The 70964-nt window shown below is 34.4% G+C and overlaps 1 protein-coding gene across 1 annotated transcript; it reads left to right on the forward strand.

The window, feature by feature from the left end:
• The first annotated feature begins 18368 nt into the window (after positions 1–18368).
• LOC138692877 (uncharacterized) lies at positions 18369–46630 on the forward strand. The gene is made up of 4 exons (XM_069816182.1): positions 18369–18574; positions 36803–36918; positions 39282–39544; positions 42079–46630. Exons 1-4 carry the CDS (start codon positions 18413–18415, stop codon positions 42171–42173), a joined length of 636 nt encoding a protein of 211 aa, XP_069672283.1. The 5' UTR covers positions 18369–18412; the 3' UTR covers positions 42174–46630.
• Positions 46631–70964: the final 24334 nt, after the last annotated feature.

Genomic DNA, 70964 nt, shown 5'->3' on the forward strand with positions numbered 1-70964 from the left:
AAATTACAATTAATATTAATACTTGCTCCATGCAATTTCATAAGTTCTATAACGGACTTTTGCAGTCGCTAGATGACTGCATAATGCAATTCATGTGGTTGCCTCGAAAGTTCATTAGTTTGATCGATCTTTTTCACTCACAAATAACTGCAGATAGGTATTTGTGAATGAAAAGAGGACTGTAACGTCATTGTATATTTATCAAGCCCTAAATTTTGTCAAAGATAGCTCACAAATGTTGACACATAGGAATTATGTTCACCTATACTTACAATACCATAAACCGTGACTTTTTTTATTATTTCATGTCTAAAAATTGCAAATAAACTTCCGACACATCTTTTAAGTCTGGAAAGGAAGTCTTTTAACAGGCTTTTCTTTGGTTGATTAATCAACAAACCCTTTTATGACAAGAGTTTTTTAATTTTTATGTTGAGTGTTTCCGATACAATTTTATAGTCTTTTTTTAAGTTTGTTTATTTTATTTGCATTATTTGACTTTGTCAATTGCATAAATTTTGTTCACCGACTGTACGATACTAAATATACGCTAAATAACCCAGTAGTTGATACAGCATCGTTAAAGTAAGAAAAAAATTTGTAATATAATTTTCTCAATTTAATTCTGAACTTCTCTATAAAGGGTGTTAAAAATGGCAATCAATATTTTGAGAGGTGGTATTAGTAATCAAAACATGGAAAATTTCTAATAAATATGGGTCCAATTATCTGCTATGTTGAATAAGTACTCATTGTCTCGGGAGATACATGTACCTGGTTGTTTCAATGCCCGTGTACCAAGGATCCTTAAAAATCACACTAAGTTAAAACTTTTTTCTCAAAACTACATTTTACTTTGTGTTGAACATAAAAGTAACCAGTCACTTCAAATTTGTTGTATCTTTTGTTCCAGGTTTTTCCGGCCGTTCCAGAACACGTAGAGCTTACTCCCAGGATGTGCTGGCACACACACCAGGTACAGCTTCTTCCACCGCGGTGCACCGGTACAAAACTTAGAATTATTAAGCCAACTATTGTTACTTTAGTTCACATTGATCAACAGACATAATCAAATGTAGCTCCTGTTAATTGTACCGGTTCATTAAAATCTGTATTCACAGCGTGATATATTCAGAGCACCAATAAACTTGATATTTCATAACTGAGTCTCTCTATTAACTAAAATTCACTGGAAATTTCGAGATTATGGGCTGTATTGATTAATATTGTATTAATATTCTAGCATGTTAAATAGTTCGAATAGTTCGATCACAACTACAACCCGCATTTCATATAATTAGTCTATTCGTGTGTGTGTGTGTGTGTGTGTGTGTGTGTGTGTGTGTGTGTGTGTGTGTGTGTGTGTGTCAAATGTCGGCGAATCACACTAAGTTCTGTATTTTGCATATTTTTTCATGGTTTTGATGTACAGTACTATAGATTGCATATTTTTGTGTATGCAACGTGGAATTCGTGTAACTACAGATCGAACGGACAATAGAATGCGCTAAACTATTTTCCTAAGCACCTTATTCTCAAACACCCTTAACCTATGTTCCTCTCTCAAAGTGAGAGTCAAAGTTTCACAACCATAAAGAACAACCGGTAATATAACTGTTTTATAAATTCTAACTTTCAGGGTTTTTGACAGCAGACTGGATGATAAAAGCTTTTCAACCGAATAATAACAGGCATTTCCCATATTTATTCTGTGTTTAATTTCCTCCCGAGCATTATTTGTATTTGTTACTGTTGCTCCCAGATATTTGAACTTCTCCACCTCTTCAAAAGATAAATTTCCAATTTTTATATTTTCATTTTGTACAATATTCTCGTCACGAGACATAATCATATACTTTGTCTTTTCGGGATTTACTTCCAAACCTATCTATTTACTTGCTTCCAATAAAATTCCCGTGTTTTCCGTAATCGTTTGTGGATTTTTTCCTAACATATTCACGTCATCCGCATAGACAAGCAGCTGATGTAACCCCTTCAATTCCGAACCCTCTCTGTTATCCTGGACTTTCCTAATGGCATACTCTAGAGCAAAGTTAAAAAGTAAAGGTGATAGTCCATCTCCTTGCTTTAGCCCGCAGTGAATTGGAAACGCATCTGACCGAAACTGATCTATACGAACTCTGTTGTACGTTTCACTGAGACACATTTTAATTAATCAAACTAGTTTCTTGGGAATACCAAATTCAATAAGAATATCACATAAAACTTCTCTCTTAACCGAGTCATATGCCTTTTTGAAATCTATGAATAACTGATGCACCCTTATACTCCGATTTTTTTCGCCAATATCTGTCGAATACAAAATATCTGATCAATAGTTGATCTATTACGCCTAAAACCACACTGATGATCCCCAATAATTTCATCTAGGGTAAACTCGTCTAATTCCGTGACTCATGTAATTCCGTTATACTGAATATAATGAATATTACTGAATTATGTGTACATGAAAAATTGTTGGTAGTTTGTTCAATGGATAGCAGCACTAATCAGCTACCATCTCGAGAAGTTTGGGCTACTGGGAACAAGTGCACTGCTAACAGGAAGTAATTTCTTAGTACGCCATTGCTAAGAAGCTTGGTTTGAGTTGTCCTGGTGTCGTATCCTAAAATAAGTTAAAAAAAAAACAGGTATGTGCATAATTATACGTGTGTATGAATATATATTTCTATAGAGATTGCTTTGAAGATTTAGAATGTGTACATCGTTGTCGGTTAACTTATATAATCTAGTCTACAAACCTTAAGTTGTCTGCACAATTTCTTAAGGATTTTTAACATTTGGCTGCCTTACTGTATCACGGAATTAAGTGAACAGAAAATGAAAACTCGTTAAATGAACGTCATATAGCCTATACGACTAGTTGGCATCCATACTAATTAATTATATATTTATTTATGATTAGATAATTTATATTAAGTAATCGAATATTACCGCCAATTAAAATGAACATTTTGCATATGATTAATAATAATAATCTTCGCATAGGGATCAGCACTCTGTTCTCTGATCCGCACGTGGTTTCGATTCTCGGAACTTTCAGACATTTTTTAGTCAGGAACTGATCTCAAGCTTCATCTCCCCAGATTCTTAAAGATAACTGAGTATCTGACTCTCAGCAAATGGGTGGATCAATTGTGATCTCTTTCTTGATTGGATGCGTCACTTTGTGAAGAACATCCCTCCAAGCAGACCTTTCCTTTTGTTGATTGACTCGCATGGAAGTTACGTAGGCCCTGATGTGTTGGCTTTGGCCAGAGAAAACAAGATCATCCTCTTCACCATGCCCTCTCATAACAGCCATATTCTGCAACCATTAGGTGCCAGTGTTTATCGTCCCTTGAAGCAAGCTTTAGAAATGAGTTGGAGAACTTTCATATGGCAAACTCCAATGTTGCACCAACACGATTTGACTTGCAAAAGTTGTTCAGTTTGTCATATGAGAAGGCAATGACATCAACAAATATCCGTTCAGAGTTTTCTAAAACGGGAGTTTATCCATTCAACCCATCTTCTTTGACAGATGAAGCCCTTATAGCTAGCAAATTAAGACATGCCAACTCTTGGAAGTCAACAAACGCAGGGTGACCTTCCAGAAGAAAGAGTTTGCTCAGCTGTCTGTTTCATCACAACAAAATGATTCTGTTCAGTTGCCTGTTTGAACACAAGAGAAACGACGTCAGACTGTAACAGATTTGTTGAAAACACCCACATATGAACCATCAAAGAAAAAGAGATCGGTTAATCGCCAAATTACCTTTCGTCTCGTTTCTCTTATCTATACTCTAACCACGACGTAAATACCAGATCACTTATCTGTGGCACGCTAAGTATACCTCTTCATAGAACATCATGTTATTCATAATCTTTTACAGTATCCATCTCGCGTCAATGGAATTCCTTGTCACAAAGTATTAGGGGCTGCAAGACAATAAACACCTTTAAGAACAGCTTAAAAGATAACCTTATTAGCATTTCACTCCAATCATACTGATTTAAAATATCACTGACTACATTGTTACTTTTTTCTTTAGACATCATCCTGATTGTGCTGTGTTTTAATTGTCTCATAATAATCTCTTTCTATAATCTAATATTATTTGAAATATATTAACATTCTATGTATTTCAGTTTAATTCTGCTACACAGTTTATTTCAGTGTTTAATTAATAGTTCATAGTATTTTGTTGTTTAATTCGTAAATAACTCTTGTATATATGTAACTCTAATCTAAATCAAATTGTTGAATTCTTTGTAAGTTCATGCATATGTATATACTCTTTTTGCTGGTTGAGTGGAAGAGAAGGCCTTACGGCCTTAACTCTGCCAGCTAAAATAAATTATTATTATTATTATTATTATTATTATTATTATTGTTATTGTTATTATTGTTATTATTATTGTTATTGTTATTAAAATAGATGTCAGAGCCAAGTGCCTTACGCTACCAACCAAACCTCCAGCTGATACTTCACCGCAGAAGTCTACAAAATCTTCTCAAGGAAAGCTATCCACATCACGAGCCAGTTCTAACGATGAAAATTGGGTTTGTGGAGTTTTTAACGGATCCTACAATGCTGACGTCTAAAAACGAAATAATAAAAATTGGATTGCTTTCTCATTCTGTGGGAAAACATATCATGAGAAGTGTCAAATTGCAGAATCTGATGTTGATGTTTTATGTGTGATAGTTGTGCCACTTCTGATGTTGATCGTGATGATTCAAGTTGATTATATGAATAATGAATAACTTTAATTAGGATAATTACGTTCATGTTAATGTTCAAGGTCACAGTGTAAGATTTTTCTGTCTTTATTTTATGTACACTATTGTGTCACGGAATTAAGGTTACAGTGTCACGCTATTAAGTAAATATCACGGAATTAAATGAAATGTGAGTGATACTTTTATTTTTTTTTTTGCTCTCTACGTAAACACAGCTATCGGTTATTACTTCACGGATTGTCATATTACGACGTTTGAACAAATTTTTACAGTAATAAACAATATTATTTTGTCTCTTCATATGGAAATAATAGTAATAAAATCTTATTATCACGGATTTAGATGAGTTTACCCTACATATGGAGTTAATCTTCTCAGAAGAATATTGGACCAAATTTTGTACGACGTCAACAAAAGTGATATTCCTCGAAAGTTACTACAGTTAGTCTTGTCCCCCTTCTTAAAGACAGGTACGATTATGGACTCCTTCCATTGTTCTGGTAAATAATAATAATAATAATAATAATAATAATAATAATAATAATATAAACGTGTTATAATTGTAACGCTATATATTTCATTGATCGTTAAGGCCTTGGCCTCCGGCATTATGAATGTAATGGGTAAGCATTTGACTGTAGAAATTATTATTAATTAAATAGGGAAATTAGACAAATAATTGAAGTTATAATATTTTATTCTGCACTGGGTAATTGTATTGAGTGATAGTGTATAAGCAATCTTTCTTTGCTTTATATTTCTTGACCGTCATGATCTTTATCGAGGTCCTTCTCGTGATCTTTGAGATCCTTGTCGTGGTTCTTGTAATCCTTACCTTGACTTCAGTGGTGCTTGTCGTAGTCCATATGATCCTTATCTTTATTCTTGTCATAGTCCTTGCCCTGATTATACATATATAGATTAGATTGACCATTCCCATGTTATGAAATGGCAACATATAAAAGAAAACAACCACTAGGATCTCCACTGTCGAAAATGAATTTTTTGGTAATGAGCGCTAGATGGAAGTACTGCTGCAAGCTATTGCTCTATGCAACTCCACAAGCTTATAACGTGACTTTTTTCAGCAGTCGATAGATGGCAGCTTAGTGAAACTGATTAAAGTTGTCTTGAAAGTGCATCTGTGATTAGGGGTTCTCGTAATGGTCCTTCTCGTGATACTTGAGATTCTTGTCGTGGTTCTTGTGATCCTTATCGTGAAAATCATCGTAATCCTTCTCTTGGTCCATGTCGTAAACCTTATCGTAGTCCTTGTCGCCATCCTTGTTGTGGTCCTTTGGTCCTTGTCATGGTCCTACATTCGTCATTTCAAAGTAATGTTTTTCCCGGTTGGAAAAAAACTTTCGTATCATACGATATTCTTGTAATGTAGCAGATCTAAATGGGTTGTCATTTTGTTTTACTTTTGCTGATGATGATGATGATGACACTGATTGATTGATTCAAATGGGTATATACCCGGTGGCAGTGGTAACTAATTACACTCAATAATGACAATTAATAATAAACACAGCTAATAAAAAATACAATTAATAATAAATTAATAATAATAATAATAAGCATCCTAAATTAAATGAAGCACGATCACTTAAAATAACATTTAAAGTAAATCTAATTTGTATCTTAACCATAAGTTCGAGCTAAACCCCACGAGTATGATATGTTCATACCTGCAGAATACCTTTCAGCACTACACTCATTTCGCTGTCAACTCACTCACTGGACTGATTCTACCCTGATTTCACTAACACTTCAAAAACATTTCACTGTTCAAATACTTTGCACTGCCACTATAAACTATAGAACTTCACCGACACAAACACATTTCACTTACACAACAGAATTCACCGACACAACACACTTCTTCACTGATACAACACTTCAAAAAACAAAATATCAATTACACCCTTTAAATAATGTGTATAATATACTACCGTCTATTAGTAAAGTCCTTAACCCTCTTTTTAAATACGTGATTATGATGATGATGATGATGATGATGATGATGATGATGAAACACTACGCGTCATTGATACGAAAATAAATTTGTCTCAAAGGCTTAAAACGTCTGCATAGTCGATCTAGGTCAGTATGTGGTACTGATGTCGGAATAAATATTTGTGCATGATTTACAAGACCATCGAGGCTAATGTTAAAGTTGGTATACCTGATGCAGTTGTGTGAAGAAGAATAATAAATCAACATTAACGAAGAGCTTAATATCTGTACCGAAGTCATAAGTTGGGTCGAGGAGAATGCTCGCACGTTTCACAAACGGCGAGCAAATGACTCTGCACTGCCCGGGGCTGTGGACGGTCGGATAGCAGACGGCCCCTGCAAACGATAACGTACACACGAACATTCGGTGTTGTTGCCTTCCTTCATACTAGTCCAGAGTTGTATACTGGATAGTCTACCTTTAGACATGGATGTTTAGTATAGAGACTTACAAATGTACTTTTTATAACCTCCTCTGAACGAATAATGAAAAATCAATTTTAGAAAGTTTTATACTGGCTACTTTTGCCTTTTTGCATAAATTTATTCTTGTTGTTAATTGTCTTTTCTTTTAACTTACTTTTCAATTATTAGATGTAGCTAAGGGAAATAGTGTTGTAATAATAATGATAATAATAATATTATTTATTTACCTATTTATTTATTTATTTACCTATTTATTTATTTACCTATTTATTTATTTATTTACCTATTTATTTATTTACCTATTTATTTATTTATTTATTTATTTACCTATTTATTTATTTATTTATTTATTTACCTATTTATTTATTTACCTATTTATTTATTTATTTACCTATTTATCTATTTATTTACCTATTTATTTATTTATTTACCTATTTATTTATTTATTTACCTATTTATTTATTTATTTATTTATTTACCTATTTATTTATTTACCTATTTATGTATTTATTTACCTATTTATGTATTTATTTACCTATTTATGTATTTATTTACCTATTTATTTATTTATTTATTTACCTATTTATTTATTTATTTATTTACCTATTTATTTATTTATTTATTTACCTATTTATTTATTTATTTACCTATTTATTTATTTATTTACCTATTTATTTATTTATTTATTTATTTATTTACCTATTTATTTATTTATTTACCTATTTATTTATTTATTTACCTATTTATTTATTTATTTATTTACCTATTTATTTATTTATTTATTTACCTATTTATTTATTTACCTATTTATTTATTTACCTATTTATTTATTTATTTACCTATTTATTTATTTATTTACCTATTTATATATTTATTTACCTATTTATTTATTTATTTATTTATTTATTTGTTTACCTATTTATTTATTTGTTTACTTATTTATTTATTTACCTATTTATTTATTTATTTACCTATTTATTTATTTATTTACCTATTTATTTATTTATTTACCTATTTATTTATTTATTTACCTATTTATTTATTTATTTATTTACCTATTTATTTATTTACCTATTTATTTATTTATTTACCTATTTATTTATTTATTTATTTATTTATTTACCTATTTATTTATTTATTTATTTATTTACCTACTTATTTATTTATTTATTTATTTATTTACCTATTTACTTATTTATTTATTTATTTATTTATTTACCTATTTACTTATTTATTTATTTACCTATTTATTTATTTATTTATTTACCTATTTATTTATTTATTTATTTACCTATTTACTTATTTATTTATTTACCTATTTATTTATTTATTTATTTATTTACCTATTTATTTACCTATTTATTTATTTATTTACCTATTTATTTACCTATTTATTTATTTATTTATTTATTTATTTATTTATTTATTTACCTAGTTACTTACCTAGTTACTTACATAATTACCTAGTTACTTATTTTAGCTGGCAGAGTTAAGCCCGTAGCAGAATTAAGCTAAAATACATAGAATGTTAATATATTTCAAATAATGTTAGATAATGGAAAGGGATTATTATGAGATAATTTTGAAAATACAGCACTATCAGGATGCATGTCTAAAGGAAGGAGTAACAATGTAGTCAGTGATAGTTTAAGTCAGTATGATTGGAGTGAAATGCTAATAAGGTTATCTTTTAAGCTGTTCTTAAAAGTGTTTATTGTCTTGCATCCCCTAATACTTTGTGACAGGGATTCCATTGTCGCGAGGTGGATACTGTAAAAGATGATGAATAACGAGATGTTCTATGAAGAGGTATACTTAACGTGTCACAGATAAGTGATTTGGTATTTATTCGTGGTTAGAGTATAGATAAGAGAAACGAGACGAAAGGTAATTTGGTGTTGAAGTGTGCAGAATTCGAAAGAGTAAAGACAAAAAAAAGAAAGTTCTACGTTCTTTAAGTCGGAGCCACGAAAGACTTGCGAAGGACGGTGATATGTGATCATATCGTCGGATGTTGCACACGTATCTGACGCTCATATTCTGAACTCGCTGTAACTTGACTGACAGTTCAGAACTTAGGTCACTTAACAAAACGTCACAATAATCGAAATGCGGCATTACTAGGGTTTGTACTAGGATAAGGTTTAGTTGCTGGGGCAAGAAATTTCTTAAGCGACTCAAACAGTGAATGGAGGAACAGATTTTTTTGTCGTTTCTTTAACTTGAAAATTCCAATTTAGATTATTATCAAAAAAGAAGCCAAGATTTTTTACGACAGATGAATAAGGGATTAGCGTGTTGTTATAAGCAGATAAATACTAAAATTCGTAACTTCGTACTTTTTTTCACTTGCATGTAATGAAAGCTAAGATTCTATCTTTCGCCAGTTTTAGTATTTAGTATTTATTTATTTAACCTGGTAGAGATAAGGCCGTCAGGCCTTCTCTGCCCCTCTACCAGGAGATTCCAACTATAATATGAAGAATAAAATTACAATTAGCATTAAATTTACAATTACAATTACAAATAAAATTACAATTAGTATTAAATTATCAAATACAATAAAAATCAAAGTACGAAAAGATTACCTGACTAATGAAAGCTAGATAATTTATCAACAGTAATCTCACTAGAGGTTTTGATTTATCTAGAGAAAATCAAAACTCGAGTGGGATTTAATTGACTATTACACGATTAGAAGAAAGTATATAAAGATTAGAAGTAACAAAGTACTCCAATACAATAAAATATTAATTGGCTTATGAAAATACAACTGTCTTCAAATGTATCAACTATCGAACCTGACGATGTCATATCCTGGCCTTGTACACTGGTTTCTGACATAAGTATTATTATTATTATTATTGTACCATCTCAACATTACGCTAGATGGCAGTAGTGTTTTATGATTATGTTTTCTTGTTACCGGTATCAGTTGTGCCAACTATGGAATCATCATTGAACTCTGTGGACTGTTACTAGTCAAGAAGACATTGTTGATTCAGTTTCATTTTTATTAAAATGCAACATTCCACTTCAATTATCCGAATCCCAGTAATCAACGTCACTTGACAGATGATTTTCAATAAATCTTAATATTAAACAATCTCTGATACGTGACTATCCATAATATCATATAGCAGAAGCTATAACATAACCTAACTAATATACACAAGTGTTAGAAAAGTTTTAATTAACGACGATGACATAAAAAATAAACGTGAATAATTTTAAAAGGAATAATTATTGAATGTACAATTTTCAAATTTGAATGTGGTTGGTGGTTCAGTTGATGTTATATTGGACGTGTGCGTAATAGAAGTGGAACTCGTTGATTTAGGCCTACATGGTGTATTCAACTTATTCAGGATTTCCGAATGGTGCTCTTCATTTATTTGTAAATCGGATTTCAGAAGATGCATAGGTATGATCAGTGATTTTTATTAATTCTTGTTCTTGAATGCCAGTGCGAGTCATATTTGAAACTGCTGTGCATCGACTGGAGTGATTTGTAATTTTATATATATTTTTTTGACGTCCAGACCAGCGCAGTTTCAAATGTTGGCAAACAAAGAAACAAATGCTAGGGACGCGATAAAATTAAACAAATGCTAGGGACGCGATAAAATTGTGCGATAAGCAGCCATGATTGGTTGAAATAATTCCTTTCGTACCGTTTTATTGGTCAAAAGTAGTATGACGTAGTAAGAGTGTAATAGTCATAGAAAAAACAAAGATATTTTATATTTACTGAATTACAAATTAAACCTAGAATAACAAAATTATATAGTGATGAAATTACTGGGTATTGAAATATTTTGTGATAGATTAAGGAAACTATTTACAAGAAATCAATTACTGACCCAAGTGCCTAGTAAGTTTGCGTTTGAATTCAATTTTATTTCGACAGTCCCTGATGCTAGCAGGTAGCGAATTCCAGAGTATTGGCAGGGCTATTGTGAAAGAGGATGAGTATGAGGAGGTGCGATGGTATGGTATGGTTTTGTGGAAGCCGTGTTTGTTTTGAACTACATTATGTACATAGGGTATTTCCGAGGTGGTTTTATAAACTTTCAGGGATGATGGCGAAGGGCACATGTATCAATTTGAGATAAGGAACCATGGTCCGGAAATGACTGAGTCGAAAGTTATAAGCAAAAATAGTTGTGTGGAAATGGAATTGTAATTTGGCACCACGTACCCTCCTTCCCTTAACTTTTGGAACAGTCGTGGAAAAATGGTATGGGCCGGATGTCTCCTACGTGGGTACTTGCACGATGCAATCTGTGAGCTTGCCTACTGTTCCCATTGGCTCATCCATATTCGAAAATCAGGTCTGCTTATTCCGCTCTCGTGTACTCCTCCATTTCACTACGACTGATCGACTGGACACTGCAACTTGTACTTAATTAATTATAAAAAAAAAAAGAGCCAAAGTTCGTATGACTTCAAATCCAAGTTGAATTCCTGGAGCAGGCGAAGAATTCTATCTCCCTCCTTCGGCAAGGCGTGTTTCCTTTCGTTTTGTGTCCTCGAGTGCATCAATCTCGCCTTGATATCTTCATTATCTGGAAATGTCGTAATAACTAATGACCTATCACAAATATATCAGCACAGATTTAATTTATCTCCACTTCATAACAAGAAAATTGTTGCTAGAGACACATCGATGAACGCCTAAAACAATGTTGATGCACCCATTTCTCAATAAAATGACGCAAAATGTTTTTCACTAATCAAGGTCGGAAATCTGTGTCACGAGAGGAATATTCCCTGATCATCTCCCGGTATACAAGAGATGATAACTGTTTCTAGTTAGTGAGATTACGATCACAATAAGAAAGATAATTCATTAATATAACATTATCATTTGTTCATATTCGTTTCATCATTTTTATAGAGAATTATAAACAGAATCCTTTACATAAAAATTTAGACACCTATTGCTTCAAGATAATACATAACAAGGAATTATTTATGTTTAACACGTTCTTGACAAATATTATCATGATTAGTGGTAATAGCAATATTAGTAGCAGAACTGTTTGAAGAGGTGGAAAAATTCTAATACCTGGGAGCAACAGTAACAAATATAAATGATACTCGGGAGGAAATTAAACACAGAATAAATATGGGAAATGCCTGTTATTATTCAGTTGAGAAGCTTTTATCATCCAGTCTGCTGTAAAAAAATCTGAAAGTTAGAATTTATAAAACAGTTATATTACCGGTTGTTCTGTATGGTTGTAAAACTTGGACTCTCACTTTGAGAGAGGAACAGAGATTAAGGGTGTTTGAGAATAAGGTGCTTAGGAAAATATTTGGGGCTAAAAGGGATGAAGTTACAGGAGAATGGAGAAAGTTACACAACACAACTGCACGCATTGTTTTCTTCGCCTGACATAATTAGGAACATTAAATCGAGACGTTTGAGATGGGCAGGGCATGTAGCACGTATGGGCGAATCCAGAAATGTATATAGAGTGTTAATTGGGAGGCCGGAGGGAAAAAGACTTTTGTGGATGCCGAGACGTAGACGGGAGGATAATATTAAAATGGATTTGAAGGAGGTGGGATATGATGAGAGACTGGATTAATCTTGCTCAGGATAGGGACCAGTGGCGGGCTTATGTGAGGGCGGCAATGAACCTCCGGGTTCCTTAAAAGCCAGTAAGTAAGTAGCAGAACTGTAGTAATTTTCCACATCTTCAGAAGATATCCTCTTGTTCTATACAAGATGGAAGGAAACCTATTACATTAATTCACAGAGGTAATAGATCAAGCCAATGCGAACAAATTTTGTAAAATAAGTTTTTTGATAGGTCCAATAATTTTGAGAATACGAAAAGTAACGTGTTGCAACACTGCAGCGCTGCTTGAGATCATTGCTCCGCTGTGAGGATGAGTGAAACTGAATTTATCCGCAAGACTTTCGAGAAGAGAATGTAAACAAAAACGTTTCATCAGATACGTTTCGATCAAATTACTTTAAATACGGTCCACAACTGTATATTCGTAACAATGTCATTATGAGTTTACATCAAATGTAAAGGAATCTTTAATGGAAATTGTTTTATAAGAATGTACATTCTTTGCTATTTTGTGCTTACGTAAAAAGCAAAGAAATCAACAGATACTGTGAATGTTAAATAAGTTTCATAGCATTAAATTTAGACTTAAAGAGGTTATAGCGTAAAAAATTATTAAAAACCAAACAATTTGCTTAATTAATTCATTTAATACTTCACGTTTTGATGTATAGTAATTTAATAGAAACGTATCTGATGAGACATTTTTGTTTACATTCTCCCACTGTGGGACTGACCTCAAGGAGAACAGCAGTGTTGCAACACGTTAAATTTCGTATTCTCAAAACTATTCGACTATCAAAAAACTTGTTTCACAAAACTTGTTCGCAGTGACTCTTTTTTTATTTTAGTAGATTATTTTACGACGCTTTATCAACAGCTTAGGTTATTTAGCGTCTGAATGAGATGGTGATAATGCCGGTGAAATGAGTCCGGGGTTCAGCACCGAAAGTTACCCAACATTTGCTCATATTGGGTTCAGGGAAAACCTCGGAAAAATCTCAACCAGGTAACTTGCACCGACCGGGAATCGAACCCGGGCCACCTGGTTTCGCGGCCAGACTCGCTAACCGTTACTCCACAGGTGTGGACCTCATTGACTTGATCTATAACCTCTGTGAATTAATTAAATAGGTTCTCTTTTACTCTGTATGTAATATTTTTATAATGTCAGTGATAATAGTTTAACTAAAATGAACCAGGGGAAGAAATGAACAATGATAGGTATAAAAAATAGGCTTAAAAAGAGCGATAAAGGGATTTGGGAGGAAGATCGAGAAGGACATGGGAAAACTGTGCAACTTAGAAGTAGTAAATTTATATACAGGGCTTTCATTTCAAAACTTCCGAGTCTAAATAACTAGTTATTATTTAAACAAAAAAAACACGTCAATTTAGATATTGAGGGTGAAGTCTGAAACCAGGCTTAATTGCATTTCAGATTTCACCCTCACCCCCAGCCACACCCTTTAGAAGTTTCAAATGGCACCCCTATATTTTCATACTTTAATATGAGACAGCATTCACTTGTTTATACAACTCATTCATTTATTTTACATCCTTTGTTTTATATCGTTGCCTGGCAACCTCGAGTATTGTTACTGTTCATTAGAGCTGAAGCTACAAATACCATTGAACATTTCTTGTAATAGTTGTGTTCGCATATAACAGATTACCTAACACAATAATAATAGAATAGAAATTTTGAAGTTTCTAATGAAGAGTTTTTATTGAATTAAAGCTTTTATACTGTTGATTAATTTTTCAGTATGTAATATGTTCTTCACCAGACATAATTAGGAACATTAAATCCAGACGTTTGAGATGGGCTGGGCATGTAGTACGTATGGGCGAATCCAGAAATGCATATAGAGTGTTAGTTGGGAGGCCAGAGGGGAAAAGACCTTTGGGAAGGCCGAGACGTAGGTGGGAAGATAATATTAAAATGGATTTGAGGGAGGTGGGATATGATGGTAGAGACTGGATTAATCTTGCTCAGGATAGGGACCAATGGCGGGATTATGTGAGGGCGGCAATGAACCTCCGGGTTCCTTAAAAGCCAGCAAGTAAGTAAGTAATATGTCATGGGCTTAGTTGTTATTTTTTTTTATTTTATTGGTTTATTTTACAACGCTGTATCTACATCTCAGGTTAGCGTCTGAATGAAATGAAGGTGATAATGCCTGTGAAATGAATCCGGGGTCCAGCAACGAAAGTTACCCAGCATTTGCTCGTATTGGGTTGAGGAAAACCCCGGAAAAAACCTCAACCAGGTAACTTGCCCCACCGGAATTCGAACCTGGGCCACCAGGTTTCGCGGCCAGACGCGCTGACCGTTACTCCCCACTAGTTGTTATGACAAGGCCTATTACATACATATTTAATGACAAATAATAATAATAATAATAATAATAACTTTATTATTATTATTATTATTATTATTATTATTATTATTATTATTATTATTATTATTATTTACTTACTTACTGGCTTTTAAGGAACCCGGAGGTTCATTGCCGCCCTCACATAAGCCCGCCACTGGTCCCTATTCTGAGCAAGATTAATCCATTCTCTATCATCATACTCCACCTCCCTCAAATCCATTTTTAATATTATCTTCCCATCTACGTCTCGGCCTCCCTAAAGGCCTTTTTCCCTCCGGCCTCCCAACTAACACTCTATATGCATTTCTGGATTCGCCCATACGTGCTACATGCCCTGCCCATCTCAAACGTCTGGATTTAATGTTCCTAATTATGTCAGGTGAAGAATACAATGCGTGCAGTTCTGTGTTGTGCAACTTTCTCCATTCTTCTGTAACTTCATCCCTCTTAGCCCCAAATATTTTCCTAAGCGTCTTATTCTCAAACACCCTTAATCTCTGTTCCTCTCTCAAAGTGAGAGTCCAAGTTTCACAACTATAAAGAACAACCGGTAATATAACTGTTTTATAAATTCTAACTTTCAGATTTTTCGACAGCAGACTGGATGATAAAAGCTTCTCAACCGAATAATAACAGGCATTTCCCATATTTATTCTGTGTTTAATTTCCTCCCGGGTATCATTTATATTTGTTACTGTTGCTCCAAGATATTTGAACTTCTCCACCTCTCCAAAAGATAAATTTGCAATTTTTATATTTCCATTTCGTACAATATTCTCGTCACGAGACATAATCACATACTTTGTCTTTCCGGGATTTACTTCCAAACCTATCTCTTTACTTGCTTCCAGTAAAATTTCCGTCTTTCCCTTAATCGTTTGTGGATTTTCTCCTAACATATTCACGTCATCCGCATAGACAAGCAGCTGATGTAACCCGTTCAATTCCAAACCCTCTCTGTTATCCAGGACTTTCCTAATGGCATACTCTAGAGCAAAGTTACAAAGTAAAGGTGATAGTGCATCTTTTAGGACACAGTGTATTATTCTCGCATCATGTTTATAATGTCTATACATTTTTATTCAGCATTATTGAAGCCTGGCTAACAGCTGTAATTTGGCTCTGAAGAGTTCATATAGCTCAGACGGTACAGGACTTCGCTACCACGCTTCTTGAATCGTTCAACGCATTTGTAAAACAGTAGTGAAGTAAATAAGCTGTTGTAGTAAAGACGTTATCTGCTGGAAATATAGGCCTACGTCTTGTCGAAATTGAGAATGACGTAGCCCTCTGCATAGGGAAAAACACTGGCAATAAAACACTATGGTAATCTATGAAAGCCGGGTTCCGGTTGACAGACGATTTTCTGGTAATCCATTGGATGAAGTCTACAGTGGGTGATCAAATTATTAGGGACACTTGGTAAAAGTAGGAATTTTATCTTCAAATTCACATAAAACACAAGTAATTTGGATTTTCTCAGCTGGGAAAGCTTTATTACTCTAAACAGTGTTTTATAAACAATATTGTTACATATTTAATTGTGTAATAATGAATATGAAATGAAATAAACAAGAAAACCAATATTTTGTGACACATCCCTTTTCAGCAATTATAGTTTTAACTCTCTTTGGCATACTAGAAATGCATTGAAGACAATTTTTTTTAATTTCTTGGCTGTGATGCCACACTTTGATCAGTTTTTCTATTAAATATTGTTTATTTGTAATAATTTCTTAATGAATTTGTCTCTTCATTAGCTCCCAAATATTTTCAATCGGATTAAGGTCCAGAGAGTTACCAGGGCAATCCAGAACCTTAATTTTGTTGTCAGACAGGAATTTTGTCACCTTATTTGCCTTATGACAGTCGCAGAGTCGTACATGAACACAAAATAACCATCTGGAAACCATTCACGGACTTGTGAAAGAAGCCGTTCCTTCAGAACCTTTATGTATTGATCCTGTCTCATCATTCCCTGAACAAAATACAGGCGACCAATTCCATGACCACTAATCACAGACCACACCATGATGCTTAGAGGATGTTTAACTGTTTTCTACATAGAAAGGCGCCAATGAGAGATGCTGGAATCAACATATCTTCTATGACAACCCGTAGGAGGATCAAAGAGTTAGGGTTTTCATGTCGCACGCCAACCAAGAAACCATTCCTGAAACCATACATGGTGAAAAAGCGTCTCTCTTGGGCAATGCAGCATCAATCTTGGACTGTGGATGATTGGAAAAAAGTGAGTTGTTTGTCATTCACATGATTTCTTTGTTAGTCACAATTTTACTTTGTGTAAATGTGTTTTATGTACTGTTACTTTCTTTTTTCAGGTGTGTTTTTCAGATCAATCTACCATACAGATACTTGCTGACAAATCTGTGTTCGTTAGAAGACGTAAAGCTGAAAAGTACAATGTTGACTGCATTGTGAAGACTGTTAAACATCCTCTAAGTATCATGGTGTGGTCTGTGATTAGTGGTCATGGAACTGGTGGCCTGTATTTTGTTCAGGGAATAATGAGTCAATATCAATACATAAAGGTTCTCAAGGAACGGCTTCTTTCAAAGTCCGTGAATGGTTTCCAGATGGTTATTTTGGGTTCATGCACGACTCTGCGCCCTGTCACAAGGCAAATAAGGTGACAAAACTCCTGTCTGGCAACAAAATTAGGGTTCTGGAATGGCCTGGTAACTCTCCGGACCTTAATCCGATTGAAAATATTTGGGAGCTAATGAAGAGGTAAGTTCATTCTGAAATTATTATAAATAAACCATCTTTAATAGAAAAATGATTAATGTGTGGCATCACAGCGAAGAAATTAAAAACAATTATATCCAATGCATTTCTAGTGTGTCAAATAGAGTTAAAGCTGTAATTGCTGCAAAGGGATGTGTCACAAAATATTAGTTTTCTTTTTTATTTCCTTCCATATTCATTATTAATCAATTAAACATGTAATAATATTGTTTATAAAACACTATTTAGAGTAATAAAGCTTTTCCAGTTGCGAAAATCCGAATTACTTGTGTTTTATGTGGATATGAAGATGAAATTCCTACTTTTACCAAGTGTCCATAATAATTTGACCACCCACTGTAGAAGATGTAATCAGTGGATCAAGTGTAAACGCAGGCTTATCAAGTTCGCCTGATAAATTTGCTGATTCTGTGAGTATATAAGGGACCCGCTCCGAGACATTGATATGCAGAGAGTGTTTCCAGTATACTATTATCAAGATGACAATGTTGAGCGTCGCAGTTGTGGTGTTGCTCATGGTTGTGGGCTCCCATGAGCATGGCATGCTGATGGACCCCGTCAACCGCGCGTCTATGTGGCGTGTTGGGTATAACACCCCTGAAAATTACGAAGACAATCAGAATTACTGTGGCGGTTTCCAGGTAAGCTTTCAGACTCCGTGTTTCTCAGTAAACCGTGCCGTGTGTAATTCCTCATACAGCTTACGCAGTGACTAATAGATTATTATTTCACGTAACTTTGTGTGAAATTAATTAATAGTTCCCATATCCGATCTGATACAGTATTTTTCTTCTAAAATTCACTAGCCTTCCATCATTTTAATGTATGTAGTTATGCCAATGATCGTTTCATTTTAAGGGACAATAGGACTGAGTTTTTACAAAAAAATGACAAAAAAAATCAATTTGTGCGAGATCGTGCGTATTTGCTTGGCTTCCGCACAAAACCAATCCGCGGAAAGTCTAAAATTCCACATTCAGTATTCCCAACCGAACACACATAACAATTTCCCTCTTCTTACCGCTTAAGTGACATTGATTTTACTGCTTTAGGCTTTTAACATATTATTTTTAGAGACGTTCAATAGAGTAATAATTATAAATTGGAAAGTTACCACTGCAATTTCATCTAAATTGCACGGTTAATTATTGTTTTTAAATATTTGCAAAAATTAAGTGAACTCTACAACTCCACTAAAGTTACTGCATTCGTAATGCATGTAACATTAAGGAAGCCGTTTGTTTTAAGTTCGCATGTATAGACTGGGGGGAAAAAGACAGACGTATATCACGGCCTGCTGGAGTACAGTACTCACGGAAAACATTTTAAAGGAACAATGTTGAAGATAGATATTTTTGTTTTGCAAATTTGCCGTCACTGAACAGAAACCAGTCCACACCCGTGGAGTAACGGTCAGCGCGTCTGGCTGCGAAACCAGGTGGCCCGGGTTCGAACCCCGGTCGGGGCAAGTTACCTGGTTGAGGTTTTTTCCGGGGTTTTCCCTCAACCCAATACGAGCAAACGCTGGGTAACTTTCGGTGCTGGACCCCGGACTCATTTCACCGGCATTATCACCTTCATTTCATTCAGACGCTAAATAACCTAGATGTTGATACAGCGTCGTAAAATAACCCAATAAAATAAAAAAAAACAGAAACCAAAATGGAGATTTCATTGCAACTAATTAGAAATTCCTCAACCACGTTTCGCCTTTTAAAACTTTTCCTCGAATATGAAAACTTCAACATACCGCTCTTGTAACGCATATTACTATTTCGGTTTCTTATACGAAAATATTTCTTGAGCACTTAGTAAGTTGACAGTAAGAGGTTGCTTGCCTTTATGTTTTCTTTGAGATCCAGGAGATATAGGATATATAGACCTGTTCCATATGTCACTATTCTTTCCACAAATTTATGTTTTTCTCGAAACTACATTTATGATCTAAGTAAAGATTAATTTTTGGTCCTACAGAATGTATCTGTTATGGTAACAATGATTATTAGAGAAGAAAAATTCGCTCCGGCGCCAGGATAGAATTCGAGTCCTTGATTCTATGTACCAAGTGCTCTAACCATTGAGCTACGCCGAAGTTCAGTCCACCGCCGGAGCGAATTTTTCTCCTCTAATAATCATTGTTATCATAACATACATATTCTGAAGGACCAAAAATTAATCTTTACTTAGATTCTTCGCCCAACAGTGCATATTACTGTGGAATCCCGGCCACCAAGTCATTCAATTGAGTGCGCTCCTTGTATAATGGCAGTTTACATATGTCCACATATATATGTATATATATTTAGTAGATTATTTTACGACGCTTTATCAACAGCTTAGGATATTTAGCGTCTGAATGAAATGAAGGTGATCATGCCGGTGAAATGATTCCGGAGTCAAACACCGAAAGTTACCCAGCATTTGCTCATATTGGGTTCAAGGAAAACCCCGGAAAAAACCTCAACCAGGTAACTTGCCCCGACCGGGAATCGAACCCGGGCCACCTGGTTTCGCGGCTAGACGCGCTAACCGTTACTCCACAGGTGTGGATTCAACATATATGTCGAACTTGGAATCAGGCCACAAAAGGGAAAAACACTAGAGGAGAGGGATTTGATAGTGTACTTATTAATTATATTGATATATGAAGACCACAGGAAGAAAAGGGGGAATGTCACTTTTTTGTGAAAATTGAGATAATGGTAAAAATTGGAAGTTTATGGTTAGACGACAATAAAACATATTGAACATATTGATTACTAGATTAACCACCTTTCAAAATGCATGGTGGTATTTATCATTTGTAACACACTTCTTGAATAAATTAGTTTTGAACTTTAAATTAGCTCTCCTGAAAATCTTGACATCCCCCCCTTTTCTTCCTGTACTGTTCAAATATTATAACGATAGAACTATGGCTTCAACCTTTATTTTTGTATCAGTACTAATCATTAATATTTCAATCAACAAAATGGTAACTATGGAAATGCAAAAAGTAACAAATGAAAAATCCCAGCTCAACACAATTATTCTCTTCTTTTTAACCACAACAAATATTATAATATTTCTTAACTCCTTAGAGTTTGAAGTGACTTTGAATGAGCCTGGTACTTAAAGTAAATAGTAAAAGAGATGCTGAAGGAGCAAAATAAGTCATAAGATAACACGATTTGCACATAAAATAGCAGTAACTGTTGAGACCACTGGGTTCATTTTTGAACGCAAATGCAGTAATTGAAGACTAACATTCTAAATGTGCTAAGTACAAATTTTTCAAATTTAATTTTATTCCATCTAAGGGACGAACATCCATATTAGAATGTCATACTAAATTGACTTTGTCGTAGCTCAACTGTAAGTAACACATTCGTACGCCAAAAGACGGTGTTGTAGGCTGTTTCGGTCCATCTTTTGGGTCACTTTTCAGTTTTGATACTAGTCCATTTAGGTAAATAAGACATTTCGGTCCCACGAAATTTTTGGTACAGCATTTTCGGTAATAGGCCTTTTCCGTACCACGAATTTTTTTTTGGTACAGCACTTTGTTCACTTTATCATTTTTGTCAATACTTTGTTTCAGTCATGTTGCTTGGTCATTGCTTATGAAATAAATTTAATTTAAATTACGTTTCCTAGCAACGATAAAAACAATTTGCAGAATGCAATACAATTTCTGAGTGGAAGTAAAATCACTTCCTAGAAACGGAAAAAAAAAAGAAACGAAAGGCCTCTCCTGAACAAAACTTACATCAAGAACCAGGAGCAAATCGTGTTCATTGTGAGAAGATACCAGACTACAAGACCGGAGCACAGTTGGATGTTTATTTAAGGACACTGGCCTATAAACTGAAGACCAACTCCAGCGAGCTTGCGGCTGATAGTGATAGTGAAGAGGAAGAAATGGAATAGTGCCTACTCAGACAGAAAATTCCTGAGCAATTGCTTACAATAAAAATAATTCTTTGGCACGAAAAGGCACGTAAATCAAAAAGAATAATTTTTCAGGAGAGACTTTCTTTTCAATTTACCCTTAATTGAATATAAGTACTGGGTGTTCATTTCAAAGTGTCATGACGTCACTGTTGTTGGGTCACCGATTTGAAGCGAGTTTCAGCTTATATGTTAGAGAAGTTGCCTATTATTTAAGGCGTTCTTCAATCTGAACTTGAGAATGTGTACGGTATAACTTGAACGTCGTAGCAACAGATGGCGGTCTGTACGGTCTGTGTGCTACCATAACCTCTTTCGAACTGTGTTTTGCGCCGGCAAGTCGTACGCAGGGTATTTGTTATCATCGGTTGCGTATGGTAACATTCCACAACACAAATCAAATGCTCCGTGTCCATGTTGACCGTCGAAGTTAATGTCAACAAATACGTAAGTAATCGTCTTAACCCTCTCCCCATATCTCGACAGTACGTATTTCCAAACAGTTCACATTCCTGCCACTACCAGCGTTACCGTACGTATCGGCACGTACTCTTCAGAATGAACGACGTACTTGCTAGCCAACTTCTCTGCCTCTTAGATTATACACCTGAGCTGCGGAAGTGTAGGAAGATTGAATTCTCTAGGCTCATCAGCTAGCCACATGACGGCATGCAGCGAGCCATGACACATTTTGAACTGAACACCCAGTATAATAATTAAATTCATGTATTTTGGTTAAAGTAAGACCCTTTTCAATTTAAAATACAAGAAATCTTATTATTTCAAAAATTAGAAAAAATACTAGACTTATGTGATTGGGTACAACAGAAAAATCGACTTTTTTTTTACTTATGTGTCTTTTTCCGCCGATCAAAGAATTATTCCTTACACTTCATTATATTTTGAGGGTAGGGCCTATTATGATCGAAGTAGATACCAATATGCCACAGTTACCCAAAAAGTCATTACCAATATGCAGTGACCCAAAGATACCAATGACCGAGAAAGCGTAGCCAAAGAGTTAGGTACCCATATATCTGTCACCTATCTGTCTGTTTACCGAAAATGTGGGAAGGAAGCAGCCGCCAGTCATCTCAACATGCATTTCGCAGTGTGTTTTTCATCAGTATCTCAGAAAGTTGGTTTTGGCACTTAACACATTTAGAATGTTAGGTCTCAATTATTTCTAGTCTACTAAATGGATCTCCATTCAAATCATATAAACTTTATGAATATGTCACAAAAAATATTCACGTGAATTAGCCTACATTTAGATAAAGAGGGGGAAAAGGTTAATGAATTATTATTATTATTATTATTATTATTATTATTATTATTATTATTATTATTATTATTATTATTATTTTTATGTGTTATTATTATTATTATTAATATTATTATAGGGTTGGAAGTAAATCCCGAAAAAACAAAGTATATGATTATGTCTCGTGACCAGAATATTGTACGAAATGGAACTATAAAAATTGGAGATTTATCCTTCGAAGAGGTGGAAAAATTCATATATCTTGGAGCAACAGTAACAAATCTAAATGACACTCGGGAGGAAATTAAACGCAGAATAAATATGGGAAATGCCTGTTATTATTCGGTTGAGAAGCTTTTGTCCTCTATCTTCTGTCAAAAAGTCTGAAAGTTAGAATTTATAAAACAGTTACATTACCGGTTGTTCTGTATGGTTGTGAAACTTGGACTCTCACTTTGAGAGAGGAACAGAGATTAAGGGTGTTTGAGAATAAGGTTCTTAGGAAAATATTTGGGGCTGAGAGGGATGAAGTTACAGGAGAATGGAGAAAGTTACACAACGCAGAGCTGCACGCATTGTATACTTCACCTGACATAATTAGGAACATAAAATCCAGACGTTTGAGATGGGCAGGACATGTAGCACGTATGGGCGAATCCAGAAATGCATATAGAGTGTTAGTTGGGAGGCCGGAGGGAAAAAGACCTTTGGGGAGGCCGAGACGTAGATGGGAAGATAATATTAAAATGGATTTGAGGGAGGTAGGATATGATGGTAGAGACTGGATTAATCTTGCTCAGGATAGGGACCAATGGCGGGCTTATGTGAGGGCGGCAATGAACCTTCGGGTTCCTTAAAAGCCAGTAAGTAAGTATTATTATTAGTTTCATACTTTTATGTACAATCACAGTCTAGTATTAACAATAACGAAGCTCAATACGTAGTAAATATGCCTCCCCATGTTTAATAGCCTCCCTATCGATATAAAAAATGAAACTCAAAACATAAGATTATTTAGGGCCAAATTAAAGAAGTACCTAATTTCTCACGTCTTTTTTTCTGTAGGTGAATTCATGACATTCAACAACGCTTCATGAAATTGATACTAAAACTTTGTGTTGTACTAGTAGACTATATTGTAAATCTCGTCTGTATATATTTCATCTAGACTGTGACTATAAATTAAGACTTTATAATAGTATTAAGTTTTTTGACTTGTTCCATATTCTAGCTGTAAGCAATATATGAATACCAAGGAATGTTAATAAATACAATACAATACAATAAATAATTGCTAACCACTAGGATCGCTACTATCGCCTCATTACAGACAATGCGAAATAGTACCTGCACAGTGTACTGTTCCTGGTACTCTCATAAACACAAGCTTCGTCACTGTATATACTACGTAGACTGTGGTATAATCATACTACAGTACAATGTGATTGCATTTGCTTGCTTATATCTTTGGCGCCAATTTCAAGAAACCCGGTCATTACTTTCTCCGTGAAAAAGTGGATTTTTATGAAACCATAGGAATCGCTAGTTCTATGTATAATTTCTGCACTTCTGCTTGGAATGCTTAGCGTTATTTCATGATCCTCACCTGACTAACTCCGGGTAGAGTAATCACTTTCAATCTCCGAACAAGACAAAAGTTGTATATCTTCCGCAAACCGTCTCCTGCAAGCTTTGTTACAGAGATACAGACTTCTCCTTTGCAGGCATATTTTTTGAGAAATAATAACGTTTCAATACTGCTGAGATTATTTTACGATAAAGCTGAGAAGAAAGCGTGTAAGCACGCGAAAATTGAATTAATGTGGCACACATCGAACTACAAACACGGTCTGTGCCAGTGAGAAATACATCCAGAGCTAATACGATTTCTTTTACGCACCAAAGAAACAACACGCACGAAGTACGGTTTCAGGAAATCCGGCATAGTTACGGAATCTCGTTTGCAACAGATTTCTCATTAGACATATTTTCCCTGCCAGGAATACTACGAAAAAAAAGCAGATTGTTGACGTTATTCTAACGGCTACGACGTCGGTTTTTCAGGTTAGGGAACCGAATGAAAGCTTGGAGAATAAAAGTCGAATTTATGATGCCTGAAGATGGTGCCGCGGTAGGTTTTTTTGGACACAAACCCATTTCTCCTGCCGTCATTCACGCCTTTTTCCTGATTCATAACCACCCTTATGACAGATTTAGTAGCAGGCCTACTGTCATGTAAACTGTTGAACTATAGCCACAGTCTACTATATACAGTTCCGAAGCTTGGGGTGTTTTTTTTTTTTTTGCAAATCTCGTGATAAAGCGCTCCAAGTGGTTAGCAACTAGAAACTATAGACTGTCCATGGTCGACTTTGGACTGTGTCGTATTTCTATCGAGTGCTAGCTCGTTGCGTATTTCACATTGATGGTTGTGAAATGTTCGTTATTGGTTGTAATGAAAATGTTAATGGCTAAAATATAATAATTGGGATAATAATATGGGACAAGGAGGAGACGTTTGTAGTGCTATAAATTGTAGCAACAGTAAGAGAAAGAGGCCAGAGTTATCCTTTTTCCGATTTCCGAAAGATTCAGAAAGGCACCTAGGTTTCCACAAGAATGCTGTGCAGAAACAAAACTCTTAATTTTGAAGTTCTTTGTGACTGTTAGAATACATTATATCCTTAAATTTCACAATGAAATGTTTCAGTCTAACCGAAAGGACATTAGATACCGGTTAAAGTTCTGTCACTTAGGCTGCTAAATTTCCAGAGAAATAAAGGTTAGGTCTACTTTTTTTTTCAGAAGATATATTTTTAATTGTAGCCATTAATTTTGTTATTATTTTTATGTGTTATTTTACTAAAGACGTAGAAAAATTAAGTTTGTTTTAATGAAATTTATTGATCACGTTTTATTTTCAATTCTGGTGGGATTATTATTGCTTAGGCCTACTTTTTTTTTCAAGGGACATGTTTTTAATTATAGCTGTTAATTTTGTTGTTATTTTTATTTGTTGCTTTACTAGAGACGTAGAAAAAGTCCGTTACAATAAAATTCATTGATCACGTTTTATTTCCAATTCTGGTGTGATTATTATTGCTTAACCTCATCCCACTTTGTTAACTACGTAAGCCTACACTACAAGTACCGGTACACGTAAGTTACTCCATTAATTCATATTTCCATTATTATTGTTGTAAAAGGAAATGCAAATTAATATTTATTGGTTTCATAGTTAATTATCGCTATAATCTTGAATGAGTGAAGCTATTATAGTAAATTTCAGTTCGTTTTGCACAAACAAAAATTATATAAACTTATTTCTTGCAGGTATCTTCGAGTTTATGGTGCAATTTAATATACTTCGTTAAAATAATAAATTAACTTTATGCATTTAATATTTCAATAATGGAAGGAAGGTCATAATTTTTCCAAAAGAACACGACAACGAAAGTGTTTGTCATCTGCTAGGCGAGAGATCTGCGATGATGAGGCGATAGTAGCAATCCTAGTGGTGGGCAACTACCCATGTTTGCATTTTTACTACATATTGAGCTTCGCGACTGTATATAGTAGACTGTGGATACACGATAAAAGTGACGAAAAAGAAAAGTTCCATTTTCTTCGCTCTTGTTCATATGATCTCTGATTAAGATAATATTAATCTGTATAATTACCGGTGGTTATCAATATATCCGAATATTAATCGATTTATTATTTCGGCATATTAAATTAATTATTGTAGATATTGCAAAATTGATCAGTTGTGTATTTATTCGTCATATGTTATGTGATCACAAGAACCAATCACAACACAACGAATTTATACTATATTTGGGATGAGAAACTGGTTTAATTTTGTACGTATTTAAGTTATATTGACCTTGAACTTAGCAGCTGATATTTCCTATATATCTTCTTTCATTAAGTGGATGCATAGAATATCTTCTACTGATAAATCAAAATGTTTGCTTCCTGCGTCCTCGTTGCTCCGATATGAACACTTGATTCTTTGATAATACCAAAGCGTCGCTAGATCGTTTATTTTATCGTTTATCGTTGCTCCAACGTGTACGTACCCTTAGACATTCCTCAGGAGACAATAATGGTTCAGTGACGTTAAAAAATATTTGACCCACAATTTTGTGATCGTGTGAGCGAACTTTCCAACAGGGATAAGTCACAACCAAAGATATAAAAAATTGACAAACTTTGAAAGAGTTCCACTAGTTCTCAATAGGTGGCACCATTATTGAGGCGATTAAAAAGTGTCAGGGAAAATGATTATGCAGATTAAGTATTTATTATTCTCATAATTCACAATATCAACGGTTTCCAACTAAACCCAGTGTTGTTTACAATCAGTAGAGATAAAAAATTGAATTCTATAGTGCGGGTATATTTATGTACTAATATTGGCAACATTGACTATTATGTTCGCCATCTTTTCTTAGAAGTACTAACTAAAGAAGTCACATTTCCACCAACAAATTATCGATCACTATCGATTACTAGGATCAGATATACATACTAGGTTCAAAAAGTTCCCGGAATTTGCTAGCATCATAGAAACAACGTACCTTAAACACTATTCTACAGCATTCCCTTCAAAATAGTTGCCTTCCGCAACAACACACTTTTGCCAACGCGTGTAGAGTTCCTGGAAGCAGGCCTGGAAGCCATTTTGTGAAACCCGTCTTAGTGCTCTCGTCGCGTTTGCGATAACCTCTTCAGCATTGAATCTCCGTCCTTTCATATGACTTTTCAGACGGGGAAACAGAAAGTAATCAGGTGGTGAGAGATCAGGAGAGTATGGTGGGTGATCCAAAGCAGTTATGTTGTGCCTGGCAAGAAAATTCTTTACAATAATTGCGCGATGAGCAGGTGCATTGTCATGCATAAGGAACCAGTTGTTTTCTACCCACTTTTCTGGACGTTTCCTTCTCACTGCGTCCCAGAGGCGACGGAGGGTTTCTACGTACAATTCTTTCGTTACAGTACGACCTTCTGGAATGAACTCATGGTGCATGAGACCCTGAGAGTCGAAGAAAACTTCCAACATAACTTTGCTTTAAGTGTGCTTAAATGCGACAGGCTCATGTCAGTAGATTTACTGGCATGTGAAAGAACTCCTGCGTGACAAAATTCCGGCACATCCGGCGATGCTGATATAACCTCTGCAGTTGCGAGCGTCGTTAAATAAAACATAACATTTAAAATAACTTTGCCTTTGGAAGTGTCCCTAGGAAATTTTTGCTTCCGAGGAGATGTTTTCGATTTCCACTCAGATGACTGTCGTTTAGGGACTGGGTCGTACAAGTAGGACCAGTTTCATTTTGTTTAAGAAATCACCATCTTCATCAGCCATACTGATCATGTCCCCAGCAAAACACAGAACTTGATGTTTGTACTTTGCTCTGTGGACATAATTACAAAATGCGACGAACAAACAAAACACTATGATAAACAATTGCCTACAACTCAAAACCAATAATTGCCATTATCAGCAAACTTTAAGGAAATGACATCATGAATGTTACCAACAAAACAAATGTATAATATCCCTTGTTATATATTAATACGAAAAATGGTAGTAAAATTCCGGGAACTTTTTGAACCTTTTGATTGATTGTCTGAATTGATAGCGGGTAGCCTGTAAACAGTTGCAGTTAATCAGCAAATTGCACTAGTCAAGTCTTTTAAATGTCATTAATTGTAGTATATTTGAACGTCAGTGTACTTGTACGAGTAACCATGGGTCTTATTTAAATTGCCAAAGAAACAAGCAATGGCGTTATAGTATAAAGGTGTATAAAAGTATAATAATAATAATAATAATAATAATAGTAATAATAATAATAATAATAATAATAATAGTAATAATAATGTATGTAGGCTTATTATGCTTACTTCTGACGTTTACGTTCTTATGCCAATATCCAAAAGCAATCATTAGTAAACTTATTTCACATTGGGAATTAAATATTACGAGACTGAAGCTAAGTAGAAAAGGACGAAAGTATGAAACTATTGAAATGATGAATAATATGATAAATTTATAATTCAGACACTTTTATTAACATTTATCAGTATGTGACTCATCAATGGCAGTGACCACATCCAAATTGAAATCAATTTCTTGCCGTATTCTTTCAACATGTCTATTATTATCGTAGTAATTACATATGCAAGCTCGTAAAACTACGACGTCAGACATTTTAGTTGCATGTATACGGTCCTTAATATATCCTCACAGAAAGAAATCCAGTTGAGAAATATCGCGTGAACGTAGTGGCCACGAAATGGATCCGTTGCGTCTGAGCAAGTGAACTGAGAATGTTTTTTTTTTTTTTAAGAGATATTCGAAGCTATAAATTCAAATGTGAGAGGAGAACAACACTGTTGAAATAATACGTTGGGCGGTAGATCAGGAATTTGAGGATACATGAACTGTTTCAGCATGTTACGATAGATAGCGTCAATTTTATTACTGTTGCTTCAGAGACTGGCACGACAATCCTGTCCTTGATTAGACTATACTATAGTCGCGACGCTGTTATTCCCGGCGTGACTCCTCCTCTTTGCTTACGTCTTAGGAAGTCAAGGCTCTATAAAGTCTAGGTAGGTAGTATCGTTCGCCAGTTTTGTTCTTTCGTTGCCGAGCTACCAGACGAGGGATCTATTTGCCACACCGTTAAACATTATCATGTCGTAGCTCCTATGATAATAAATCAAACGCACTGTAATTCAGCAAATAATTGAGCGGCAAATAACGTCCTCGTGTGCCTTCTGCGAACGCCAACGAAATAGCCAAAATGGCGGGCGATTATATTAAATATTTATCGAGCCTTAGGAAATGCTTAACGTCTTCATCAGCGAATCACAAGACGCACATGTTTAAATGTAGGCGACCTGCAAAGTGATTGGCTGCCGGAAATTAGAGCGACGCGACGGGACTATAGACGTTCTATATTGAGCTATCTCAGATGTGTTTATGTCTGAGGTGCGGATGTTCGGATTTGAGATATATGAGGTGCGGATGTCGGATTTGAGATTTTTGAGGTGCAGATGTTCGGATTTGAGATATATGAGGTGCGGATGTTCGGATTTGAGATGTTTGAGGTGCCGACGTTCAGATTTTAGATATTTGAGGTGTGGATTTTCGGATTTGATATATCTGAGATGCGGATGTTCTGATTTGTGATATTTGAAGTGCGAATGTTCGGATTTTAGATACATGAGGTGCGGATGTTCGGATTTGAGATATGTGAGGTGCGGATGTCGGATTTGAGATTTTTGAGGTGCGGATGTTCGGATTTGAGATATATGAGGTGCGGATGTCGGATTTGAGATTTTTGAGGTGCGAATGTTCGGATTTTAGATACATGAGGTGCGGATGTTCGGATTTGAGATATATGATGTGCGAATGTTCGGATTTGAGATATATGAGGTGCGGATGTCGGATTTGAGATTTTTGAGGTGCGAATGTTCGGATTTTAGATACATGAGGTGCGGATGTTCGGATTTGAGATATATGAGGTGCGAATGTTCGGGTTTGAGATATATGAGGTGCGGATGTCGGGTTTGAGATTTTTGAGCTGCGGATGTTCGGATTTGAGATATATGAGTTGCGGATGTCGGATTTGAGATTTTTGAGGTGCGAATGTTCGGATTTTAGATACATGAGGTGCGGATGTTCGGATTTTAGATATATGAGGTGCGAATGTTCGGATTTTAGATACATGAGGTGCGGATGTTCGGATTTTAGATATATGAGGTGCGAATGTTCGGATTTGAGATATATGAGTTGCGGATGTCGGATTTGAGATTTTTGAGGTGCGAATGTTCGGATTTTAGATACATGAGGTGCGGATGTTCGGATTTTAGATATATGAGGTGCGAATGTTCGGATTTTAGATATATGAGGTGCGGATGTTCGGATTTGAGATATATGAGGTGCGGATGTCGGATTTGAGATTTTTGAGGTGCGGATGTTCGGATTTGAGATATATGAGTTGCGGATGTCGGATTTGAGATTTTTGAGGTGCGAATGTTCGGATTTTAGATACATGAGGTGCGGATGTTCGGATTTTAGATATATGAGGTGCGGATGTTCGGATTTTAGATATATGAGGTGCGGATGTTCGGATTTTAGATATATGAGGTGCGGATGTCGGATTTGAGACTCGCCACGAAAGTTTCACCGTGTATTCCTATAGTTTGGAGTCAAAAAGTCCAAATATGAGATACAAGTAGCTTAAAATTCCACTAGTAGCATAACACTCTGCCCAGCACTTCATAACAATCACTTCAAATCGAATGATTAAGCCGAATCAGAGGGCACGATAAGACGCTGTTGTTATTATTGATATCAAAGTTCTAGTCATGTCAGTGCTCGTAGAAGTAGAGTAAATACTTGAAGACTATTGTAGGAGATTATGAGTTACTCAATAATAATACTCGCTATCAGAAATGATCTTGAGAAGTGATATTCTCAGTGGAGTGTTGTTGAAGAATAATTTAGAACTGATAACCATAAATTGAAATTTAACGTACCTGCCATTTAGGAAAAGTTCGAAACGTTTATTTAACAACGCTGTATCATCGTGTGTTTACCGAACTTCTGTGAATAGCAAGATGAGTCTGATGATTCGTCACTCGTTGGATTATTCGCTTTAAATTTGAGGGAAATCTCGGAAGATAGGAGACCCAACCAGCCAGTCATTCGAACCTAAGCCAAGATATAGAGTTTTTTTTTCCGTAAAATGAAAAATAGGAAATCTGCAAACAGTGTTCCAGACTTCTTGCTTACCTGATATACAAAATTATAAAATAATACCGTAAAATGAATTTCATCAGATAGATTACCATAGTTACTGTTTTAGGTACGGTACATACTTTTTGTTGTAGGGTAAATTAGAGCTCTTTGAAAGAAACTAGTATGTGAAATGTTGCCTCCAGATGAGAATGGAGGTAATTTTTCAGCATCTCTTTTCCCTTTTTCGGACCTTTATCCCTTTTTTCGCTTCATTCTGCCATAACCTCATTTTCTTCACCTTTCTCTACCCTTTTATTGCTACTTTTTAATAGACTGTCTCAAAAGTCATGGTGAGGTTTCAGAGAATTATATTTTTTTAATGAATAGAGGTAGAAAGGTAGTTTTGATGCCAGATGAAAGTAAAACTCTCAAATTTCATAATTTCATGTTGTATGATTTATCCGATAAGCAGGTTGTAATACAATGTTAAAATTGAAATATACCGTCTATACTTATCATGTATATGAGTAGTGCTTGTTCTTTGTCATGGCGTATTTTGGTGTGACTCTATTTGTTAGGCATTGATTATTAAACCAAATGTTGGCGTTGGTTTTAAGTAATTTCACTTTTGTGTTCACAAAAGAATTGAGTAGTTTTGCTTGACTAGCATTTAGTAATTTCATGTTGTATGATTTATCCGATAAGCAGGTTGTAATACAATGTTAAAATTGAAATATACCGTCTATACTTATCATCATACTGATAAGTATAGACGGTATATTTCAATTTTAACATTGTATTAAAACTCTCAAAGTTTTTCGTCCGTATGTTTGAGGCACTGAAGGAAACAAAAGACGGCAACAATCGAATGTTCATTGTTACAATTAATTATACAAGATGGATGTCCAAAGAAAAGTGCAATTTGTTTTATGGCTGGCAAAATTTGAATCTGTGACTCATTAAGCATATCCACAACAATCTCCTAGCTTTTGTGATAACCATCTGGATGAAGTAGCAAGTGAAGTTTATAAGGAGTCAGCTGAAGACGTTTCTTTAAAGCTGTATGAACTGTTGTTTTCGAAAGTCCTAATTCTCGGACACATTTACGAACTGAATAATTAATGTTCTTTGGATGGTTTCTACCGTGTCATCATAAGTTATTTTGTCGAAAGTCTTCCAGTATGCTTTTTCTCCAATAGAGTTCCAGTCTCGTTTAACTGTCTATCTCAACGACGAATATTATTCTCGTGTGGTGGTTCTTCGCTAAATTCGAGACGAAATTCACGTCGTACACGAGTTAAAGATTCAAAATATGCCAGCAACAAAACACATTTCACTTTTCTTTGCACATCCATCTTGTATAATTAATTGTAACAATGAAAATTATTGCATTTGTTCGATTGCTACCGTCTTTTGTTTCCTTCAGTGCGTCAAACTTACAGACGAAAAACTTTGAGAGTTTTATTTTCATCTGCCACCAATATTACATTTCTACCTCTATTCATTAAAAAAATATATTAAAATTGATCCCTCTCAGCATAAAGCTTTATTTTTGTCTATGCTAATTTAACAGCAGTAATATTTTGCTTATATCGAGTGGAACTTCTTGTGAACGTTTTCTTACAAGATGTATGTAGGAGGAAGAATGTTTAAATTATTCATTGCGGACTATTCGCAGATGACGTATCCTACAGCCGTCCATTTTTGTGAGTGTCATACCCTTGACCACGTACTACACAAGACGCTATGCCCCCTATCTGGGCCGAACTTTCACTATGAGTAACGTTCTAAGCTGTGTATCACTTTGATCACTTAGCCGGGGTGCACACGTGGAGGTGAAGTGACATTGCACCAGATGGAGAAACAGATGGTAGGATAAAGGACACTTGGCGAAAACCTGCATCAAAGACAATTGCCGTCCATTATGGACTGCAATTGTATTTGATGAGATTTGAACACAAGTCTCCGACACAAAAGCCGATACTAATCAAGCTCACGCGTGTATTGACGGAAAAAATTGGAATGGTGAATAGCTTTACTACGTTGTATACCTTTACGTAGAACTATGCTTGAGTGCGATTACCTATCAACAAAAAAAGAAGGGGAATACAATGAAACATACTAAGAATACAAGAATAACAGGGGAATACAAGGAGAACAAGGAGACGATAAGAGAAATAAGGGGAATGCAAGGAGAAGATAAGGAGAAAACATGTGGAATAGAAGGAGAACGAGTGGAGAACAAGAAGTATAAGTGGACAACAAAGAGAATGAATGGAGGACAAAGAGAACAAGGGGAAGACATGGAGAACTAGCGAACGACAAGGATAACAGGGGAAAAACATAGTGAAAAAATGGAACACAAGGAGAAGGGGAATATATGAATAATTAGAGGAATACAAGAAAAACAGGGAAAGAATAGGAGAACAATTTTTTAGTAGGTTATTTTACGACGCTTTATTAACATCTTTGGTTATTTAGCTTCTGAATGAAATGAAAGTGATAATGCCAGTGAAATGAGTCCGGGGTCCAGCACCGAAAGTTATCCAGCATTTACTCATATTGGGTTGAGGGAAAACCCCGGAAAAAACCTTAACCAGGTAACTTGCCCCGACCGGGAATCAAACCTGGGCCACCTGGTTTCGCGGCCAGACGCGCTGACCGTTACTCCACAGGTGTGGACAAGGAGAACAAGGGGCAATACAAGGAAACGGGGGGAAGAGAAAAAGAATCAGAGAAATACAGGAAGAACAAGGAAAATACAAAAATAACAAGGGAAATACAAGGATTACGAATGAAACACAGGAAGAGAAAAGAAATACAAGGAGAACAAGGGTAATAAAAGGTTAGAAAGGGAAAAACAAGAGAGCGAAAGTAAGAGGAGGATGATGAGGGGATTATCTATACTAATAATAAATCTGTAGCCGAAATTTTTCTGGTAATTTTCGATTTTCCAAAAATAATTGGTCCTAACATATATAATTAACCACCCTGAAACCGAAAATCGCTTTTTTGAAATTTTTGTCTGTCTGTCTGTCTGTCTGTATGTTTGTTACCTTTTCACGCGATAATGGCTGAACGGATTTCCATGAAAATTGGAATATAAATTAAGTTCGTTGTAACTTAGATTTTAGGCTATATGGCATTCAAAATACATTATTTAAAAGGGGGGTTATAAGGGGGCCTGAATTAATTAAATCGAAATATCTCGCTTATTATTGATTTTTGTGAAGAATGTTACATAACAAAAGTTTCTTTAAAAATAATTTGCGATAAGTTTTATTCCTTGAAAAATTTTGATAGGACTGATATTTAATGAGATAAATGAGTTTCAAAATTAAAATAACTGCCATCTAAGGCAGTGTAATGAATTAAAGAACAAATGACTTCGTCTATAAGGGGCCTTGGACAGCAACAATCGAAAGCTATGAAAGATAGCCTACAGATAATGTTTCTGCGTTTCTATGAAGTAATACGGTATCTGAAGCTAAATTAACCGATTTGTATAATTAATTATTAATTCACCATTGGAAAGTGTAGTTTCTCTAGATGGACGTAATGCTATAATGTTATCACAGTAACTTCTGAGTGAATCGAGGACAGGTAAGATTAAAATAGATTCTTATGCACAGAAAACTTGATAGGCTATTCTGTACATTCGTTTCCTGTATTTCCTAAACTAATTTTTATGACCAAATGAGTGGTCTCTGGATCAAAATGATCGCATTTTAATTGTTTAATTCAATTTCAATGAAGTAACATAATAAACGATTTATCCTTCTATCAAACACGAATGTTCCCTGGATCAAATGTCCTATTTTAATTATATAATTACTTTATATTTATTTCTAACGGGTGCAGCGGAGCGCACGGGTACGGCTAGTAATATAATATAATAATAATAATGATTTATTTTAGCTGGCAGAGTTAAGGCCGTAAGGCCTTCTCTTCCACTCAACCAGCAAAAAGTGTATATACATATGCATGAACTTACAAAGAATTCAACAATTTGATTTAGATTAGAGTTACATGTATACAAGAGTTATTTACGAATTAAAGAACAAAATACTATGAACTATTAATTAAACACTGAAATAAACTGTGTAGCAGAATTAAGCTAAAATATATAGAATGTTAATATATTTCAAATAATATTAGATAATAGAAAGAGATTATTACGAGACAATTTTGAAAGTACAGCACAATCAGGATGATGTCTAAAAGAAAGAAGTAACAATGTAGTCAGTGATAGTTTAAATCAGTATGATTGGAGTGAAATGCTAATAAGGTTATCTTTTAAGCTGTTCTTAAAGGTGTTTATTGTCTTGCAGCCCTTAATACTTTGTGACAAGGAATTCCATTGACGCGAGGTGGATACTGTAAAAGATGATAAATAACAAGATGTTCTATGAAGAGGCATGCTTAGCGTGCCACAGATAAGTGATAAGTGATCTGGTATTTACGTCGTGGTTAGAGTATAGATAAGAGAAACGAGACGAAAGGTAATTTGGTGTTGAGGTGTGCAAAATTCGAAAGAGTAAAGACAAAGAGTGTAAAGTTCTACGTTCTTTAAGTCGGAGCCACGAAAGACTTGCGAAGGACGGTGATATGTGATCATATCGTCGGATGTTGCACACGTATCTGAACACAAAGGGAATAGAGAGAGAGAGAGATATATATAACAATAGGGATACAGGAAGAACAAGAAGAGCGAGGAAAATACACGGAGAAAAAATGCAATGCTAGGGTGAGAAAGGGTTACATTTTGATGTGACGGGCAATTCCTAAGGTACCCTTCTATATTTAGTGGGAATAGGAACGTAGTCCTACGTGAAAACAGGCTATATTTTGTCTGTCAGGTGTGATGCCTATCTAGCGCCATACTCAGTCCCAGATGTTCGCATTTTGTTTCAGGTTCAGTGGAACCAGAATGGCGGCAAGTGCGGAGAATGTGGCGACGACTACGCATTGCCGAGGCCCAGGCCCAACGAGAACACCGGAACCTACGGCACGGGGATCGTGGTGCAGAAGTAAGTCCGCAGGGAATGATTTGCTGACAGATTTTCTGTTGCAATGAGGAGTTATTTGGGCATCGGATGGGGACGTTAAGCTTTTGGTGCTATTCGACAGGAGTAGGCTAAGTGCCGGCACCGGGTTTCCCCTTCCTCCTCCTCATCATCATCATCATCATCATCATCACCACTCATTCCAGACACTACACTTACACGAACATGTCCACACCTGTGGAGTAACGGCTAGAGCGTCTGGCCGCGAAACCAGGTGGCCCGGGTTCGATTCCCAGTTGGGACAAGTTACCTGGTTGAGGTTTTTTTCCGGGGTTTTCCCTCAGCCCAATATGAGCAAATGCTGGGTAACTTTAGGTGCTGGACCCCGGACTCATTTCACTGGCATTATCACCTTCATCTCATTCAGACGCTAAATACCCTAAGATGTTGATAAAGCGTCGTAAAATAACCTACTAAAAAAAATACTCGAACACTTACACATACACTCACCCTAGTACACGATTTAACTCTCCACAGATACACATCATGTATAGCGTGACCCGCCGAAGTGGTGTGTAATTTGAAATGAGTCACAGTCCTGCCATCTATCAGCAGCATGCGGAACCCGAATCACGCAAAGTGAAATGGGTGGGCATTAGGTACACACGTTTTTCGTCATTTATCTCAAAGTGCCGGTCTAATGACAATTATTTATTCATAATAATTGAGACACGAAAATCAAAAACTCTCTAGTTCCAGTAAACCAAATTTTACAGGAAAAAAAAAACTTATCATCTATCTTAATAACTTTAAATAATATACATTTACCTATTAATATTGTGTAAAATTACATTCTTTATCAATTAAATACTTCAAAACCTAAATTTTTACATTATCTTACGCTAAAATTTGAAATAAACACTGCTGAAGTTTGTGGTTTTCTGACTTCCACAGTGTATGAATTAAGAAAAGTGAGTAAATATGAGCCATATGAAGGAAAAAAAGATATCTTAAGGAACTTCACATTCCTTTTGATTATGCAATGTCTATTCTTATAAACATTATCAAGGATTCTGTTCAAATATTACATCATCTGTTTCAATTAATCCACTTATATTTACCTTCAACAATTAACTTTCTTTTTTCTTTAATGTATCACATCACATTATATTGTACATTTTTATTGTATTCAGGACCCTTGTGGTCACTCAAATTCTTTGAGCTGATATCTATAATTTAGGAAAGTATATATAATAATTTCCTTACGAAACATTGGAATATACGAGAAAATGGAAGTTTATTATTAAGATTAACATTGCTACATTTTTTTAAATTTCAAATATATGAGACAGAAAATCACAAATTACCATGGAGCACATCAAAATACACAAATAAAACCACAAACAATATTAAAATGTTAACACAGTCTCATTCATGTTAAAGAGTCTGTTTTTTCTCTCTGTGCATCTAGATTCTAGATTATTACTATCTGCAAATATAGTTTGGTAATACATCCTACTTTCCTCAGAAATAAACTGCATTAAATTTTGCAAGTCCTTTTGCTTTCTTCTTTCAATGCCAATGCTGAATTGTACTTCAGTTGACTGGGGAATGATGCATCTGTATTGGGTTTCTGGAAGTTAAATCGACTCCATATTGTGCCTTTCATAGTCTTACTTACATGGATTTCATAGATTTTTGTGATTATTTTGAATACCTGGTTGAGTGTAAGAGAAGGCCTTACGACCTTAACTCTGCCAGGTTAAATATTACCGCATCACTTAGGAGTGGATCAGGACAGCACGTTTGCACATCTCCTTTTTATGTTAGGTTAGGTTAGGTTAGGTTAGGTTAGAGTAATTTTAACTGTACGCTTCACTCGTGGTTAGGTTAGGTTAGGTTAGGTTAGGTTAGGTTAGGTTAGGTTAGGTTAGGTTAGGTTAGGTTAGGTTAGGTTAGAGTAATTTTAACTGTACGCTTCACTCGTCTTTTCAGTTTGAAAATAACCTAACCTAACCTAATCTAACATAAAAAGGAGATGTGTAAACCTGCTGTCCTGATCCACTCCTCATCACTTTACTCAGCTGGCTGAGCAATAGTGTTGCCACCTATCGGGAAATTAAGCTTGGAATGCAGAAGCTCTCTTAGTCCATGGATTAAGTGGAGTTCTGACTTCCACGAGTTTTAAAACAGCTCCCAGAATGCAGAAGAATTTCGAAATTAGTGCATTCTTGCCTTCCACGCATGCGGGACAAACTAAAAAGCACCATCCAGCCCACAACTCAATTTTGACAAAAATTAGAGTTAGTGGATTTTTGGTCTCCCTGTCTCAATTTATTGAAATTATAAGTCAACTGAAGATTTGTGTTTGACGGATTCCTTCGCAGGTACAAAGCAGGTTCCACCATAACCACCGTTAACAGGATTACAGCGAATCACTGGGGTTCATTCTACTATAAAATTTGTAAGTTGGCTTCAAGTACCGAACTGGAAACAGAAGAATGTTTCGCCAAATATCCTCTGAGGCTGGTAGACGGAAGTGAACATTACACTCTGACCAGCCATTCTCCTGGGGATTACCAGGCCCAGGTGGTGCTGCCTGCAGGTCTCACGTGCGACCGCTGCGTCCTGCAGTGGACTTACGTTACTGGTACGTACTACAACAATGCTGCTGCAAACATGTGACTGCCATTTCTTTCTTTCTTCTTCTCGTCTGTCGTTATTTAATGTTATTTTTTTCTTTCCAGCCCTTCTTTCTACTATCCTTTCCTCATTCAGCTTTTATTTAGCCTACTTCTTTCTTTCTCCTTCATCTTGTTGCTTTCATTCTCTTCTTTATTTCTTTCATACTTATTTTACACTCATTCATAGTTTTCTACACAAACCCAGCATTCTTCAATATTCCCACTTTCCCGCCTTCCACTTGGTCTCAGCCACCGGCGTGGCTCAGTCGGTTAAGGCGCTTGCCTGCTGGTCTGAAGTTGCGCTCGGTCGCGGGTTCGATCCCCGCTTGGACTGATTACCTGGTTGGGTTTTTTCCGAGGTTTTCCCCAACCGTAAGGTGAATGCCAGGTAATCTATGGCGAATCCTCGGCCTCATCTCGCCAAATACCATCGCGCTATCACCAATCTCATCGACGCTAAAAACCTCGTAGTTGATACAGCGTCGTTAAATAACCAACTAAAATAAATAAAACTTGGTCTCCGCATGCGATCCATATATCTCAGTGTTGTTAGTCATCTGATATCTTCATCTGCCCCGAACTTTTTTCTTCCCTTTCACCATTCCTTCAAGTGCATCCTTCAGTAGGCAGTTTCTTGTTGGCTAATGACCCAGCCAATTTTTTTCTTCCTAATCAGTTTCATCATCATTCTTTCTTCACCCACTCTTTCCAACACAGCTTCATTTCTTATTCTCTCTGTCCATTTCACACGTTCCATTCTTCTCTATCCACATTCCAAATGCTTCTAGTCGCTTCGCTTCACATCACTTCGTCGTAATGCCCATGTTTCTGCTCCCTACAATGCCACATTCCACACAAAGCACTTCACTAGTCTCTTCCTTAGTTCTTTTACCAAAGGTCCGCAAAAATGTTCCTGTTCCTATTTTATTTATTTATTTATTTATTTATTTATTTATTTATTTATTTATTTATTTATTTATTTATTTATTTATTTATTTATTTATTTATTTATTTATTTATTTATTTATTTATTTAATTTGTTCCTTTTGATCACTTATTTATTTTCCATTTTCAGCTTTTTCTTCATCTATCTTCCATTTTGTTGTTCTTTTAGTCTTTTCTTTCTTTCTTTTGTTTTTTCCTTAATTCTTTTTTATTTTCTTTCGTTGCTTCCGTATTTCATTATTTCTCTAGTTTATTTATTTATTTATTTATTTATTTATTTATTTATTTATTTATTTATTTATTTATTTATTTATTTATTTATTTATTTATTTATTTATTTATTTATTTATTTATTTATTTATTTATTTAATATGATATATTTGGTCACAGCACTTCTTTACATGTAATGGTGTACCTCACATTTCTGTATCCGGTGCCACCATTAACATATTATTACAATAACACATTATTTGCAGTACACGTCTACACAAATACTCCCAATTAAACTATGTACCTTTTTTTGTTATTTGGTCAAACTCCCCTTCAGTATTTCTCCTACATTTCATTTTGCTATTCTCTATTTGTTCATTAATCCTAATATATCAAATATTATTTACTTCTTTCACACCCCCTTTTTCCTCTAACTACTATTCACTAAAATCTCAATTTCAATTTACCTCTATAAATTACCATATTGAATCATTTGTCCTATTTGTTCTTTGACCTTTTCTCCTATCTTTCTCTTATATTCATTTACTGTTCCAACGTTCAAATGTTAGTACTAATTTTATGCTGTCACTTGTTCACTTCTCTTAACCCTTTCTCACTATTTTCTCTCATTCCTATTTGCGCTCACTTTCACTTTCTCACTATTCTGCTTACACTTCATCCATTGTCACTATTCTCACTTCCTATAAATAGCCTACTTATATTTTTATTCAACACATCTGCTTATACACTTTCTCTCTCCCCTATACATTTATTTATTTACTTATGTATTCATTTATTTATTTAATTTGTTCCTTTGATCACTTATTTATTTTCCGTTTTCAGATTTTCCTTCATCTACCTTCCATTTTGATGTTATCTTAGTCTTTTTTTCTTTCTTTCGTTCTTTCTTTAATTCTCTTTTCTTTTATTTTCTTTCGTTCCTTCTGTATTTCATTATTTCTCTAGTTTATTTATTTATTTATTTATTTATTTATTTATTTATTTATTTATTTATTTATTTATTTATTTATTTATTTATTTATTTATTTATTTATTTATTTATTTATTTATTTATTTATTTTCCACAATATTACTTTATCAAACGTAATATATTATTATTATTATTATTATTATTATTATTATTATTATCATCATCATCATCATCATCATGATCATCATCTGTTTTTATACTCTAACCAACAAGCCCAGGATCTTTGCAGTAATGTGCTACATTTTCTCATTTATAAAAAATGACATGCGATCTTTTATTTCACATATCCTAAATATGCCAGGTTAAACACGTTTACCTGCATACAATATGATGTACTTCATGTTTGTTTTTCAGCCAATAATTGGGGCATATGTCCAAACGGGACAGGCGCCGATGGCTGCGGTCCACAAGAGACTTTCCGTTCGTGCTCTGACATTTCTATCTACTGATATGAGCTTGTCCTCACGGACAAGGAACTGTACCTGAGTAGCCAGTAAATAAACTTAATAATAATTTGAAAAGCATTGCCAATTTTATTGCAGTGAAGACAAAACCATTTATTTAACGGCGATATTCGATAATGAAATTTCTCAGCTTCCCACAGAATCAAGTGAAATGAATTACGTCAGTGAAGTGGCCAGGAAAGCTGTTACCAACTACACTATAACATTTTTTTATAATTTAGTGAATAGAAACAACATTTTTATTTCGGAAAATCTATAGTATTAACCACGACACATCATTCTGAACGCCTATCAATAAAAATTATTTGAAAACAACTGTTACCTGGGTCTGAGAATTTTTCATTTTCTTCAGTTACATAACTTTATCATTATAACAGAAGAAAATCTAAGTTAATGCAAATTAATCTCCCAACATCATTATGAATTTTACGATTTCACTAGAATGTGCGTAAGTATAAACCTTGATTTCGTATACAGTATGATCAGATTTACCATTTCCATGTTATAGAATGGCAACATAAAATAACAACCACCAGAGCCTCCACCGTCGAAAACGCATTTTGGTAACGACCGCTAGATGGGAGTACAGTTGCTCCATGCAATTCCATAAGGGTTAAAACGTAACTTCTTTTCCAGTCACTAGATGGCAGCATAGTGAAATTAATAAAACATGGTTGCCTTGAAAGTCCATCAGGCTATGTGATCAGGGGTATAAATTAACCTGCAAGTACCTTAGAAACCAGATGTCTCTGTATTAAGGTGTTTTTTTGGGGTTATTTTACGATGCTTTATCAACATCTCAGGTTATGTAGCGTTTGAATGAAATTAAGGTGATAATGCCGGTGAAATGAGTTCGGGGTCCATCACCCAGCATTTTATCGTATTGGGTTGAAGGAAAACCCTGTACAAGGTCTTTGGAATAAAAATTAAAATTAAAGAAAATTGCACCGAAGTGTAATTGGATATTTCGTATCGTTTTTAATGTAATGAAATTTGATGTATTAAGGATTTCACCATTGACTTATCTATGCTTGACAGCTTACAAATAATTAATCCACTTACAATTTGTACCACTCTATTGAGTACTTTGAATTTTATTCATATCGAAATTTTCGTGATAGACCATAGATGTCTGTATCATTTAAACTTCGTAATAATTGTTCTCTCTAACGATTTATATGAAGTGTCTTATTTTCATCTGTTTATTTGTTCTCCCATTATTAATTGTAAGTTTACTTACTTACTTACTTACTTACTTACTTACTTACTTACTTACTTACTTACTTACTTACTTACTTACTTACTTACTTACTTACTTACTTACTTACTTACTTACTTACTTACTTACTTACTTACTTACTGGCTTTTAAGGAACCCGTAGGTTCATTGCCGCCCTCACATAAGCCCGCCATTGGTCCCTATCCTGAGCAAGATTAATCCACTCTATACCATCATATCCTACCTCCCTCAAATCCATTTTAATATTATCTTCCCATCTACGTCTCGGCCTCCCCAAAAGTCTTTTTCCCTCCGGCCTCCCAACTAACACTCTATATGCATTTCTGGATTCGCCCATACGTGCTACATGCCCTGCCCATCTCAAACGTCTGGATTTTATGTTCCTAATTATGTCAGGTGAAGTATACAATGCGTGCAGCTCTGCGTTGTGTAACTTTCTCCATTCTCCTGTAACTTCATCCCTCTTAGCCCCAAATATTTTCCTAAGAACCGTATTCTCAAACACCCTTAATCTCTGTTCCTCTCTCAAAGTGAGAGTCCAAGTTTCACAACCATAAAGAACAACTGGTAATATAACTGTTTTATAAATTCTAACTTTCAGATTTTTTGACAGAAGACTAGATGACAAAAGCTTCTCAACCGAATAATAACAGGCATTTCCCATATTTATTCTGCGTTTAATTTCCTCCCGAGTGTCATTTAGATTTGTTACTGTTGCTCCAAGATATATGAATTTTTCCACCTCTTCGAAGGATAAATCTCCAATTTTTATAGTTCCATTTCGTACAATATTCTGGTCACGAGACATAATCATATACTTTGTCTTTTCGGGATTTACTTCCAACCCTATCGCTCTACTTGCTTCAACAAGAATTTCCGCGTTTTCCCTAATTGTTTGTGGATTTTCTCCTAACATATTCACGTCATCCGCATAGACAAGAAGCTGATGTAACCCGTTCAATTCAAAACCCTCTGTGTTATCCTGAACTTTCCTAATGGCATATTCTAGAGCGAAGTTAAAAAGTAAAGGTGATAGTGCATCTCCCTGCTTTAGCCCGCAGTGAATTGGAAAAGCATCAGATAGAAAATGGCCTATACGGACTCTGCTGTAAGTTTCACTAAGACACATTTTAATTAATCGAACTAGTTTCTTGGGAATACCAAATTCAATAAGAATATTATATAAAACTTCTCTCTTAACCGAGTCATATGCCTTTTTGAAATCTATGAATAACTGATGTACTGTAGGCCTACCCTTATACTCCCATTTTTTCTCCAATATTTGTCGAAAACAAAAAATCTGATCAATAGTCGACCTATTAGGTCTAAAACCACACTGATGGTCCCCAATAATTTCATCTACATATGGAGTTAATCTTCTCAAAATAATATTGGACAAAATTTTGTACGACGTCAACAAAAGTGATATTCCTCGAAAGTTACTACAGTTAGTCTTGTCCCCCTTCTTAAAAATGGGTACGATTATGGACTCCTTCCATTGTTCTGGCACAATTTCCTTTTCCTAAATTGCAAGTACAAGTTTATAAATTTCGCTAGATACTGCCCTTCCACCCTCTTGTATTAATTCTGCTGGAATTTTATCAATACCTGGAGACTTGTACTTTTTCAGGTTTTCTATCGCAATTTCGACTTCAGAAAGTGTGGGTTCCGGTATAAATGGCTCAGCAGTTTGTATTTCAGTTTCGTCCTGATCATTTCTATTAGGCCTACGTATATTTTTTTATCGTGAAGAAATCAATGTGGACCATCTAACAGCCAAATATCTCAAAATAAAGAAATCAGCTCATTATACAGTGGTAACTTGGAACACGCATCACAGATATTTCAATGCTAAAATTTATATTTTGTTACATTAGTTCCCCTAGTTATTATAGGCAAAATGTCATTAAAGTTTTTTGTAGGGGAAAAAATTCTGCACCCAATCATACCATTAAAACAATTTTTTGCGGGGGATAAAAAAATCTAAAAATTAGTACAAACTACTTCCGCCACAAAATTGCACTCGTTTTTAATGCTTAGACTGCCTCTGTAGTCTGTTGGTCAGCATGCTGGCTCACAGATCTGGAGGTCCCGGGTTCGATTCCCGAGTTCAGCTCTCGGTGAATTTTTCTTGAAGAATAAAAATTCCCTGGGTGTCTGGAGTCTGGAAATTTATATGAATGTGAGTGTGATTGTGAGTGTGCCGGGTTAATATTAATTAACCAACCATCACAAATATAAAAATACATCAGGATTGTCGCTGGGCGGTAACCTGAACACATGTTTCAGCGTCACATTGTTGACAAGTAACTCCACCTGTGAGCACAACCGTAAAGCACTAATAGATGCTATAGAGTTACCAACAACGAAAAAAAAAAATTAATGCTTGCTAATCATAGTTGGCCATGGATTAGTAAAAACTATTGAATGCAAAGATATTGTTGTTTATGGTTCATTTGTTAATCTGTAAAAAATGAATTCACATTGATGTCAAATTCATTTGTTTCCCCTTTAAATTTTATCCACTGCCTGCTGATTTTATCATAACTGATTGGATCCTATGAAGACTTCGGGGGTAAATAATGATAACGCATATTTATAAATTTCATAAATTTTAATTTTTATTGCAAACGCAAGGTGATTGTTATATTTTTCAAGCAGCATAATCCAATCATTGTTAACATATTTACATAATTATTTAACCAAATCAAAGATAATGTGGCTTATAGGCTGTTAACAACTAGAAAACTGTCAATCTCAATTTTGAGGGTTATAACTATTTAACTCCGACTATTTTGTTTCAAATACAAATATCAGTTATCCATGACCTACTGAAATTAAGTTTTCATTACAGATGGTTATAATTGCTTCTTAATTTTAATTAATTCCAAACATTCATAATCAAAATGTTAATTTAATAAAACAAATGGATGCAGAATTTTTTTCCCATACAAAACACTTTGATGACATTTTCTTTTATAATAATTAGGGGAGCTAATATGACAAAATATAAATTTTAACATTGAACTCCTATGGTACGTGTTCCAAGTTACCACCTGGTATATGACCGGTATGACGTATCTAGCTGTATCAATGGTTTATGTATTCATTTCATATATCGTGTATGAGTGTATCTTGTATTATTTAATTAAATGTATATATGTCATTATATGTTTTAAGGAAATAAACTTTTGTTAATTGAACTTTCTTATTGAGTATATTGTAATAAATCCCTCATTAGACCTACTTCCCAAAAATAAGCCTACAACCAGTGTTTAAAGAAATTCTAGAAAGACTTTACAACTAATTGCTTAATAAAGTTTCTTGTAAGTCTTGTACGTTTACCTATAAGCTACAGGGAAGTTCATTACTAAGGGCCGAACTTTGTCCTAGGAGCCTACAAGATTAAGTATTACTGGAGTTTATAAGTGGACGACGCATGTGCATCTAGAAAGCGAAGTACTTGACTACGGCTCACACGACTCTTGTTTCGTCAAGTGGGTCACAACAAAACATGGACCACTTTAACAACTACAATAATATTTACAATTTACATTATTTACACTATGTAAACTATTCGCTATTTTTACTATTTACACTATAAACATTTTATACTGTTAAGCTTATGTACAGCAGTAAAAAAAAAAAAATGACCGCTCTCTAGAATTTCGCTTCGGGTCTCTCCGCTACAATTCGTAATATGCGTGTGAGACAAAATAGATTATCGGCTAGATGTATGCAGTATTAGCAAAAGTGGACATATTGAGCATTTGTAAGATATGTAAAAAAACTTGGAGAGTTTATCTACATTTTTGTGTAATAAAATGCAGTATACGTTGCTTAGTTTGTGGTGAATTTCTAAAATGTTTCACTGACTTATGAAAGACCCGATATAATAATGCTACCCTATCAAATTTATTGAAATATTTTAAGATTATTCTGATCTACATTTCAAGCCCTGAGAGAAAAAAAAATTATTAAGTTGTTAAAAATTCAAATTATAAGTTCATGTGATTAAAATTTCTTTGAAATATTAGATGTGAAAAAAAATAATAAAAAAAATTGTACCAAAGCACGTGCATATATTATCAACTTTTTTCAAAAAGTCAAGTAATAGGCTACAAGGTGGGTCAAAAGTCGCTTTCCCCAATATTCGTTCTTAGGTTTCATACTTGTACACATATACAGATGTCATAACTTGAATAGCTGGTGTAATAAGTGATGGGTTGACAACCATGTTCGTGCGTCAACTGTTTTTCCGATGTCATGTCTTGTTATTGTTGTTGTTTTGTTTTATTGTGCTGATTGCGTCTCTATGCAATAACTGCTAGTTTCTTGCACTGAATCGCAAATTAACCACAGAACAACGTGGTTTGTGCTACAACGTTGGTGGAAACAGAATAAGAACACATTATCTAGAAACAGGGCCTCCATTTTGAACAAAATCTGTGAAGGAATGTGTAGTCCAATGTAAATTGAATGTAATTAAATGTAAGGAAGTGTTTGGAGAAAGCGACTTTTAACCCATTCTGTATATAAGAACTTCTAGTACATACAGTATTTAAAGAGTACAAGTACAAAGAGGATTTAATAAGCAAAAAAAATGCATGTATTAGAAGCTAAGTTATGACAATAGTAATATGCGTTACAAGAGCGGTATGTTGAAGTTTTCTTGTTCGAGGAAAAGTTTGAAAAAGCGAAACGTAGTTGAGCTTTTTTAATTTCCGAGAATTGAAAGAAAACATACCCCTCGTGTATCGTACATTATTTTATGCGAAGATCGTTTATTACATACCTGAAAGAGGAATTTCTAATTAGTTGCAATGAAATCTCCATCTTGGTTTCTGTTCAATGACGGCAAATTTGCAAAACAAAAATATCTATCATCAACATTATTGCTTTAAAATGCTTTCTGTGTTTACTATACTCCAGCAGGCCGTGATATACATCTGTCTTTTTTTCCCCCAGTCTATGATGAGTCTGGAATCTTGTTGATTTTTTCACGGCTTCCTTAATGTTACTTGCATCATGAATGCAGTAACTTTAGTGGAGTTGTAGAGTTTACTTAATTTTTGCAAATATTTAAAAACAATAATTAACATTGCAATTTAGGTGAAACTGCAGTGGTAAGTTTCCAATTTATAATTATTACTATATTGAACGTCTCTAAAAATAATATGTTAAAAGCCTAAAGCAGTAAAATCAATATGTCACTTAAGCGGTAAGAAGAGGAAAATTGTTATGTGTGTTCGGTTGGGAATACTGAATGTGGAATTTTAGACTTTCCACGGATTGGTTTTGTGCGGAAACCAAGCAAATACGCACGATCTCGCACAAAATAAAATATAGGCTAGTATACTTCCAAACTTTCGTATTGCTTAGCAACCAACTCCATTAATCTACTATATCAAAGATTTACACGCCACTCGATTTTTATTTGTGGCAGCGATGTCAGGGAGGACGTTTTACTGCCCGCGCTGCACTCGTTCGATTTGGCAGCACACATTCCAATAATTCTGTATGAGTTGTAGGGGTGTACAGACCAGGCAATCGTATCACAAAACGGGGCGCAAACGCAGCGACAGTGATATACTTAATGATGACTGGTGTGTTATATTTCTATGCCAAGAACAAGAGAATGACGCTCAGTGTGTGATTAAAAGAATCCTCTGCAAAATTAGCAGTATAAATTGATAGCTGAATTCGCAAGTGTAGTGTGTATTGCTGTATTTAGGGCGCTTTGTAAAACCTTAAAAGGGTTTCTCCAGTTGAGGAAAGTTCATATTAAGGAAGGAAGAGTAAAAAGCTTTTGGAATTTATAAAATATAATTGGGTATATACGCGTTTTAATGGATAACCCCTTTCTTTGTAATGTAACTAAAATAAGTTATTTACGTATTTTCTAACGTAAGTTATGTAAAATAACAGAAGTAAAACTATTTCATTTATTCTATTATTGGAAATACAACATACAATACAATACAGTGCAATACAATACAATATAGACCACCTCTGTGTTGTAAGGATTAGCATGCTTGTCTCTTACGCAGAGGACCCGGGTTCGATTCCCGGTCGGGTTGAATTTCCTGGTTGAGGTTATTCAGGGTTTTCCCTTAACTGTAAGTCAAATTCCAGGAAATTCGAGCCACAACATCCCTGAATATCACCGGCCTCATTTATCACCGAAATCACATTCATAACAAATCAGTATTCAGTAACTCAGAATATGTCAGACGTAATTCAGAAAGCATCATTTACGAATACAAATTCCATACCTATCAAACATTTTTATGCTCACATTTTATAACATGAACTCACTAAACAAAACAGACGATTGCCATGACTACGAAACAAATGATCTTTTCAGAATGTCAATTGTTTTGAATAATCTGAATATTACATTAATTGATGTTTACTGAATTACATTTGAGCTTTCCTGAAATACAAAAATCTATCTTTTCTGAATTTCAGTGCAAAATCTGAATTACGCGTGTCTTATTCTGAAATTCACTTGATTAATCTGAAATACAAAATTGCTGCTTTCTGAATGGCTAGTTTTGTCCTTTAAGTGTACGGCCTAACATTGTAAAATTCCTTTGCAGAACGAAAAGTTATGTTCGTTCGGATCAAATTTCTGCACCTTTAAAGGACAAAATTATTTTTTTTTTTCAATAATGTATTATCATAACACACTGCTCCTTTGAATTGACTGAGCATATTAGGAATTAAATCAATATGACTTTCCAATAACGCGCTATGAAATGTCTAATATAAAACAATTTTTATCTCGAAAAGAAAGCGAAAACGAGCAAAGCTGTATTAAAAATTTTTGTTTGAAATATCTCAAAGAATAACCCTCGGAAATTAATGACATTACTTACGGTTCATCTTGTATTTATATATTGTTTATTTTTCTGAGTATAGAGCATATAAAACCTGTGTATAAAAAGTGAGGAAATAGCTTAATCAGTGTCCCATGTTTAGAAAATAGCAGACTTTGATATTTTGTAAAACAAGAGAACATCACTTACTGTTACTAAGTCAAAGCCTGATGTTCTTTTGATTTACCAGTGCAAATTGTCAAACACTGCCAAAATCTAAACATGACCCACTGATTAAGTTATTCCTTAATTTTTTATGACAATGTTAAGTCTGCATCCCTGTGCCCAGAAAAACACACGGTAATACAGTATATTATGGAGAGATAATAAATGAAAACGGTTCTTGTAAATAAGTCACAACTTCTGATGAAAAACTGAAAAATGGAAGAGAAGAGAAGAGAAGAGAAGAGAAGAGAAGAGAAGAGAAGAGAAGAGAAGAGAAGAGAAGAGAAGAGGAGAGGAGAGGAGAGGAGAGGAGAGGAGAGGAGAGGAGAGGAGAGGAGAGGAGAGGAGAGGAGAGGAGAGGAGAGGAGAGGAGAGGGGAGGGGAGGGGAGAGGGGAGGGTGAGGAGAGGGGAGGGTGAGGAGAGGGGGAGGGGAGGGGAGGGGAGAGGTGAGAGGTGAGAGGTGAGAGGAACAGAAAGTAAAAGAGAAAGAAAAAAGAGAAACGTAGAGTTTGAGGAGTTATAAAGGAGAAAAATGAATAGAGGAACAACGACGCAAATGCAACATAGAACGTTTTTCAGGAGAAGCAGAAAACAGAATCTTATTTGCACATAAATACATATATAAATGAATAATAAATATTTGAAAAAAATATTATGACAATCGAAATAAAGCAAAATGTTATAGTTCTTTATTACTTTCAAATAATACTAGTCAGGAAGGTGTGTTTTTAGTATTCACCACAATTTTGCAATTACGTCATTGTTCTTCCAGAACACCACGGATAAGAATGTATAAAATTATAAAGGAGAAGAACTTAGAAAATTATGCAAGCCCTTATGGTTTCTATTATGCTTTATTTAATATATAAATTAAAGTTATTTTGCATTTCCAAATTAGGTGACTTGTTTAGTTAGTAAAACGTAAAACTCGATTCTCGACTTTTAGTTCGAGGATTCGTGGAATTGTACAAAGAACAGCATTCAAGAGTTACTCAATTTGATAAACAATTACTAAACCAGCTACACCAATAATAGATTTAATTTATAATCGAGTAATAAAATTGTATTTACAACAGAATATATTATTAATAACTTTATAATTATTATATCAGTGATTTCTGCATCGTGCCACGTAGATACATATTGGGGGTAGTACTTCATCTATAGAACAGCAGGGGTTTGGAAGCCTGTGTCTTACGACGGCTCGTTGTTGCTAGTTGTTCCAGCGTCGAGAGAAGAAGAAGAAGAAGAAGAAGAAGAAGAAGAAGAAGAAGAAGAAGAAGAAGAAGAAGAAGAAGAAGAAGAAGAAGAAGAAGAAGAAGCTTGCTACCTGCCTGGCCTGCTTTCTGTTTGTATTCACGGAATTCGTAAGACAGATTTCGTTCGAAATGCGTATTAACCTTTCAAGCTTTTTAGAAATATCAAAATTAAATTACTCTGATACGAACGAGAGGAATATCTAGTTTCAAATATTTGTTTGGTTATAAAAATGGAAAAAACTAAAAATTTTTATTAGATACAGAGATAAAAGATCAATTTTGTGCTTTTTTTAAAGTAGTTTGAATGAGATTCGTGTATATTAGTTTCGTATGCTTTGTTCCGATCAAATATTTGTTACAAAAATAGAAAAATGATACTTTCATTAGATATAAAGATAAAATATAAATTTTGTGCTTTTTTTAATATTCCGAATGCGATTCGTATGTGTTAGTTTCGTATGCTTTGTTCCGATCAAATATTTGTTACAAAAATGGAAAAATGATACTTTCATTAGGTACAAAGATAAAAGATAAATTTTGTGCTTTTTTAAATATTTCGAATGCGATTCGTATGTGTTAGTTTCGTATGCTTTGTTCCGATCAGATATTTGTTACAAAAATGGAAAAATGATACTTTCATTAGATACAAAGATAAGATACATTTTGTACTTTTTTTTAATATTTCGAATGCGATTCGTATGTTAGTTTCGTTCACTTTGTTCCGATCAAATGTTACAAAAATGGAAAAAAAAGATACTTTCATTACACAAAGATAAATTTTGTTTTTTTTTTAATGGATCGAATGCGATTCTTTGTATTAGTTTCGTATAATTTGTGACCCGATTAAATTAATGGATTTGTTTAGAGCGTTTCTCCAAAACAAAACTTTACGTTACGAAACTCTAGAAGTTTGCCTACTTGACTCGACTTCCCGACTCCGCAGTGTAGAATCCAGTATCGAGGTCTGTAATATCGAATATGATTGAGCAAAATGTGAATAACTTTTACTTCTCGAACCTTTTACTATAAATTTGTTTTGCAATGGAATTACGTTCGAATATAAATCGTACTCAAATTAAAATGTACACAAGACTTTGTTTCAAATATTTGTTAGAAAAATGAGTAATCTATTAGATACAAAGCTACAGATAAATTCCGTGTTTTAATACTTTTCAATGTGATTAGTGAGTGTCCACTTCGTATGCGCACTTCGTGTTCACATTAAATTAGTTGGCCTGTGTACAACATTACGCCCAACGCAAGTTAGCGCATTCAACCCTCCTAACTAGAGATTCCGTAGTGCAAAATTTAATATCTAAATGAAACGAAACGTGATTGGGTGGAAGTTGATTGTAACTTTTCGAATCTTACTTGTATTGCAAGTAGCAAATATTAGAAGATGAAGCCTAGTTTATAATGCCTGAAATTGCGTATTTGTGTAATTTAATTAATTCTAGTTAAACGTATTTACTATAAACTCCAGGTTTTCAAATAAATTGCTTTTGAATATCAAAATTACCGTACTTAAATATAAAATATAAACGAGGCTTTCACTTTCAATTATTTTAGTTGGGAAAATGTGAAGTAATATTCCATTAGTTAAAAAGCTGCAGATAATTCCGTGTTTTATTGAATAGGCTTAAAGAGACTAGTCTGTCCATTTCGCATACGGAACACTTTACATTGCTGGATCTGTGTACAGAATTTTTCCCAATATTAAAACTCGGTACGCAACACAGCTACCCTATTCGACTCTTACTGGAAAATAGCGACTGTGCGCATTGTAGAATCCAGTGCAAGTGAAACGGAACATGACTGAGGAGAAAATGGGGAAACTTTCAAAATAGTTTTCGTATTAGAAGTAGCAAATTAAAAGGCAGATTACTGTATGTTACGTACAATTAACTATTGTGTAATATAATTTATTACGTTGTTTGCCTTAATGAGTTTATGAATTGTTCAAATTAGGGTAATTCCGGGGGAGATAGCCATGCGGGTGAGACGACCAACCGCTCTTATTTTTATTCTAATCATCTGTTTCGAATGAAAATCGGTTTGCCGCTAGATGTTAATTAAACGAAGTGATTGTTGCACCTGCGAAAACGGAAGGTTATTATTTCCGCGTTTTGTAGCCGTTCGTGAGTCTGTGAGCAAGCAATAATTTTTCACCTTCTGAAATAACAATAGAGAAATACTGCATTTTGTGAGGAAATTTGCTGGAAACATTATTAAAGAGGTAAGGCATATTTAAACATTCTATCTTAACTGTATTTGTTCTCTTCACTGCTGCCAGTTTTTATTACGCGGTATGGCCATCTCTCCCGTAAAAAAGGAGAGATGGCCAGCATTTTTCCGGGATAGATGGCCTACAATTGAGGAATATTATTATGTTAAAAGTATCGTTATTTCTAGATTCCGATAAAATATAAAGCAAAGCCCGGCAGCAAACGTGTCTTTGGAATGAAGATGACTTATACCGTGCTTTTGAAGCCATTAAATATGGCACTTCTGTACGTCAAGTCTTCATTACATTTCATATTCCAAGAAAAGTCCTGGAAAGTAGAGTTAAAACAGACAATTCTACAAAGGGTGCAATGGGACCAAGTGACACATAGGCAATGACAATGGATGTAGGGACAAATGTCTCAATTCCAGTGGGAGATACGTTGACAATTAGCGCAACAATTGCTGTATCTGTTTCAATAAATCTTTCCATGCAATTGTTTTTTTCTGTAAACGGCCCCAGGTAAAATCACTTTCTGGATGGACTCGTAATTACGGTCGAGTGGCCAAAATTTGTATAAACACTTCTTTTGACATTATTAATATGGCGGAAGAAAAAAAATAACTTTTTTATTTGCTCCCACCAGAATGTTTGCTTGTGAGACAACGCTTCCTATCCCGGAAACCAACTGGAAAAGATACTGTTACCTTGACCTTTCAGGATTTTGTTTCATTAACATGTTCATAAGGTCCCGCGTCGTGGCCTAGGACTCGCGTTACGGAATTCGCGCTGGTTCGAGTCCTCATGGGGAAGAAATTATCTCATGAAATTTGAGCCAGTGTAGGGGACCGGTGCCATCGGATGCACTTGGGTAACTACGATAGGTAGAGAAATCCGGTTAAGAAAGCCTGCTGTAACGGCTGGGGGGATCATCGGGCTAATCACACGATACCGCCATTTGGTTGGATGACCGTCCACCTCTGCTTCGACATGTAGACGTGAGGCCAGCAGCCGGCTGGTCGATCATGATCCTTCATGGGCTGTCGTGCCTCGGATTATTATTGTGTGTTCATAAGCGTTTCAATTTATTTCTGTGTTGTTTTAAGGAAAATTAACTAAAAGAGGAAAAAACAAAAAATTAAGTTGTTGAAAAGTTTCAAACAATCATAATTATGCACTTAGACACTATATTTGTGTGTCCAGTGCATAAAACCTCATTCTTTTACAAAAAATTGTTATGAATTTACTTAAAAATTATGGTGGCCATCTATCCCTATATCCTATGGCCATCTCACCCACATGTTGGGTGAGATGGCCAGTGGCCTATTATTTTTCAAACGTATTTTTTTATTACATCAGTGAATTCTATGCGCCCTGAGGCACTGTAGTGGAGAAATATAACCTAGAAGGAACGTATTTGATTTGTTTCGTATTTCTTTACCAATCGGTTACCCTGTTCTAAGTGATTTAAAAAACTATGGCCATCTAACCCGGAATTACCCAAAGTTGTCAAGTTACCGCAAATGAATATCTACAGTATGTACGAGGGAACAAATGCGTTAAAATTGAGTGGCTTAAATTAATCACTGTCAAACCTGAAAGGGTTGAGCACAAATATTTACTGAAAGTTGTACCGGGTACATAGAATTTTTAATTTGTTCTAAACTCTAGATAGAAATCTGAAGCTGTGGTTTTCTGTAGTTGTCTGCGATTTCACGTAAGGTCTCGCAAATTCGGAAGTCTAGAGTGACTTCGCGTTTTTAGGCTTTCGCGGTGACTGATTAGAACTAGGCTTTGGGAATTTGTTCTGAAACCTGACATGTCGAATGCACATTTACAACAGTTATACTCTGAAATAGACCTGTTATAACACGGAAGAAAGCACAAGCATAATGCCCAGTTCATAAATTACAGCAATATATATAACATAAGGACATATTTTGTTGAAACAAAATTCATATTGGAATTACATTTCATGATTTTTTATTTTAAATTTGGTATTTGCAAGAAACAAGTTCCATTAATTAAAATGTATCTCTGTGAAACGTACAGCAGTCCGTATACGCCAGTTTTTGTTGGATGCGTTTCCAATTCACTGCGGGCTAAAGCAAGGAGATGCACTATCACCTTTACTTTTTAACTTTGATCTAGAGTATGCCATTAGGAAAGTTTAGGATAACAGAGAGGGTTTGGAATTGAACGGGTTACATCAGCTTCTTGTCTATGCGGATGACGTGAATGTTAGGAGAAAATCCACAAACTATTAGGGAAAACATGGAAATTTTATTTGAAGCAAGTAAAATAGGTTTGGAAGTAAATCTCGAAAAAAAAGTAAGATTGATTAGTGACCAGAACATAGTACGAAATGGAAATATAAAAATTGGGAACTTATTTTTTATCAAGTACCGATACCTTGGAGTCTCAGTAACAAATATAAATGACTCCAGAGGAAATTACTCAGAATAAACATGGGAAATGCCTGTTAATCGGCTGAGAAGCTTTTATCATCCAGTCTGCTCTCAAAAAAGCTGAAAGTTAGAATTTATAAAACAGTTGTATTACCGGTTCTGTATGGACTCTCACTTTGAGGAACCGAGGTTAAGGGTATTTGAGAATAAGGTGCTTAGGAAAATATGAGGCTAAGAGGGATGAAATTACAGGAGAATGGAGAAAGTTATACAACGCAGAACTGCAAGCATTGCATTCTTCACCTAACATAATTAGGAACATTAAATCCAAACGTTTGAGATGGGCAGGGCATGTAGCACGTATGGGCGAATCCAGAAATGCATATAGTGTTAGTTGGGAGGCCGGAGGGAAAAACCCTTTGGGAAGACAGAGATGTAGATGGAAGGATAATATTAAAATGGATTTGAGGGAGGTGGGATATGATAATATAGAATGGATTAATCTTTCTCAGGATAGGGACCAATGGCGGGCTTATGTGAGGGCGGCAATGAACCTCCGGATTAAAAGCCAGTAAGTAAAGTCATTGCTATCTACTTAGCAGAAAATGAATGACTCAATTAATTAATGTTGATGAAACATTTTCCCCATTATCTTAACCATGTTTTATTTACTCAATTTTACGTTAATTTTGGATTTGAATTACCGAAAGAGGTATCCGTTATCGCCAGAGGGAAGGAGAAATCAGTTTTCCGCCGCGTTAAGTATCTATCATGTTGTAGCTCCTAAGATAGTCGATTAATCACGCCGTAAATTTCATTCATAGGTGAATGTCTGAGGAAAACATAGAAAAAAAATTGAAATCAAAATCTTGTTTTGGAAACTGAGAAACTCGGTGATCTGTTCAAAATAGACATTTACGCCATCAAAAGTTGGCAAGCGGCAAATTTGTTTTTCGCGAGTTGTTGAAAAAAATGGAAATTACTTTTAAATTTTTGCTACTCAAAATCTTTACGGTTTTCCGAGTTATGGAGAGTTGGACAGTTTTCGCTTCGTCGAAGGACTCGACTCTATATTTTCTGCTAAAAGATGAAGAACGCTGGAATATTAAAAAAAAAAAAGTCGTGAACTTTAAACATCAATTGTGTCGTCTGCGTAAGACACCTTCTTTTTTCACTACCAGTGCTGCAGTGCTGAACAAGGTGTAATAAGTATTCTTTCAGATGACTTAGAAATCTTTTTGTGCAAACATAAATGCAGAGGAAGAATGTGTGCTTACCAGTCTTTTTTTTTTTTTAAGATCATATGCAGGAGTTTTGCCGCGGAAAATAAACTCGTAGCATATTGAAAATACACAAACGATTAGGGAAAACACGGAAATTTTACTTGAAGCAAGTAGAGCGATCGGTTTGGAAGTAAATCCCGAAAAGACAAAGTATATGATTATGTCTCGTGACCAGAATATTGTACGAAATGGAAATATAAAAATTGGAGATTTATCCTTCGAAGAGGTGGAAAAATTCAAATATCTTGGAGCAACAGTAACAAATATAAATGACACTCGGGAGGAAATTAAACGCAGAATAAATATGGGAAATGCCTGTTATTATTCGGTTTTGAAGCTCTTATCATCCAGTCTGCTGTCCAAAAATCTGAAAGTTAGAATTTATAAAACAGTTATATTACCGGTTGTTCTTTATGGTTGTGAAACTTGGACTCTCACTCTGAGAGAGGAACATAGGTTCAGGGTGTTTGAGAATAAGGTGCTTAGGAAAATATTTGGGGCTAAGCGGGATGAAGTTACAGGAGAATGGAGAAAGTTACACAACACAGAACTGCACGCATTGTATTCTTCACCTGACATAATTAGGAACATTAAATCCAGACGTTTGAGATGGGCAGGGCATGTAGCACGTATGGGCGAATCCAGAAATGCATATAGAGTGTTAGTTGGGAGACCGGAGGGAAAAAGACCTTTAGGGAGGCCGAGACGTAGATGGGAGGATAATATTAAAATGGATTTGAGGGAGGTGGGGTATGATGATAGAGACTGGATTAATCTTGCACAGGATAGGGACCGCTGGCGGGCTTATGTGAGGGCGGCAATGAACCTTCGGGTTCCTTAAAAGCCATTTGTAAGTAAGTAAGTAAGCATATTGAAATTTTATTTTATTTTTACTTAATTTCTTTATTTAATTATCTGCTTAGCAGACATTGAATATGGCGTCAGTAGGCCTAATTAAAATTTGATAAACTCTGCTTTCCTCATTCTTAACCATTATAAAGGTATTTCAGTTGGGCATTTCCTTACGCACCTGAATTTTCAAATGAGAATTTTCCAACCCCCTGGCAGTTAACGAATAAAGTCAAACGTAAATTTATAATGTTTTGAAGAGTTACCCTGGAATTTATTTTGAACTTGTTTCAATCTTGACTGGTATTGCTCTAAACTAAGTTAATGAGGAAACAAATGCCTCGCGTCAGGGAATGTTGCGTAGTCAATTGTTTTGCCCTCCATTTACTAGAACGAAATTCAACACACTGTATTGAAAAAGCTGAATAAACATGTTTCAATTACAAAAATTTGTGGACTATTCCATTATTTCTCTACTTGGCAACTTACTCTCAAGTGAATTTATGGTGTTACTAACATGCTAACTTTGCGCATGCGCGTCTTCTGTATTTCTTGCATGGCGGCAATTTCTTTGTAACATTATTAACATATGCCATACAATTCATTTGAGAGAATGCAAACAAATTCTTTTTGAAGTAGACATATTCATGCATAAAGTTGGCCAAGAATTTTTACTACACCAGCAGTAGATTCAATTTTAAAAAAGGAAATGGTTCCAAGCTGATGTGCATGTGTGAAATCTTACTTGAAACACATCATTCAACACCAAGGATTTTGGCTATTCTGTATTAAAATTTTCTTCATTCGAAATACAGAAAATTCATTTTTCGTTGATATTGACTAATGAACCACATTTGTCATTTGTTTATAATATTAGTAAGGTTTCCTGTCGTTTTTTGCTATATCAACAATAAAATTAGAAGATTGTTTAAAGTCTCATTCCTGTGTAAATATCAATGTACTTTTCCATTACTAAGTTAATTTCTTTGAAGGCAAGTTTGAAACTTCCTTAATTGGTAAATATGAAAATAAAGTAATCGTAATAATTCACTTTATATTGCAATAATTACACAATTAGTTTCTTAATACTTCCATGAGAGAATTGTTTTAACAGAAAGCATTTAATTTAGGCCTATTTTTAAAAAAGTCGTATTTCATATTTTTCAGACACTAAAATTACTGAAAAATGGTGGAAGACTGTTTAAATTGCTAAAATTTAATGAAATATCAACATTAAATTTAAAAACTGGCTAAAAAATGACAATTCCTAAAAAAAATACAAATTAACTTAATTTTCACAAACTTGTAACAATTATATCTGGATACGTGCTATGAAAGACATATTTAAAGCCAAAACAAACCTAGCCTGTCGCTGATCGTCGAGCTTACAAAAACTATCTACTGCATTTACCTATTTGAGCAAAAACGTACAGCTTCTAAAAAAAGTGGCCGCACTCATGAACAGCGAATGTTTTCTAAGGACACTTCGGATCACGGTGATGTTACACGATGCAATGCACTTGTAGAAGCAGTTTCGGAACTATGGAATTATTCGATATCTGCGTCACGTAGAGCAGCGGTAGAGTGCTCGCTTAATGATTCGAAGGTTGAGTTCGAGTCTTGTTATCTTATCGTTTGTTAGGGACATAGGCTAAATGTTATAATTTGTATTCTTTGAAAATATAAATAACTTTAAAGTTATCACTTATATGTACAGTATTTTATCTTTTTAATTATATAAATAAGTTGTATTATCGTTCTTTAGCGTTATAAATATTAATTTTGTTTTTTCATCGTTCATTACCGATATAAGTAATATTCAGGTTTTTATTTTTTAGCGATATAAAGGTCACCATTTGCATTCTGTTATTGTTCTTTAGCTATATAAGTAATATAAATGTAATGTTGTATTTGAAACAATAGTTACGTAATACTAGTGTTAGTTTTTCTTATATTATTACGTTATACTATCCTGTAACACAAAAAAAAATGAAACGGTGTGACGAGGATTTGAACATGAGACATTAACATCAAAATTCCAACGTTCTTCCGACTGAGCTACGAGGGTACAAGTAAGGAAGCATATGCGAAAAAATTGGCCCAATTTCTTGGCCGATCTTAATGAAAAATAATAATTAATAATTTTAGTTTTTGTCTGTAGGAGTCATTCATTTGTTTGTATTCGTATTTGTTGACAGGCGTTATTCATTTATTTGCTTGCCGCACGTGTGCTTAACTTTTTACTTGTTTAACTTGCAAGGTCTACCAAGAACATCGATAAAGTCGTTAAAAAAACATGATCGACCAAAAATGAGGTATTACGACTTGAAGTGCAAATATCAAATTTATATTTAAGTAAAACTGGCAAAAGAATTTTCATGTGTAGAATTTGGTAATGAAATTACCGAAATATAATTAATGTGTATTTTCAGATAACACTGTTTGCCAACACATGTAATAAATGGACATATTATTCGAATTAATATCGATAATTCATAAGGAAAATTCCTAATTTCTACAGAAAATTGTTGTCCGTAATATTTTAGAAGGCGAATACTTCCTACAGCTGCTAGCAGAAAAAATTGATTCGATAGACCATCTGACTCTCATTCCATTCTGAACAGAGGGGAAAAACTATTTTGGGAAAATACTAAGTATGCATAGGTCAAATGCAAATGATCGGGACGAAATTCAAATCCATTCGTACTCGAACCCACACTTTCTGAAGTCGAAATTGCGAGAGATAAGCTGAAAAAGTCTTAAAGTATCCATCAAATTCCAGCAGAATTAATACAAGAGGGTGAAAGCGCATTTAGTGAAATTTATAAGCTGTACTTGCTATTTGGGAAAAGGAAATTGTACCAGAACAATGGAAGGAGTCCATAATTGTACCTATATTTTAAAAGTGGGAAAAGACCAACTAGTAACTTTCGAGGAATATCGCTTTTGTTGACGTCGTACAAAATTTTGTCCAGTATTCTTTTGAGAAGATTAACTCCATATATAAATTAAATTATTGGGGATCAGTGTGGTTTTAGGCGCAATAGATAGACTATTGATCAGATTTATTATATTCAAAAGATATTGAAGAAAAAATGGGAGTATAAGGGTACAGTAAATCAGTTATTTATTGATTTCAAAAACTTACAACTCTGTTAAGACATTTTTATAATCTTATTGAGTTTGTCATTCCAAAGAAGCTAGTTCGATTAATTAAAATTTCTCTGTGAAACTTAAAGCATTCCGTATAGGCCAGTCTCTGTCGGATGTTTTCCAATTCACTGCGGGCTAGTGCATCTCCTCGCTTTATCACCTTTACCTTTTAAATTTGCTCTAGAATATGCCATTAGTAAAGTTCAGGAAAACAAGGTTTGGAATTGAATGGGATACATCAGCCTTCTTGTCTATGCGGATGACGTGAATGTTATGATTTGAGAAAATGCACTTGAAGCAAGTAAAGCGATAGGTTTGGAAGTAAATCCCGAAAAGATAAAGTATATGACTGTCTCCTGACCAGAACACAGTACGAAATGGAATATAAAAATTCGAAATTTATCCTTTGAAAAGGTGAAAAATTTAAGTACCTTGGAGAAATGGTAACGAATATAAATGACACTCGAGAGGAAATTAAATGCAGAATAAATATGGGAAATGCCTGTTATTATTCGGTTAAGGTTTTCATCCAGTCTGCTCTCAAAAAAAAAAAAACAAAAAAACAAAAAAAAAAAAACAAAAAAAAAAAAACAAAGTTAGAATTTACAAAACTTATATTACCGGTTTTTATTGTGAAACTTGTGACTCTCTGAGAGAGTAACAGAGGTTAAGGATATTCGAGAATAAAGTGCTTAGGAAAATATTTGGGGCTAAGAGGGATGAAGTTATAGGACAATGGAGAAAGTTACACAACTCAGAACTGCACGCATTGTATTCTTCACTAACATATTATTAGGAACATTAAATCTAGACGTTCGAGATGGGCAGGGCATGTAGCACGTATGGGAGAATCCAGAAATGCATAGTGTTATTTGGAAGCCGGAGGAAAAAAGACCTTTGGGGAACCGATACATAGATGGGAGGATATTATAGATTTGAGGGAGGTGGGATATGATGATAGAGACTGGATTAATCTTGTCAGGATAGGGACGGTTGGAGACTTATATGAGGGCGGCAATGAACCTCCGGGTTCTGTAAAAGCCATTTAAGTAGGACCCTACACTTTCAACCACAGCTTCATGTTTAAAGTGCCACAACATCTGTTTTTAGTGCAGTTTTGTATCTGAGAAAAACTCGGAATTATCTGGTTTAGAAAGTCGTGGTCTTTCACGTCATATTCGTCTACAAATCAATTGTTTAAAAGCCAATTAACCATTATTGCATAAACTTGTATAATTAGATCGAATTTTTTTTAGAGATTTGTTCGGAATTAAACGATATGTCAATATTAATACATAGATTTTAATCACTCTTTAAAGTTCTTCACGCGGAATTCATAGCGATTCTGAAATTGTACGTACTACAGGTCACAATTTATAGCCATGCTGTTTGTTGAGATTGTCTTCAACGTCCTATATTTTCTGAAAGCAGTCGTTAGAAAACTGAAGTTATTTCAAAATGCATTCAAATTTCATACTAAAATATTTATAGGCGTGCCTCTAGTATAATGAAAATGTCGGATTCAAATTTTGTGTTGCAGATTACGTAAAAATGGTTTGTTTACGCAGAAAATTAATCTAGATCACACACACACTACGGTTAAAAATTGTTCATATTTCACAACCTTAAAATGGAGAATACAGGATAAATCTTCAGACCTCAAACAATGACGTGACATTTTTAAAAATGACGCGACCACCAACAGAACTTGCAGACTAACAAGAAATAGAATATAAAATTTATACTGTAAAAAATGGAACATTCTGAATTCGGTAGTAATTCCAGCAGGCCTATTTCTGTTGGACGTCTGTATACAATGACCAGCAAGACTGGAGAAACGCTAAACTTTACTGTCAAGTGCCGATATTTATTAATTTTGAGATCTTGTGTCCATTATTGGATAATTTTCGATATTAAGTATTACATTCGTGCCAATATGGGATAACTTACATTTTCGAAATACTGCGTGAATTTCAAAGTACCTCAGAAAGAAAAAGGCCAAAAAAAATCGCGATTTTCGGTTTCGCACTTGGAACTTGATATCTCCTAGAACCAGTTGATAAAAGTATCTGAGTCTTTCATAATTAAATTGAAAACGTTCCATTAAAAATCTTCTCTCAAATCAATGCAATTTGCTTTCGGTATAGAGAATTAAATCTCCTTTTTTTTTTATAGAGTTGTATCTATTATGGCGCTTATCACTTGGCTCTGGAAATCTGTTGCCATAGCAATTCACATTTCTCCTATTGCAAAAAAAAATGCTCCACTAAGCAGCAGTTAAACGTAATACAGGATTAGAATGTTAGCAATAAATTCTTCCAAATTACTAAAAAGTTTCCCTATTCAATTAAGATGGTAGAGGTCCCTGAAGATCTAACAAGAGGATGGAATTTCCACATCTCACCTGTTACGTATGTAGCGTGCTTACATTAATTTGATATAAAAATCTATAGCAAGGAATGGACGTAGTACTGATTTGTATAGTACCTGAATTAATTATATTATATTACAATATATTACAGTATTTTATTAGTTTTATAGTTCTTAACTTTCATATTAAGGTTTAGTTTCTGGCTGAGTGGAAAAGATCAACGACTTGTCCGCCAGACTATTATTAGTATTAAATAGCAATAATTTTAGGACTTTGTTTCTGGCTGAGTGAAAAAGAGATCCTCAAGGACTCGTGTCCGTCAGATTATTATTATTATTATTAGTATTAATTAGCAATAATTTTAGGACTTTGTTTCTGGCTGAGTGGAAAAGAAATCCTCAAGGACTTGTCCGTCAGATTATTATTATTATTATTATTATTATTATTATTATTATTTATTATTATTATTATTATTATTATTATTATTATTATTATTATTATTATTATTATTATTATTGGCCTCTGGCTGTTGTTCAGCACACAAATATTAATAATAAATAAAATAAAATAAATAAATAATAAATAAATAAATTATTATTATTATTATTATTATTATTATCAGCAATAATTTTAGGACTTTGTTTCTGGCTGAGTGGAAAAGAGATCCTCAAGGACTTTTGTCCGCCAGATGATTATTAGCATTAATTAGCAATAATTTAAGACTTTGTTTCTGGCTGAGTGGAAAAGAGATCCTCAAGGACTCGTGTCCGTCAGATTATTATTATTATTAGTATTAATTAGCAATAATTTTAGGACTTTGTTTCTGGCTGAGTGGAAAAGAAATCCTCAAGGACTTGTCCGTCAGATTATTATTATTATTATTATTATTATTATTATTATTATTATTATTTATTATTATTATTATTATTATTGGCCTCTGGCTGTTGTTCAGCACACAAATATTAATAATAAATAAAATAAAATAAATAAATAATAAATAAATAAATTATTATTATTATTATTATTATTATTATTATTATTATTATTATTATCAGCAATAATTTTAGGACTTTGTTTCTGGCTGAGTGGAAAAGAGATCCTCAAGGACTTTTGTCCGCCAGATGATTATTAGCATTAATTAGCAATAATTTAAGACTTTGTTTCTGGCTGAGTGGAAAAGAGATCCTCAAGGACTCGTGTCCGTCAGATTATTATTATTAGTATTAATTAGCAATAATTTTAGGACTTTGTTTCTGGCTGAGTGGAAAAGAAATCCTCAAGGACTTGTCCGTCAGATTATTATTATTATTATTATTATTATTATTATTATTATTATTATTATTATTATTATTATTATTATTATTATTATTATTATTATTATGATAACCTAAAGCATGAACCAAATAAATTTTGGAAATATGTAGAAACTTTTCGAAAAACTAATAGTAATCCCACAGAACTAATAATAAATGGCGTTCACATCACAGATGAAAAAGAAATTGCAAATGCATTTGCTAGTCAATTTAAATCTGTTCAACAAAATTGTAACTCTAATTTCATTACTTATGCTTCTAATATTACTGACTGTTTGTCCCTGCCTAATATTACATTCGATGATGTAAATAAAGCTATTAAAAAGCTAAAGCCTAATAAATGTAAAGGTACTGATAGCATTCCTAATTTTATAATCAAGGGTTGCTCTAATATTTTCTTGCCTGTTTTAACTTTTTTGTTCAATCTTAGCTTAAAAACAGGAATTTACCCGTCACTTTGGAAGGAAGCATCCATTATTCCAGTTTTCAAAAATGGTAATAAAAACAGTGTTACTAATTATAGACCCATTTCTATCCTAAACAATTTTTCTAAAATGTTTGAAAAAATTATCCACAAACACATTTCATTTTATGTTAAAAATAAGATCAATTCGGCCCAACATGGATTTACAAGAGGGAAATCTACTACTACTAATTTAGTTTCCTATCTTAATCTCATAATGCCTATAGTTGAAAATCAAGGTCAAATTGACTCAATTTATTTTGATTTTAGCAAAGCATTTGATGTTGTTCCTCACAAAATTTTATTAAATAAATTAAGTAATTTTGGTCTCTCCACTAACTATGTTAATTGGTTTGAAAATTATTTAACAGATAGACAGTCTTGTGTTCGACTAGGTAATTCTCTCTCGGTTCCATTTAATAGTTTATGCGGTGTTCCTCAAGGGTCTACTTTGGGACCTCTCTTATTTTTATTATTTATAAATGATATAAGTAAAAGAATAAGTCCTAGCTGCCCTTTGTTTGCGGATGATCTCAAAATCTTTCGCAAAATTAATAGTTTGGTTGATTGTCAAATTCTTCAAAATGACATTAATTCAATTTCACAATGGTCTGTTGAAAATGGAATGAAAATTATTCAATCCAAAACTTCTGTTATTTCCTTTTCACGGAAAACTATCTCCCTAAAATTTAACTATTCTCTCAGTAATGTCGTAATTACTAGGAAAGATTGTATTAGAGATCTTGGTGTCCTACTTGATTCAAAATTATATTTCCATGATCATGTGCAATATATTTATACCCATTCGTTAAGAATGCTTGGTCTAATTAGGTCTATAACTTATTCTTTTTCCACTCCTATGTGTTTATTAATTTTATACTATACGTTGGTTAGATCCAAGCTTGAATATGCATCTGTTGTATGGAACTCCATTAGTTCCAGTGACTCGGCTAAATTGGAGAATATCCAAAGAAAATTTATTTCCTTGTGTTCTTATAGATTTTTACCAAATTCCGATTATAACTATGAGATTAAATGCAATTATTTCAATTGCGGTAGTTTGTTCACCAGACGTCAGGATCTTGATTATTTATTTTTTTGCAAAGTCATTAAAGGTGATATTGATTGTGAATCCTTCATAAGCAATATCAGTCTTCGTATTCCTGCTAATGGTTTAAGATTTCATAAATTGTTTTATAATAAGAATCCTAAATCTCTCTCTCCGGTCTGCAGATGCATTAAATATGCTAATTTGCATGGATTCAACTTGGATCCATTTAATGTGTAGTATATCTTTGAGTTTTAACTCACTGATCTAATTTTAATAATTATTTGTCCATATATTTCTTGCATTTGGTCTATTGATTCATGTAGACCATTCCATTATTTCAATTCTCATTGTACTAATTTTATAATTTTATAATTATTATTAGATCAATGATTGATGTAGACCATTATATTGTTTGTATTTCATCTCATTGCCATTTTCTATCATTCATTCTCATCATCATTTGTTGTTTTGTTCTGTTTTGTATCGTGCAAAACTGTAATTGGCCTTGTGCTGTTGTTTTTGCACGTTAATATTCTAAATAAATAAATAAATAAATAAATAAATAAATAAATAAAATAAATAAATTATTATTATTATTATTATTATTATTATTATTATTATTATTATTATTATTATTATTATTATTATTATTATTATTGGCCTCTGGCTGTTGTTCAGCACACAAATATTAATAATAAATAAAATAAAATAAATAAATAATAAATAAATAAATTATTATTATTATTATTATCAGCAATAATTTTAGGACTTTGTTTCTGGCTGAGTGGAAAAGAGATCCTCAAGGACTTTTGTCCGCCAGATGATTATTAGCATTAATTAGCAATAATTTAAGACTTTGTTTCTGGCTGAGTGGAAAAGAGATCCTCAAGGACTTGTCCGCCAGATTATTATTAGTATTAATTAGCAATAATTTAAGACTTTGTTTCTGGCTGAGTGGAAAATAGATCCTCAAGGACTTTTGTCCGTCAGATTATTATTAGTATTAATTAGCAATAATTTTAGGACTTTGTTTCTGGCTGAGCGGAAAAGAAATCCTCATGGACTTATGTCCACCAGATTAGTATTGGTAGCATTACTATATTTTACGATGTTTTGAAATGATTGCATCGAGCAGCAATTAACGTTGTATTTGCAAAACTGTTCCATATAACCATGCAAGACCGTCAACCGAGCTCGGAAGCCCACCAGGGTCTGAGGTCCCCCGCTGAGGGATTGTCATCTGCAAACGGTGAGTAGCATAATTTTTCTCGTACTTTTAAGGGGACAAACGCACTTTAGGAAGTTTGAAAACCTATACTGTGTTTTGCACGATTGTGTTTTTTGTATTTACAGCTATTGTTAGGCCTTGAATGATGGGATTTCCACATATAAATTTGTTGCTAGGGAAATCCTTTTTCAGGACATAAAACTATACTGAAATAGACCCATTACAGTGCACTTACTGTTACTTAGTTACCATTACAGTGCAGTTTTGCGAAGGTTTTGGTATAATATTGATCTAAATTTTTAATGCAAAATGTATTGTATTTGCAATTTTAAAAATATGATCGTGCAAAAAATGTTGTGTACAATGCACATTTGTGAAGTGTAGCAGCTGGCTACGGACTGAAAGGTCCGGGGTTCGAGCCCAGGTGGTGACAGGATTTTTCCTCGTTGCCAAACTTTCAGAACGGCCCCGAGGTTCACTCAGCCTCCTATAAAATTGAGTACCGGGTCTTTCCCGGGGGTAAAAGGCGGTCAGAGCGTGGTGCCGACCACACCACCGTATTCTAGTGCCGAGGTCATGGAAAGCATGGGGCTCTACCTCCATGCCCCCCAAGTGCCTTCATGGTATGTTACGGGGATACCTTTATTAGAAAATATCTGAAATTGGAAAACTGTTTTGTTCCCTCGGTTTTGTAAAAAGCACTTCGCAACCTTGTATCGTAATATACTACTCTTTTTATTAAATGGACTTTCGTCATTAGCATGGTGGAGAATTTTTTTCCTTTGCAAGTGTGTAGGAAAAAATGTAAATATATCTTACTACTCCAGAATTGCAACCTAAAACTTAACTCTGTAAATTGACTTTTTCGATTCTTACGGTGGGAATAGTGAAACAAACAGAGCTGAGCTGAGAAAGCTAATTTCTCCCGGTTTTCAATAAGTATTTCAGTGGAGGTGGTAGGAAAAAAATATAAAGACATTACAGAAAATAAGAAAATATATGGCGTGGACATGGCAGATGGCGAATGCATTTCGAGTTCAGGTATAGTCGGAGGCACCGATTTTGGCAGATGACCTCGATGACATTTCCAGTAGGCGAGCCAATATTGTTTGTGTAGGCTGCGAGAATGAGATGCGATAACAGTCGTTCATATTTTCATAACAGCAGCTCATATCAATTATCCTTATTATGTAACACACCACGGTACAGTCCTACTCAAAGAATACCTTTAATAAATGTAAATGACTTCCGTTCGCAATGATTTTACAATACGTCGCCTACATTTTATAAATTAAATTAATTCTTAATTAAAAGGGAAAAGCATTGCATTGCGCATATATATATATATATATATATATATATATATATATATATATATATATATATATATATCAGTGGCGGCTCGCAACCTCAAAAGTTGGTGAAGCTCTTTTATTAAGGAACATGATGTATGACTTACCTATTTTTTGTAGATTAAGTTCATTCGTCTGTGTCTACGGAAGGAGAATTGTCACTGATGTCATGAAATGGCTGCTTCTCAATCAGATCATGTAGCAAGTCCTTGTGAATGGAGATGCACGCCAATGATGTTACTTCCTTGTGCCATTGAATTGCGAAGATTTGTCTTTATGCAGTTGAGTGCAAAAAAACTTCTCTCCACTGAAACGCTTGTTGGCGGTAATGTCACAATAAGGGAAAAGAGCCTATAGGTTTCTTCAATACGTCTTTGTTTTATCTTACAAGTTTTAGTGCTTGTATCAGGGGAAATGTACTGGTACTCATGCTCTGCATAGAGAAGCTCTAGTTATGTTTTGAAACGACTTACTTTGAAGAAATTTGGGAAAGTCTTTTGTAGAGTGGCAAGAGCATTAGAAGGAAAAATATTTGAACACTGAAGAAATTTTGAAGTATTGGCAAAAGAGCAAAACTGAAGCTGTTCAATGTCTTGATATCTAGTGTCAACTTGCATAAAAATGACGTCACGTATTTCAAAAATAATTGTTTGTACTTCTGAAAAAGTTCACCTTCTGACAGCTTAACATATTCCGCCCTGAAAATTCACCCCTTTCTTTAGACTTTAAAAAAAAAACTGACAAAAACTTCATCTGTTTTCACAAAATCCATCCGAGTTCCATGCAGATTTTTTTATTCCAACTAACAAACATGGCCAACAAAACAATTTTTCCAAATAAGAACTACCGCACAGCCACTGATATTCACTGTACCACGCACTTTTAAAATGTTTGTTGTAAGATCTTGCACCTTTCCTTTTCAACTTTTTTGCAGATATATTAATAACTAGTGTTGGTTTCCCCGCTAACAATTTTTTTTTTTATTTTAGTATGTTATTTAGCATCGATGAGATAGGTGATAGCGAGATGGTATTTGGTGAGACGAGGCCGAGGATTCGCCACAGATTACCTGACATTCACCTTACAGTTGGGGAAAACCTCGAAAAAATCCAACCAGGTAATCAGCCCAAGCGGAGATCGAACCCACGCCCGAGTACAACTTCAGACCGGCAGGCCAGCGCCTTAACCGACTGAGCCATGCCGGTGGTTTCCCCGCTAACATTACATCTCGTTCATCACCTTCAGTCCATCGCGAAAATGGTGTCTGTAACACGCTACACACTATATCGTTTATAGGATACATTCCTCGTTGTTAATAAAAATATTTGAGTCACCACTTTTAAAAATAATTATGAAACTATCACTAGAAATAAATAACTGCTGAGTTAATTAATCTTCTAATATATCCTTTTCTGCAACAAGACATAACACAGTCACTCTATTCATACGTCTCACAAACTGAAATTAACAGGTACAAAGAAGTGTGAACACTGTGAAATAAAAGGAATTTTATCTCATTGTATTCGCGTGCCGTTA

The sequence above is a fragment of the Periplaneta americana genome, chromosome 17 (assembly GCF_040183065.1).
Source record: "Periplaneta americana isolate PAMFEO1 chromosome 17, P.americana_PAMFEO1_priV1, whole genome shotgun sequence".
Taxonomy (NCBI): Eukaryota; Metazoa; Arthropoda; class Insecta; order Blattodea; family Blattidae; genus Periplaneta; species Periplaneta americana.

Coding starts and splice junctions, on each gene's coding strand:
- LOC138692877 (XM_069816182.1), top strand. CDS start 18,413: ATGACAATGTTGAGCGTCGCAGTTGTGGTGTTGCTCATGGTTGTGGGC. Junction 18,575..36,802: donor ATTACTGTGGCGGTTTCCAG/GTAAGCTTTCAG, acceptor ATTTTGTTTCAG/GTTCAGTGGAACCAGAATGG. Junction 39,545..42,078: donor GCAGTGGACTTACGTTACTG/GTACGTACTACA, acceptor TTTGTTTTTCAG/CCAATAATTGGGGCATATGT.